The sequence below is a fragment of the Triticum urartu genome, chromosome 5, assembly GCF_003073215.2.
Source record: "Triticum urartu cultivar G1812 chromosome 5, Tu2.1, whole genome shotgun sequence".
Taxonomy (NCBI): Eukaryota; Viridiplantae; Streptophyta; class Magnoliopsida; order Poales; family Poaceae; genus Triticum; species Triticum urartu.
Window position 1 is genome coordinate 214,627,918 of NC_053026.1, and position 72,089 is coordinate 214,700,006.

Below are 72,089 nucleotides of genomic sequence, written 5' to 3' on the forward strand. Positions count from 1 at the left end.
TAGCATGCACGTATGGCGAACCGCTATGTGATGAAGTCGGAGCATGATTTATTTTTTGATTGTCTTCCTTATGAGTGCCGGTCAGGGACGAGCGATGGTCTTTTCCTACCAATCTATCCCCCTAGGAGCATGCGCGTAGTACTTTATTTCGATAACTAATAGATTTTTGCAATAAGTATGTGAGTTCTTTATGACTAATGTTGAGTCCATGGATTATACGCACTCTCACCCTTCCACCACTGCTAGCCTCTCTAGTACCGCGCAACTTTCGCCGGTACGATAAACCCACCATATACTTTCCTCAAAACAGCCACCATACCTACCTATTATGGCATTTCCATAGCCATTCTGAGATATATTGCCATGCAACCTACCACTGTTCCGTTTATTATGACACGCTTCATCATTGTCATATTGCTTTGCATGATCATGTAGTTGACATCGTATTTGTGGCAAAGCCACCTTCATAATTCGTTCATACATGTCACTCATGAGTCATTGCACATCCCGGTGCACTGCCGGAGGCATTCACATAGAGTCATATTTTGTTCTAAGTATCGAGTTGTAATTCTTGAGTTGTAAGTAAATAAAAGTGTGATGATCATCATTATTAGAGCATTGTCCCAAGTGAGGAAAGGATGATGGAGACTATGATTCCCCCACAAGTCGGGATGAGACTCCGGACGAACAAAAAAGAGGCCATAAAAAGAGAAAAAAGCCCAAATAAAAAAAGAAAAATAATGAGAGAAGAAGAGAGAAGGGACAATGTTACTATCCTTTTACCACACTTGTGCTTCAAAGTAGCACCATGATCTTCATGATAGAGAGTCTCCTATGTTGTCACTTTCATATACTAGTGGGAATTTCATATTATAGAACTTGGCTTGTATATTCCAATGATGGGCTTCCTCAAAATGCCCTAGGTCTTCGTGAGCAAGCGAGTTGGATGCACACCCACTTAGTTTCTTTTGTTGAGCTTTCATACACTTATATCTCTAGTGCATCCGTTGTATGGAAATTCCTACTCACTCACATTGATATCTATTGATGGGCATCTCCATAGCCCATTGATACGCCTAGTTGATGTGAGACTATCTTCTCCTTTTTATCTTCTCCACAACCACCATTCTATTCCACCTACAGTGCTATATCCATGGCTCACACTCATATATTGCGTGAAGATTGAAAAAGTTTGAGAACATCAAAAGTATGAAACAATTGCTTGGCTTGTCATCGGGGTTGTGCATGATTTAAATATTTTGTGTGGTGAAGATGGAGCATAGCCAGACTATATGATTTTGTAGGGATAACTCTCTTTGGCCATGTTATTTTGAGAAGACATGATTGCTTTATTAGTATGCTTGAAGTATTATTATTTTTATGTCAATATTAAACTTTTGTATATATAATTTTTGATTGTTCCATGCTATTATATTATCTGTTTTGGATGTTTAATGTGCTTTAATTTACCTTTTTATATTATTTTTGGGACTAACCTACTAACCAAAGGCCCAATGCAAATTGTTGTTTTTTGCCTATTTCAGTGTTTCGCAGAAAAGGAATATCAAACGGAATCCAAACAGAATGAAACCTTCGGGAGAGTTATTTTTGGAAAACGTGATCCAGGAGACCTGGAGTGGCCATCAAGAAAGAAGCGAGGAGGCCACGAGGCAGGGGGCGCGCCCCCCACCCTCGTGGGCCCCTCGCAGCTCCACCAACGTACTTCTTCCTCCCATATATATCCATATACCCCGAAAACATCCAGGAGCACCACGAAACCCTATTCCCACTGCCGCAACCTTCTATACCCGTGAGATCCCATCTTGGGGCCTTTTCCGGCGCTCCGTCGGAGGGGGAATCGATCACGGAGGGCTTCTACATCAACACCATAGCCTCTCCGATGATGTGTGAGTAGTTTACCACAGACCTTCGGGTCCATAGTTATTAGCTAGATGGCTTCTTCTCTCTCTTTGGATCTCAATACAAAGTTCTCCTCGATTCTCTTGGAGATCTATTCGATGTAATTCTTTTTGTGGTGTGTTTGTCGAGATCCAATGAATTGTCGGTTTACGATCAAGATTATCTATGAACAATATTTGATTCTTCTCTGAAATCTTTTATGCATGATTTAAATATCTTTGCGAGTCTCTTTGAATTACTAGTTTGGTTTGGCCTACTAGATTGATCGTTCTTGCAATGGGAGAAGTGCTTAGCTTTGGGTTCAATCTTGCGGTGTCCTTTCCCAGTGACAGCAGGGGCAGCAAGGCACGTATTGTATTGTTGCCATCGAGGATAAAAAGATGGGGTTTATATCATATTTCTTAAGTTTATCCCTCTACATCATGTCATCTTGCCTAATGCGTTACTCTGTTCTTATGAACTTAATACTCTAGATGCATGCTGGATAGCGGTCGATGTGTGGTGTAATAGTAGTAGATGCATAATCGTTTCGGTCTACTTGTCGCGGACGTGATGCCTATATACATGATCATGCCTAGATATTCTCATAACTATTCGCTTTTCTATCAATTGTTCGACAGTAATTTGTTCACCCACCGTAGGAATTGCTATCTTGAGAGAAGCCACTAGTGAAACCTATGGCCCCCGGGTCTATCTTCCATCATATTATTTTCCTATCAATTTGCTATTTCTATTTTGCAATCTTTATTTTCCAATCTATACAACAAAAATACCAAAAATATTTATCTTATTATCTCTATCAGATCTCACTCTCGTAAGTGACCGTGAAGGGATTGACAACTCCTTTATCGCGTTGGTTGTGAGGTTCTTGTTTGTTTGTGCAGGTACTAGGTGACGTGTGTGCTATCTCCTACTGGATTGATACCTTGGTTCTCAAAACTGAGGGAAATACTTACGCTATTGTGCTGCATCACCCTTTCCTCTTCAAGGGAAAACCAACGCAAGCTCAAGAGGTAGCAGCGCGCTCTTCTCCTACTGGATTGATACCTTGGTTCTTACCTGTGGGAAATACTTATCTCTAGTGTGCTGCATCACCATTTCCTCTTCAAGGGAAAAACCAACGCAAGCTCTAGAAGTAGCCAGAAGAATTTCTGGCACCGTTGCCGGGGAGATCTACGCCAAGTCAAGATCTACATCAAGCCTACCAAGTACCCATCATAAACTCTCATCTCTTGCATTACATTATTCGCCATTTGCCTCTCGTTTTCCTCTCCCCCACTTCTAAAACGATTTTCGAAAAGATTTGCCCTTTTCTTCGCCCTTCTTCCGTTCGTCTTTTCATTTGCTTTTCATTTACCTGTTTGTTAGACCAGTTTGTTGTTACCATGCCTGAATATGGGGAGATTATTGTTGAAAAGGATAGTAGTAATGATGGGGGAAACCTGGATAATTTTGCTAATTTTGGTCCTCATGAAGAATATACTATCTTGCACACTAAAAAAACTTCGCATAGGTAGCGGCAATATTATTGGAGAAGGAGTTATTCAAGATTTCTTTACTTGTGCTAGTGCGCTGCCCACGTTAGGTGGATCTATTCTCCATAAAACTTATAGTCTCGCGGATGCAATAATTTTGCTTTTAGTTGAACTTGAAAGACAATTTGTTCATATGCACCCTTGCATACAAAGGATTTTTCTAGAGTTCTCTAATATTGACCATTCTTCTGTTAAACGCGCCGCTACCATATTTCTAGCTCATGAGCTTAGATTCATTATGAAAGAAGCTAGTGAAATCTTTGCGCATTATAAAATAGATGGTGGTCGTCCTCCCATAGAGGGGATTCTCTTTAATCAAGAAGAAATAATGCGATTACGATCTCTCGATCATGTTGCTTATAACAAAAATTTAAGAAAAAGGGCCCCTATTGATGTTTTAGTTGATAGAATTTCTGAACTTAATGATAATTTTGCTATACAAAACACAGGATTAGGTTTTTCTCTAGAAAACAAGCTCATGACTTTTTGCTAAAAGAATGCTTACAATGATGAGTTGATCATACAATACGATGGGCCGAAGGTGGAACCGATTCCTCCCGAACTTGATCTTAGGGATCCTTATCCTATTAAATTTAGCACTTTTGATTATTTTTGCTTACCACAAAGAAAACTTGCTGCTGAACGAAGGGAGTACGAGATGAGCATGCGTGATATGCCTTATTATTATGACAATACCTAGATCTATGTTTTTGTGCCTAGCTAAGGGCGTTAAACAATAGCGCTTGTTGGGAGGCAACCCAATTTTATTTTTGTTCTTCCTTTTTTGGTCATGTTTTTCAATAAATAATTCATCTAGCCTCTGGTTAGATGTGTTTTGTGTTTTAGTTAGTGTTTGTGCTAAGTAAGACCTTTGGGATGGCTTACGGTGATAGTTGATTTGATCTTGCTGAAAAGCAAAAACTTTTGCACCCAGGAAAATAATTCTCAATTTTAATAGAAGCGCAATAAAATATTGATTCTTTTTGCAGAAGATTAATATACAAATTAATAGGTAGTCCTAAGTTTTTAGAAATTTTGGAGTTACATAAGTATTTGACAGTTATAGATTGCTACTGATTATTCTATTTTTGACAGATTCTGTTTTCTTTGTGTTGTTTGCTTATTTTGATGAATCTATGGGTAGTATCAGGGGGCATGAACCATGGAGAAGTTGGAATACAATAGATATTACACCAATATAAGTAAATAATGAGTTCACAACGGTACCATAAGTGGTGATTTATTTTCTTATACTAACAGATCTCATGAGATTTTCTGTTGAGTTTTGTATTGTGAAGTTTTCAAGTTTTAGGTAAAGATTTGATGGACTATGGAATAAGGAGTGGCAAGAGCCTAAGCTTGGGGATGCCCAAGGTATCCCAAGGTAATATTCAAGGACAACCAAGAGCCTAAGCTTGGGGATGCCCCGGAAGGCATCCCCTCTTTTGTCTACGTCTATCGGTAACTTTACTTGAGGCTATATTTTTATTCACCACATGATATGTGTTTTGTTTGGAGCGTCTTATATGATATGAGTCTTTGCCTTTTAGTTTTCCACAATCATCCTTGTTGTACACACCTTTTGAGAGGGACACGCGTGAATCGTGATTTATTAGAATACTCTATGTGCTTCACTTATATCTTTTGAGCTAGGCAATTTTGCTCTAGTGCTTCACTTATATCTTTTTAGAGAATGGTGGTGTCTTTATTTTATAGAAATTGTTGAACTCTCATGCTTCACTTATATTATTTTGAGAGTCTCTTTAAACAGCATTGTAGTTTGGTTTGGTTATGAATTTAGTCCTAATATGATAGGCATCCAAGAGGGATATAATAAAAACTTTCATATAAAGTGCATTGAATACTAGAAGAAGTTTGATTCCTTATGATTGTTTTGAGATATGAGGATGGTGATATTAGAGTCATGCTAGTGAGTAATTGTGGATTGTAGAAATACTTGTGTTAAAGTTTGTGATTCCCGTAGCATGCACGTATGATGAACCGTTATGTAACGAAGTTGGAGCATCATGTATTTATTGATTGTCTTCCTTATGAGTGGCGGTCGGGGACGAGTGATGGTATTTTCCTACCAATCTATCCCCCTAGGAGGATGCACATAGTACTTTGTTTCGATGACTAATAGATTTTTGCAATAAGTATGTGAGTTCTTTATGACTAATGTTGAGTCCATGGATTATACGCACTCTCACCCTTCCAACATTGCTAGCCTCTCTAGTACCGCACAACTTTTGCCGGTACCTTAACACCCACCATATACCTTCCTCAAAACAGTCACCATACCTACCTATTATGGCATTTCCATAGCCAATCCGAGATATATTGCCATGCAACTTCCACTGTTCCGTTTATTATGACACACTCCATCATTGTCATATTGCTTTGCATGATCATGTAGTTGACATCGTATTTGTTGCAAAGCCACCATTCATCATTTTTTATACATGTCGCTCTTGAGTCATTGCACATCCCGGTACACCGCCGGAGGCATTCATATAGAGTCATGTTTTGTTCTAAGTATCGAGTTGTAATTCTTGAGTTGTAAGTAAATAAAAGTGTGATGATCATCATTATTAGAGCATTGTCACATGTGATGAAAAAAATAAAAGAGGCCAAAGAAGCTCACAAAAAAGAGAGGCCAAAGAAGCCCACCAAAAAATTAGAGAAAAGAGAGAAGGGGCAATGTTACTATCCTTTTCCACACTTGTGCTTCAAAGTAGCACCATGATCTTCATTATAGAGAGTCTCCTATGTTGTCACTTTCATATAATGGTGGGAATTTTTCATTATAGAACTTGGCTTGTATATTCCAATGATGGGCTTCTTCAAATTGCCCTAGGTCATCATGAGCAAGCAAGTTGGATGCACACCCACTTAGTTTCTTTTTGAGCTTTCATAAACTTATAACTCTAGTGCATCCATGGCATGGAAATCCCTACTCACTCACATTGATATCTATTGATGGGCATCTCCATAGCCCGTTGATACGCCTATTTGATGTGAGACTATCTCCTTTTTGTCTTCTCCACAACCACCATATTCTATTCCACCTATAGTGTTATGTCCATGGCTCACGCTCATGTATTGCGTGAAAGTTGAAAAGGTTTGAGAACACCAAAAGTATGAAACTATTGCTTGGCTTGTCATCAGGGTTGTGCATGATTTGAGTATTCTGTGTGATGAATATGGAGCATCCAGACTATATGATTTTGTAGGGATAACTTTCTTAGCCATGTTATTTTGAGAAGACATGATTCCTTATTAGCATGCTTGAAGTATTATCGTTTTTATGTAAATATTAAAATTTTGTTTTGAATATTATGGATCTGAACATTCATGCCACAATAAAGAAAAATTACATGGATAAATATGTTTGGTAGCATTCCACGGCAAAAATTATGTTTTTATCATTTACCCACTCGAGGACAAGCAGGAATTAAGCTTGGGATGCTTGATACGTCTCCAACGTATCTATAATTTTTTATTGTTCCATGCTATTATATTATCTGTTTTGGATGTTTTATATGCATTAATATGATATTTTATATTATTTTTGGGACTAACCTATTAACCTAGAGTCGAGTGCCAGTTTCTGTTTTTTCCTTGTTTTTTAGCTTCGCGGGAAAGGAATATCAAACAGAGTCCAAACGGAATAAAACTTTCACGATGATTTTTTCTTGGACCAAAGACACCCAGGAGACTTGGAGTGCAAGTCAAAAGAGCCACGAGGCGGCGGCAAGGGTGGATCATGAAGGGATTGCTCCAAGTGACCGTGAAGGGATTGACAACCCCTTTATCGCGTTGGGTGCAAATGTTTGACTGTTTGTGCAGGTATTGGTGATTTGCGCGTTCTTCTCCTACTGGATTGATACCTTGGTTCTTACCTGAGGGAAATACTTATCTCTACTGTGCTGCATCATCACCCTTTCCCCTTAAAGGGAAAAACCAGCGCAAGTTCAAGAAGTAGCAGATGGTTGAGTCCATTCAAGAATTGTGCCATGGTTTGCTCCTCATCTTCCGTGACATTGGCTTGAATCATGGCTATCTCCACTTCCTTGTAATAATCTTCAATGGACTTGGTGCCTTGCTTGAGGAGTTACAATTTCTTCAAGAGGTCGCGGTTATAGTATGTGGGTACAAAGTGTGCTCTCATGACATCCTTCATTTGAGCCCATGTTGTGATTGGTGGGTCACCTCTTGCTTCTCGATGCTCAATGACTTGCTCCCACCAAATGAGGACATAGTCTTGGAACTCAAGTGATGCCATAGCAACCTTCTTCTCTTCTTCATAGTTGTGCAAGCAAAAGATCTTGTCAACCTTCAATGCCCATGAAAGGTAGTCTTCGGGGTTGGTGCCGTTAGAGAACTTAGGCATGTTGAACTTGAGCTTTCCATAGCGTTGCTCTTCATTGTGTTGTTTTCGAGGGGGGGTGACACTCTTGCCGTGGTGGAGGGTCTTAAGCCGCTTGCTCCTCGTGCTCCTCTTGATTGTTTTGTTATTGATGTGGTGGAATTATTGCACAGTTCCTCATTTTTGGCGCTCCCCAAGGCGTGCGGCTTCTTCTTGTCGCTCTCGTCGGAGGGCCTCTGCTTGAAGACGTACTTGGCGGTTGCACTCATTGATGGCTTGCGTTGATTCATGTAGAGCACGTTGGGATTCAAGGGTTTGTTCTTCACGACGGTGTTGCTCTTGTCGAAGGGCATCACCATCTTGATGTTCTTGTTGATCTTGGCGTATTGTAGCTTGCTCTTGGATCGGATGTTCATTAGCTTGTCACCGTAGTCATTCACGTTCACGGAGGCAGGCTTGTAAATTGTTGCCATGGAATGGGTTTTGTGGAGCTTTATGATCTCCATGGTCTTGGTGACGTTGTGGACGAGCTCATGGAGGACTTGCTTCCGCAGATGTGTATGAGGAATGTCGGCTTGAATGGTGCCGACTTGTTGATGTCGAGGAGGTAGTAGAACGGTTGACCAACAAGGCACGAATCTCCTCCATTTGGTTGGAAAGCTTGTGGTCGAGGTAGTCTCTTGTACATTGCTCAGATTGTCACAAGTCGGTGGCGAGTAGGTCGATGTGATCATTCAACGCTTCATTCTCTTGATGCAAAGCTCTTTGCACGCCGAAGAGGTGGTTCTTGGTGACGTAGTTGTTCGGGTCCTCTTCTTGTTCGTTGAAGAGTGGGTTGGTAGAAGTAGTTGGCCTAACCATCATCCCAATCAAATATGTAAGTGGAAGAAAGGAAAGAACTAGACCAAATGTACCTTACCCAATGTTGAAAATGGATCAATGATCACTCAATAGTGTAGCAAGGAAATAACACAATTGGTATCGGATCTTGTTGATTTCTCACACCTACACAAATAAAGCTTTTGGTGTAGCTTGGTGGGGATGGTGGCAAAAATTGTGCAATTGTTAGTGAGAGTCAAGTAATGTTGGAAAAGATTCGCAAATTTGCAAATGCAACAAGTATACCAATAGCAAGAAGCAACACACAGAAACACACACACGGATAGATAAATGGGGTCATGCAACCAAGGAGTGAGCTCAAAATGTGGAATCCACGAAAAATGCTCTTGTTGCACAATGCTAGAGAGACACTAACATGTTTGCACAATAGGCGGATACGAGACTTGTGCACAACCTACAAAGCAAAAATGCAACGACTTCTATCCCAAGTATGCTATATATGTATGGTGTTCTGGTGATATGATCCAAGATGATCGAGTATGACAATCTTAATGTAGTATGATCCTATGGTTCTTGCTTAAAATCTCTTTGCTTATCTTTCTCTTTTGCTTAAAAGCTTGTTAGCTCTTCCTCTTTGGATCTCTTTCTTTGTCCTCTTATGCAAAACTTCACGAACCAAGATAGCTATTGTATATATGCAGTGACAACCTTGTCACACAAGAGATGATATCAAGATGCTTGTACCAAGATGATATGGTATGTATGCAATGGGAACTATGATCACTAATGTTCACAAGTAACATTGCCGACAATACTCAATAGCTAGTCTCGATATGAAAGTGATGCAAAATGGGCTATGGGGTCATAAATGCAATGGCAAGGGAGTACACAAAGGTGTCGAGGTTACCGTCCTTGCTTACAGTTGATTGTGAAAAAATGGAGTAGTGGTCGTTGCCGATGTTGAATCCGCGGCAAAGATGAGCGGCGATGATGTCAGTGTCAAACCATTCCTAGTTAGCCGAAACAACCTAGGAAACGGAAAACCACAACTCAAATTCTCAAAACAAACATGTCAAAATAATCGAAGATGGTAGCGGGTAAGTGATAACCCCACAAGTATAGGGGATCGCAACAGTTTTCGAGGGTAGAGTATTCAACCCAAATTTATTGATTCGACACAAGGGGAGCCAAAGAATATTCTCAAGTATTAGCATCTCAGTTGTCAATTCAACCACACATGGAAACTTAATATCTGCAGCAAAATATTTAGTAGCAAAGTAATATGATAGTAGTGGTAGCAATAGCAAAAGTAATATTTTTGGTTTTATAGTGATTGTAACAGTAGCAGCGGAAAAGTAAATAAGCGAAGAACAATATATGAAAAGCTCGTAGGCAATGGATCGGTGATGGAGAATTATGTCGGATGCGATTATTCATGCAACATTTACAACATAGGGTGACACAGAACTAGCTCCAATTCATCAATGTAATGTAGGCATGTATTTCGAATATAGTCAAACGTGCTTATGGAAAAGAACTTGCATGACATCTTTTGTCCTACCCTCCCGTGGCAGCGGGGTCCTATTGGAAACTAAGGGATATTAAGGCCTCCTTTTAATAGAGTACCGGACCAAAGCATTAACACATAGTGAATACATGAACTCCTCAAACTACGGTCATCACCGGGACTGGTCCCGATTATTGTCACTTTGGGGTTGCTGGATCATAACACATAGTAGGTGACTATAGACTTGTAAGATAGGATCAAGAACTCGCATATATTCATGAAAACATAATAGGTTCAGATCTGAAATCATGGCACTCGGGCCCTAGTGACAAGCATTAAGCATAGCAAAGTCATAGCAACATCAATCTCACAACATAATGGATACTAGGGATCAAACCCTAACAAAACTAACTCGATTACATGATAAATATCATCCAACCCATCACCGTCCAGCAAGCCTACAATGGAATTACTCATGCACGGCGGTGAGCATCATGAAATTGGTGATGGAGGAAGGTTGATGATGACGATGGCGATAGATTCCCCTCTCCGGAGCCGCGAACGGACTCCAGATCAGCCCTCCCGAGAGAGTTTAGGGCTTGGCGGCGGCTCTGTATCGTAAAACGCGATGAATCCTTCTCCCTGATTTTTTCTCCCCGAACACGAATATATGGAGTTGGAGTTGAGGTCGGTGGAGCGTCAGGGGGCCCACGAGGCAGGGGGGCGCGCCCAGGGGCTAGGCGCCCCCCACCCTCGTGGACACGGTGTGGGCCCCTGATGTGGATTCTTCTTCCAGTATTTTTTATATATTCCAAAAATAATCTCCATTGATTTTCAAGTCATTCCGAGAACTTTTATTTCTGCACAAAAATAACACCATGGCAATTCTACTGAAAACAACGTCAGTCTGGGTTAGTTCCATTCAAATCATGCAAGTTAGAGTCCAAAACAAGGGCAAAAGTGTTTGGAAAAGTAGATACGACGGAGACGTATCAACTCCCCAAGCTTAAACCTCTGCTTGTCCTCAAGCAATTCAGTTGATAAACTGAAAGTGATAAAGAAAAACTTTTACAAACTTTGTTTGCTCTTGTTGTAAATATGTAAAGCCAGCATTCAAGTTTTCAGCAAAGATTATGAACTAACCATATTCACAATAACATTTAGGTCTCATGTTTACTCATATCAATGGCATAATCAGCTAGCGAGCAATAATAACAAATCTCGGATGACAACACTTTCTCAAAACAATCATGATATGATATAACAAGATGGTATCTCGCTAGCCCTTTCTAAGACCGCAAAACATAAATGTAGAGCACCTTTAAAGATCAAGGACTGACTAGACATTGTAATTCATGGTAAAAGAGATCTAGTCATACTCAATGTAAACTAATAGTAATGGATGCAAATGACAGCGGTGCTCTCCAACTGGTGCTTTTTAATAAGAGGATGATGACTCAACATAAAAGTAAATGGATAGGCCATTCGCAGAGGGAAGCAGGGATTTGTAGAGGTGACAGAGCTCGGTTTTGAAATAGATATGAATAATATTTTGAGTGGTATACTTTCATTGTCAACATAACAACCGAGAGATCTCGATATCTTCCATGCTAGACACATTATAGGCGGTTCCCAAGCAGAATGGTAAAGTTTATACTCCCCCACCACCAACAAGCATCAACCCATGGCTTGCCCGAAACAACGGGTGCCTCCAACTAACAACAATCCTGGGGGAGTTTTGTTTGCAATTATTTTGATTTGATTTGCTCAACGCATGGGACTGGGCATCCCGGTGACCAGCCATTTTCTCGTGAGTGAGGAGCGGAGTCCACTCCTCTTGAGAATAACCAGCCTAGCATGGAGGATACAGACAACCCTAGTTGATACATGAGCTATTCAAGCATACAAAACAGAATGTTTATTTGAAGGTTTAGAGTTTGGCACATACAAATTTAGTTGGAACGGCAGGTAGATACCGTATATAGGTAGGTATGGTGGACTCATATGGAAGAACTTTGGGGTTTATGGAGTTGGATGCACAAGCAGTATTCCCGCTTAGTATAAGTGAAGGCTAGAAAAAGACTGGGAAGCAACCAGCTAGAGAGCGACAACAGTCATGAACATGCATTAAAATTAATCAACACCGAATGCAAGCATGAGTAGGATACAATTCACCATGAACATAAATATCGTAGAGGCTATGTTGATTTTGTTTCAACTACAAGGGTGAACATGTGCCAAGTCAAGCCACTCGAATCGTTCAAAAGAGGATACCACCCTATCATACCACATCACAACCATTTTAATAGCATGTTGGCACGCAAGGTAAACCATTATAAGCTCCTAGCTAATTAAGCATGGCATAAGAAACTATAATCTCTAATTGTCATTGCAAACATGTTTCTCTCATAATAGGCTGAATCAGGAACGATGGACTAATCATATTTACAAAAACAAGAGAGGTCGAGTTCATACCAGCTTTTCTCATCTCAATAAGTTCATTATATAATCATCATTATTGCCTTTCACTTGCATGACTGAATAGTGTGGATAATAATAATAGTGCACGTGCATTGGACTAAGCTGGAATCTGTAAGCATTCAATTCAAAAGAGAAGACAAGGTAATATGGGCTCTTTATTAGATCAACAATAATGCATATGAGAGCCATTCAACATTTTCATTATGGTCTTCTCCTCTCGACCCCCAAAGAAAAGAAACAAAACTACTTACACAGGAAAGCTCCCAACAAGCAAAAGAAGAACGAGAAATCTTTTTGGGTTTTCTTTTTAATTACTACTACTACAGGCATGGAAAGTAAACTAACTAAAAGATACAACTAATTTTTTTTGTTTTTTCTTAAGGTTTATTAAACACACAAGAAGAAAACGAGAAAATGAAAATAAACTAGCATGAATGATACAATGAAAGAGTATGAGCACCGACAACTGGCATGAGTGTGTGAACATGAATGTAATGTCGGTGAGAGATACGTACTCCCCCAAGCTTAGGCTTTTGGCCTAAGTTGGTCTATGCCCATGGATCAAAGTAGCCCTCTCCGGTGTAAGGGGGAGTGTCCTCTGGGTGCCACTGGTTGGCAATCTCCTCCGGATTCCACTGATAAACTGACTGTCGATAAGGGTCCAGGGGTGGTTCCGGCTCAGACTCTGGAGCTGGTGTCACGCTCCAGTATGCATAAACGTCCTCCGGCAAAACAAGGTACTTGCCTGAAAATATGTTAAACAAAGAGGGAGCAGGCAAGGTAATAGTCTCAAAGTTATTCTTACCAAAAATCAGTCTATAGTTAAGCATCTTTTTCTTATTCTTAACAATATAATCATGCGCTATCATGCTCTTATAATTTAGAAAAATATTAGGCAACAACTTTTCCTCTTTCTCATAATGCCTAATAGGTATGATAAAGTGTGCAGCAAGGCGTGAGGCAAAGATGCCTCCTAAGACGGGGCCCTTACTACGGTTCAGATTTAACCATTTAGCAACAATAGCGCCTAAACTGAAGGTAGTATCTCGAAACAAGGCACGGCGCAAAATAACAATATCAGGAGCACTAAGGTTCCCACAGTTCCCGTGACCAATTAAGCATCTACTAGCAAATATTGAAAAGTAACGTAGAACAGGAAAATGTATGCTAGTGATTCTTGCATCAGAAACTTTCCTCGTTTCCCCTACAGCAATCATATCAATAAATCCCTCCACATCATCACGATGTGGTTCCTCTATGCTGCCCTCAAAAGGTATCAAACAAACCCGACAAAAATCATGAAGTGACATCTCCTTATGTTCATCATATAAATAAAATTCCACCGAAGGTGGTGAGCTTCTAGCATGGAAATGAAAGTTTTGCACAAAGATATTGGCGAGTAAGAGATACTGTTCGCGTTGGTCGTGGAGGAAGGCGGTGAGGCCTGCATTCTTAGCCAAATAATAAAAATCTTCATGAATCCCGCCTTCTCTCAAGAAATCATCACAAGGCCATTCACATGGCCGAACCTCCGCAGTACGAGGGAGATTACACTTGGGCTTCTTGTTCTCTTCACTTTGTTTATCCTTCGAGCTTCGGCTCGATGAGCCCCTAAAAAATCTCTTCATCTTTTTCTAAAAATTTCTGAAATTTTTAGTAACTTCAAAATAAAAGTGAACCAAACTCAACAAAATTGATAGCAACTACTCCCACAAGTGCCTAGAGACTATATCATGCATTAAGACTACTTTTGACCACATAAATTTGACATGCAAGCTCAAGAACAGGGTCACCTAAGCAGTAAAAATTTGCAATTAATAAAGCACTAGAACAAAAACTAATTGGACCATTGGAGGAGTCACATACCAAAGAACAATCCCCCAAAGCAGTTTTGTGAATGGAGCTTTGAGCTAGGAGATCGAAAATGGCAACAAGATGAGCTAGAACTCGTGCTTGAGCTGGTTGGTGATTTTTTGGGAAGAAGAAGGAGTGTGTGGTGGCTGGAATAAGTGGAGGGGGCGCCAGGGGCCCACGAGGCAGGGGGCGCGCCCAGGGGGTAGGGCGCGCCCTGGACCCTCGTGGCCAGGTGATGGCTCACCCTGCTGTGTTCTCAGTGCCAGATATTCTCAAATATTCCAAAAAAATCATATTAAATTTTCAGGGCATTTGGAGAACTTTTATTTTCGAGGTATTTTTTATTACACAGATAATTCAGAAAACTAACAGAAATTACTATTTTTTGCTTTATTTAATATAAATAACAGAAAGGAAAAAGAGGGTACAGAGAGTTGAGTTTTCTAAATTCATCCATCTCATGCTCATCAAAAGGAATCCACTAACAAGGTTAATCAGGTCTTGTTAACAAACTCATTTCGAATAACATGGAACCAGAGAAATTTCGAGTAACACTATGTTACCTCAACGGGGATATGCATGTCCCCAACAATAAGAATATCATATTTCTTCTTGACAGCAGGAAGAGGGAATTCAAAACTCCAATAGTAATCGATGGAATTTTTCCAATAGAATTGATACTATGGACTTGAGGTTGTTTCCTCGGAAAGTGTACCATATGCTCATTACCATTAACATGAAAAGTGACATTGCCTTTGGTGCAATCAATAACAGCCCCTGCAGTATTCAAAAAGGGTCTTCCAAGAATAATATACATACTATTGTCCTCGGGAATATTAAGAATAACAAAGTCTGTTAAAATAGTAACGTTTGCAACCACAATAGGCACATCCTCACAAATACCGACAGGTATAGCAGTTGATTTGTCAACCATTTGCAAAGATATTTCAGTAGGTGTCAACTTATTCAAATCAAGTCTACGGTATAAAGAGAGAGGCATAACACTAACACCGGCTCCAAGATCACATAAAGCAGTTTTAACATAGTTTCTTTTAATGGAGCATGGTATAGTTGGTACTCCTGGATCTCCAAGTTTCTTTGGTATTCCACCCTTAAAAGTACAATTAGCAAGCATGGTGGAAATTTCAGCTTCCGGTATCTTTCTCTTATTCATAACAATATCCTTCATATACTTAGCATAACAATTCATTTTAAGCATATCGGTCAAATGCATACGCAAAAGATAGATCTAATCATTTCAGCAAAGCACTCAAAATCCTCATCATCCTTTTTCTTGGATGGTTTAGGAGGAAAAGGCATGGGTTTCTGAACCCATGGTTCTCTTTCTTTCCATGCTTCCTAGCAACAAAGTCTCTCTTATCATAACGTTGATTCTTTGATTGTGGGTTATCAAGATCAACAACAGGTTCAATTTCTACATCATTATTATTGCTAGGTTGAGCATCAACATGAACATCATCATTAACATTATCACTAGGTTCATGTTCATTACCAGATTGTGTTTCAGCATCAGCAATAGAAATATCATTAGAATTCTCAGGTGTGTCAACAACAGGTTCACTAGAAGCATGCAAAGTCCTATCATTTTTATTTTTCTTCCTTTTAGAAGGACTAGGTGCATCAATATTAGTTCTTTGAGAATCTTGCTCAATTCTCTTAGGGTGGCCTTCAGGATACAAAGGTTCCTGAGTCACCTTACCTCCTCTAGTTGCAACTCTAACAACATTATCATTCTTCTTACTATTTAATTCATTGAGCAAATCATTCTGAGCTTTAAGCACTTGTTCTACTTGAGTGGTCACCATAGAAGCATATTTACTAATGAGTTTAAGTTCACCTTTAACTCTAGACATATAATCACCCGAGTGTTCAATCATATAAGCATTGCGTTTCAGTTGTCTACCAAAATAAGCATTAAAATCTTCTTGCTTAACCATAAAGTTATCAAATTCATCCAAACATTGGCTAGCAAACTTAGCAGGAGGTATTTCAGCTTTATCATATCTATAGAGAGAGTTTACCTTTACTACCTGTGTCGGGTTATCAAGACCGTGTGTTTCTTCGATAGGTGATGAATTAAGACCATGTATTTCTTCAACAGGAGGTAAATTCTTAACATCTTCAGCTTTTATACCTTTTTCTTTCATAGATTTCTTTGCCTCTTGCATATCTTCAGGACTGAGAAATAGAATACCCCTTTTCTTCGGAGTTGGCTTAGGAGTTGGTTCAGGAAGTGTCCAATTATTTTCATTAGTCAACATATTATTCAATAGAATTTCAGCTTGATCAACTATTCTTTCCCTGAAAACACAACCAGCACAACTATCCAGCTGGTCTCTGGAAGCATCGGTTAGTCCATTATAAAAGATATCAAGTATTTCATTTTTCTTGAGAGGATGATCAGGAAAAGCATTAAGTAATTGGAGAAGCCTCCCCCAAGTTTGTGGGAGACTCTCTTCTTTAATTTGCACAAAATTATATATTTCCCTTAAAGCAGCTTGTTTCTTATGAGGGAGGAAATATTTAGCAGAGAAGTAGTAAATCATACCCTGGGGACTACGCACACAACCAGGATCAAGAGAATTAAACCATATCTTAGCATCACCCTTTAATGAGAATGGAAATAATTTAAGGATATAATAGTAGCGAGTTTTCTCATCATTAGTGAACATGGTAGCTATATCATTTAATTTAGTAAGATGTGCCACAACAGTTTCAGATTCATAGCCATAAAAAGGATCAGATTCAACCAAAGTAATTATCTCAGGATCGACAGAGAAATCATAATCCTTATCAGTAATAAAGATAGGTGAAGTAGCATAAGCAGGATCATATTTCATTCTAGCATTCAGAGATTTTTCTTTCAGCTTAGCTAATAGTTTCTTAAGATCACTTCTATCATTGCAGGCAAGAAAGTCTCTAGCAGTTTCTTCATCCATAACATAACCCTTAGGCACAACAGGCAATTCATATCTAGGGGGAGAATCTTCATCATCACTTTCATCAATATTATCAGTTTCAATAATTTCATTCTCTCTAGCCCTAGCAAGTTGTTCATCAAGAAATTCACCAAGTGGCATAGTAGTATCAAGCATAGAAGTAGTTTCATCATAAGTATCATGCATAGTAGAAGTGGCATCATCAATAACATGCGGCATATCAGAATCAATAACATGTGTAGGTGTCGCAAGTTTACTCAAAACAGAAGGTGAATCAAGTGCAGAGCTAGATGGCAGTGTTGGGGAACGTAGTAATTTCAAAAAAATTCCTACGCACATGCAAGATCATGGTGATGCATAGCAACGAGAGGGGAGAGTGTGATCTACGTACCCTTGTAGATCAACAACGGAAGCGTTAGCACAACATGGTTGATGTAGTCGTACGTCTTCACGGCCCGACCGATCAAGCACCGAAACTATGGCACCTCTGAGTTCTAGCACACGTTCAGCTCGATGACGATCCCCGGACTCCGATCCAGCAAAGTGTCGGGGAAGAGTTCCGTCAGCACGACGGCGTGGTGACGATCTTGATGTTCTACCGTCGCAGGGCTTCGCCTAAGCACCGCTACAATATTATCGAGGACTATGGTGGAAGGTGGCACCGCACACGGCTAAGAATATGATCATGTGGATCAACTTGTGTGTCTAGGGGTGCTCCCTGCCTCCGTATATAAAGGATCAAAGGGGGGGTGCGGCCGGCCAGGAGAGGGCACGCCAGGAGGAGTCCTACTCCCTCCGGGAGTAGGATTCCCCCCTTTCCTAGTTGGAATAGGATTCGGGAGGGGGGAAAGAGGAGAGAGAGGAGGAAGGGGGGCGCCGGCCCCCTCTCCTTGTCCTATTCAGACTAGGGGGGAGGGGCGCGCGGCCCAGCCCTGGCCACCTCTCCTCTCTTCCACTAAGGCCCACTAAGGCCCATATACCTCCCGGGGGGTTCCGGTTGTTGGAAATATGCCCTAGAGGCAATAATAAAAGCATTATTATTATATTTCCTTGTTCATGATAATTGTCTTTATTCATGCTATAATTGTGTTATCTGGAAATCGTAATACATGTGTGAATAATAGACACCAACATGTCCCTAGTAAGCCTCTAGTTGACTAGCTCGTTGATCAACAGATAGTCATGGTTTCCTGACTATGGACATTGGATGTCATTGATAACGAGATCACATCGTTAGGAGAATGATGTGATGGACAAGACCCAATCCTGAACATAGCATAAGATCGTATAGTTCGTTTGCTAGAGTTTTCCAATGTCAAGTATCTTTTCCTTAGACCATGAGATCGTGTAACTCTCGGATACCGTAGGAGTTCTTTGGGTGTGCCAAACGTCACAACGTAACTGGGTGACTATAAAGGTATACTACGGGTATCTCCGAAAGTGTCTGTTGGGTTGACACGGATCAAGACTGGGATTTGTCACTCCGTATGACGGAGAGGTATCACTGGGCCCACTCGGTAATGCATCATCATAATGAGCTCAAAGTGACAAAGTGTCTGGTCACGGGATCATGCATTACGGTACGAGTAAAGTGACTTGCCGGTAACGAGATTGAACGAGGTATTGGGATACCGACGATCGAATCTCGGGCAAGTAACATATCGATTGACAAAGGGAATTGTATACGGGGTTGCTTGAATCCTCGACATCGTGGTTCATCCGATGAGATCATCGTGGAGTATGTGGGAGCCAACATGGGTATCCAGATCCCGTTGTTGGTTATTGACCGGAGAGTCGTCTCGGTCATGTCTACATGTCTCCCGAACCCGTAGGGTCTACACACTTAAGGTTCGGTGACGCTAGGGTTGTAGGGATATGTATATGCAGTAACCCGAATGTTGTTCGGAGTCCCGGATGAGATCCCGGACGTCACGAGGAGTTCCGGAATGGTCCGGAGGTAAAGAATTATATATAGGAAGTGCTGTTTCGGCCATCGGGACAAGTTTCGGGGTCACCGGTATTGTACCGGGACCACCGGAAGGGTCCCGGGGGTCCACCGGGTGGGGCCACCTGCCCCGGGGGGCCACATGGGCTGTAGGGGGTGCGCCTTGGCCTATATGGGCCAAGGGCACCAGCCCCAAGGGGCCCATGCGCCTAGGGTTTCCAAAGGGGAAGAGTCCCACAAGTGGAAGGCACCCCTAGGTGCCTTGGGGGGGAGGGAAACCTCCCTTGGCCGCCGCCCCCCTAGGAGATTGGATATCCTAGGTCCGGTGCCCCCCCCTAGGCCCTCCTATATATAGTGGGGAAGGAGGGCTTTTTCATCCATGCCTTTGGTTGCCTCCTTCTCCCTCTCCAACACCTCCTCCTCCTCCATAGCGCTTGGCGAAGCCCTGACGGAGTACTGCAACTCCATCACCACCACGCCGTCGTGCTGCTGCTGGAGCCATCTTCCTCAACCTCTCCTTCCCTCTTGCTGGATCAAGAAGAAGGAGACGTTACGCTGACCGTACGTGTGTTGAACGCGGAGGTGTCGTCCGTTCGGTGCTAGGATCTCCGGTGATTTGGATCACGTCGTGTTCGACTACCTCATCCCCGTTCTTTGAACGCATCCGCTCGTGATCTACAAAGGTATGTAGATGCAATCCGATCACTCGTTGCTAGATGAACTCCTAGATGGATCTTGGTGAAACCGTAGTAAATTTTTGTTTTCTGCAAACGTTCCCCAACACCGGTAACCTCCCGGTACTCCGGTAAAATCCCGATTTCATCCGGAACACTTCTGATATCCAAATATAGGCTTCCAATATATCAATCTTTATGTCTCGACCATTTCGAGACTCCTCATCATGTCCGTGATCACATCCGGGACTCCGAACAAACTTCGGTACATCAAAATGCATAAACTCATAATATAACTGTCATCAAAACCTTAAGCGTGCGGACCCTACGGGTTCGAGAACAATGTAGACATGACCGAGACATGTCTCCGGTGAATAACCAATAGCGGAACCTGGATGCTCATATTGGCTCCTACATATTCTACGAAGATCTTTTATCGGTCAGACCGCATAACAACATAAGTTGTTCCCTTTGTCATCGGTTTGTTACTTGCCTGAGATTCGATCGTCGGTATCTCAATACCTAGTTCAATCTCGTTACCGACAAGTCTCTTTACTCGTTCCGTAATGCATCATCTCACAACTAACTCATTAGTTGCAATGCTTGCAAGGCTTATGTGATGTGCAGTACCGAGAGGGCCCAGAGATACCTCTCCGACAATCGGAGTGACAAATCCTAATCTCGAAATACGCCAACCCTACATGTACCTTTGGAGACACCTGTAGAGCACCTTTATAATCACTCAATTACGTTGTGACGTTTGGTAGCACACAAAGTGTTCCTCTGGCAAACGGGAGTTGCATAATCTCATAGTCATAGGAACATGTATAAGTCATGAAGAAAGCAATAGCAACATACTAAACAATCGGGTGCTAAGCTAATGGAATGGGTCATGTCAATCAGATCATTCACCTAATGATGTGATCCCGTTAATTAAATAACAACTCTTTGTCCATGGTTAGGAAACATAACCATCTTTGATTAACGAGCTAGTCTAGTAGAGGCATACTAGTGACACTCTGTTTGTCTATGTATTCACACATGTATTATGTTTCCGGTTAATACAATTCTAGCATGAATAATAAACATTTATCATGATATAAGGAAATAAATAATAACTTTATTATTGCCTCTAGGGCATATTTCCTTCAGTCTCCCACTTGCACTAGAGTCAATAATCTAGATTACACAGTAATGATTCTAACACCCATGGAGCCTTGGTGCTGATCATGTTTTGCTCGTGGAAGAGGCTTAGTCAACGGGTCTGCTACATTCAGATCCGTATGTATCTGGAAAATCTCTATGTCTCCCACCTGGACTAGATCCCGGATGGAATTGAAGCGTCTCTTGATGTGCTTGGTTCTCTTGTGAAATCTGGATTCCTTTGCCAAGGCAATTGCACCAGTATTGTCACAAAAGATTTTCATTGGACCCGATGCACTAGGTATGACACCTAGATCGGATATGAACTCCTTCATCCAGACTCCTTCATTCGCTGCTTCCGAAGCAGCTATGTATTCCGCTTCACACGTAGATCCCGCCACGATGCTTTGTTTAGAACTGCACCAACTAACAGCTCCACCGTTTAATGTAAATACGTATCCGGTTTGCGATTTAGAATCGTCCGGATCAGTGTCAAAGCTTGCATCGACGTAACCACTTACGATTAGCTCTTTGTCACCTCCATAAACGAGAAACATATCCTTAGTCCTTTTCAGGTATTTCAGGATGTTCTTGACCGCTGTCCAGTGATCCACTCCTGGATTACTTTGGTACCTCCCTGCTAGACTTATAGCAAGGCACACATCAGGTCTGGTACACAGCATTGCATACATGATAGAGCCTATGGCTGAAGCATAGGGAACATCTTTCATTTTCTCTCTATCTTCTGCAATGGTCGGGCATTGAGTCTGACTCAACTTCACACCTTGTAACACAGGCAAGAACCCTTTCTCTGCTTGATCCATTTTGAACTTCTTCAAAACTTTGTCAAGGTATGTGCTTTGTGAAAGTCCAATTAAGCGTCTTGATCTATCTCTATAGATCTTAATGCCTAATATGTAAGCAGCTTCACCGAGGTCTTTCATTGAAAAACTTTTATTCAAGTATCCCTTTATGCTATCCAGAAATTCTATATCATTTCCAATTAGTAATATGTCATCCACATATAATATCAGAAATGCTACAGAGCTCCCACTCACTTTCTTGTAAATACAGGCTTCTCCAAAAGTCTGTATAAAACCAAATGCTTTGATCACACTATCAAAGTGTTTATTCCAACTCCGAGAAGCTTGCACCAGTCCATAAATGGATCGCTGGAGCTTGCACACTTTGTTAGCTCCCTTTGGATCGATAAAACCTTCTGGTTGCATCATATACAACTCTTCTTCCAGAAATTCATTCAGGAATGCAGTTTTGACATCCATCTGCCAAATTTCATAATCATAAAATGCAGCGATTGCTAACATGATTCGGACAGACTTAAGCATCGCTACGGGTGAGAATGTCTCACCGTAGTCAATCCCTTGAACTTGCCGAAAACCTTTTGCGACAAGTCGAGCTTTGTAGACAGTAATATTACCGTCAGCGTCAGTCTTCTTCTTGAAGATCCATTTATTCTCAATTGCTTGCCGATCATTGGGCAAGTCAACCAAAGTCCATACTTTGTTCTCATACATGGATCCCATCTCAGATTTCATGGCTTCAAGCCATTTTGCGGAATCTGGGCTCACCATCGCTTCTTCATAGTTCGTAGGTTCATCATGATCTAGTAGCATGACTTCCAGAACAGGGTTACCGTACCACTCTGGTGCGGATCTCACTCTGGTTGATCTACGAGGTTCAGTAGTATCTTGTTCTGAAGTTTCATGATCATCATCATTAGCTTCCTCACTAATTGGTGTAGTTGTCACAGAAACAGGTTTCTGTGATGTACTACTTTCCAATAAGGGAGTAGGTACAGTTACCTTGTCAAGTTCTACTTTCCTCCCACTCACTTCTTTCGAGAGAAACTCCTTCTCCAGAAAGTTTCCGAATTTAGCAACAAAAGTCTTGCCTCCGGATCTGTGATAGAAGGTGTATCCAATAGTTTCCTTTGGATATCCTATGAAGACACATTTCTCCGATTTGGGTTCGAGCTTATCAGGTTGAAGCTTTTTCACATAAGCATCGCAGCCCCAAACTTTCAGAAACGACAACTTTGGTTTCTTGCCAAACCACAGTTCATAAGGCGTTGTCTCAATGGATTTTGATGGTGCCCTATTTAACGTGAATGCGGCCGTCTCTAGAGCGTATCCCCAAAATGATAGTGGTAAATCAGTAAGATGCATCATAGATCGTACCATATCTAGTAAAGTACGATTACGACGTTCGGACACACCATTACGCTGTGGTGTTCCGGGTGGCGTGAGTTGCGAAACTATTCCACATTGTTTCAAATGTACACCAAACTCGTAACTCAAATATTCTCCTCCACGATCAGATCGTAGGAATTTTATTTTCTTATTACGATGATTTTCAACTTCACTCTGAAATTCTTTGAACTTTTCAAACGTTTCAGACTTGTGTTTCATTAAGTAGATATACCCATATCTGCTTAAGTCATCTGTGAAGGTGAGAAAATAACGATATCCGCCACGAGCCTCAACATTCATCGGACCACATACATCTGTATGTATGATTTCTAACAAATCTATTGCTCTCTCCATAGTACCGGAGAATGGTGTTTTTGTCATCTTACCCATAAGGCATGGTTCGCAAGTACCAAGTGATTCATAATCAAGTGGTTCCAAAAGCCCATTAGTATGGAGTTTCTTCATGCGCTTTATACCGATATGACCTAAACGGCAGTGCCACAAATAAGTTGCACTATCATTATCAACTCTGCATCTTTTGGTTTCAACACTATGAATATGTGTGTCACTACTATCGAGATTTAATAAGAATAGACCACTCTTTAAGGGTGCATGACCATAAAAGATATTACTCATGTAAATAGAACAACCATTATTTTCTGATTTAAATGAATAACCGTCTCGCATCAAACAAGATCCAGATATAATGTTCATGCTTAACGCTGGCACCAAATAACAATTATTTAGGTCTAATATTAATCCGGAAGGTAGATGTAGAGGTAGCGTGCCGACTGCGATCACATCGACTTTGGAACCATTTCCCACGCGCATCGTCACCTCGTCCTTAGCCAATCTTCGCTTAATCCGTAGTCCTTGTTTCGAGTTGCAAATATTAGCAATAGAACTAGTATCAAATACCCAGGTGCTACTGCGAGCATTAGTAAGGTACACATCAATAACATGTATATCACATATACCTTTGTTCACCTTGCCATCCTTCTTATCCGCCAAATACTTGAGGCAGTTCCGCTTCCAGTGACCAGTCTGCTTGCAGTAGAAGCACTCAGTTTCAGGCTTAGGTCCAGGTTTAGGTTTCTTCTCTTGAGCAGCAACTTGCTTGCTGTTCTTTTTGAAGTTCCCCTTCTTCTTCCCTTTGCCCTTTTTCTTGAAACTAGTGGTCTTGTTGACCATCAACACTTGATGCTCCTTTTTGATTTCTACCTCCGCAGCTTTCAGCATTGCGAAGAGCTCGGGGATAGTCTTATTCATCCCTTGCATATTATAGTTCATCACGAAGCTCTTGTAGCTTGGTGGTAGTGATTGGAGAATTCTGTCAATGACGCAATCATCTGGAAGATTAACTCCCAATTGAATCAAGTGATTATTATACCCAGACATTTTGAGTATGTGCTCACTGACAGAACTGTTCTCCTCCATCTTGCAGCTATAGAACTTATTGGAGACTTCATATCTCTCAATCCGGGCATTTGCTTGAAATATTAACTTCAACTCCTGGAACATCTCATATGCTCCATGACGTTCAAAACGTCGTTGAAGTCCCGATTCTAAGCCGTAAAGCATGGCACACTGAACTATTGAGTAGTCATCAGCTTTGCTCTGCCAGACGTTCATAACATCTGGTGTTGCTCCGGCAGCAGGCCTGGCACCCAGCGGTGCTTCCAGGTCGTAATTCTTCTGTGCAGCAATGAGGATAATCCTCAAGTTACGGACCCAGTCCGTGTAATTGCTACCATCATATTTCAACTTTGCTTTCTCAAGGAACGCATTAAAATTCAACAGAACAACAGTACAGGCTATCTATCTACAATCAAACATGAATAAGCAAGATACTATCAGGTACTAAGTTCATGATAAATTTAGGTTCAATTAATCATATTACTTAAAGAACTCCCACTTAGATAGACATCCCTCTAGTCCTCTAAGTGATTACGTGATCCAAATCAACTAAACCATGTCCGATCATCACGTGAGATGGAGTAGTTTCATTGGTGAACATCGCTATGTTGATCATATCTACTATATGATTCACGCTCGACCTTTCGATCTCCGTGTTCCGAGGCCATATCTGTATATGCTTGGCTCGTCAAGTATAACTTGAGTATTCCGCGTGTGCAACTGTTTTGCACCCGTTGTATTTGAACGTAGAGCCTGTCACACCCGATCATCACGTGGTGTCTCAGCACGAAGAACTTTCGCAACGGTGCATACTCAGGGAGAACACTTCTTGATAATTAGTGAGAGATCATCTTATAATGCTACCGTCAATCAAAGCAAGATAAGATGCATAAAAGATAAACATCACATGCAATCAATATAAGTGATATGATATGGCCATCATCATCTTGTGCTTGTGATCTCCATCTTCGAAGCACCATCGTGATCACCATCGTCACTGGTGCGACACCTTGATCTCCATCGCAGCATCGTTGTCGTCTCGCCAATCTTATGCTTCCACGACTATCGCTACCGCTTAGTGATAAAGTAAAGCATTACAGCGCGATTGCATTGCATACAATAAAGCGACAACCATATGGCTCCTGCCAGTTGCCGATAACTCGGTTACAAAACATGATCATCTCATACAATAAAGTTTAGCATCATGTCTTGACCATATCACATCACAACATGCCCTACAAAAACAAGTTAGACGTCCTCTACTTTGTTGTTGCATGTTTTACGTGGCTGCTACGGGCTTAAGCAAGAACCAATCTTACCTACGCATAAAAACCACAACGATAGTTTGTCAAGTTGGTGCTGTTTTAACCTTCGCAAGGACCGGGCGTAGCCACACTCGGTTCAACTAAAGTTGGAGAAACTGTCGCCCGCTAGCCACCTTTGTGCAAAGCACGTCGGGAGAACCGGTCTCGCGTAAGCGTACGCGTAATGTCGGTCCGGGCCGCTTCGTCCAACAATACCGCCGAACCAAAGTATGACATGCTGGTAAGCAGTATGACTTATATCGCCCACAACTCACTTGTGTTCTACTCGTGCATATAACATCAACATATAAAACCTAGGCTCGGATGCCATTGTTGGGGAACGTAGTAATTTCAAAAAAATTCCTACGCACACGCAAGATCATGGTGATGCATAGCAACGAGAGGGGAGAGTGTGATCTACGTACCCTTGTAGATCGACAACGGAAGCGTTAGCACAACGTGGTTGATGCAGTCGTACGTCTTCACAGCCCGACCGATCAAGCACCGAAACTACGGCACCTCCGAGTTCTAGCACACGTTCAGCTCGATGACGATCCCCAGACTCCGATCCAGCAAAGTGTCGGGGAAGAGTTCCGTCAGCACGACGGCGTGGTAACGATCTTGATGTTCTACCGTCACAGGGCTTCGCCTAAGCACCGCTACAATATTATCGAGGACTATGGTGGAAGGTGGCACCGCACACGGCTAAGAATATGATCATGTGGATCAACTTGTGTGTCTAGGGGTGCTCCCTGCCTCCGTATATAAAGGATCAAAGGGGGGGTGGTGCGGCCGGCCAGGAAAGGGCGCGCCAGGAGGAGTCCTACTCCCACCGGGAGTAGGATTCCCCCCCCCCTTTCCTAGTTGGAATAGGATTCAGGAGGGGGGACAAAGGAGAGAGAGAAGGAAGGGGGGCGCCGGCCCCCTCTCCTTGTCCTATTCGGACTAGGGGGGAGGGGCGCGCGGCCCAGCCCTGGCCACCTCTCCTCTCTTCCACTAAGGCCCATATACCTCCCGGGGGGTTCCGGTAACCTCCGGGTACTCCGATAAAATCCCGATTTCACCCGGAACACTTCCGATATCCAAATATAGGCTTCCAATATATCAATCTTTATGTCTCGACCATTTCGAGACTCCTCGTCATGTCCGTGATCACATCCGGGACTCCGAACAAACTTCGGTACATCAAAATGCATAAACTCATAATATAACTGTCATCAAAACCTTAAGCGTGCGGACCCTATGGGTTCGAGAACAATGTAGACATGACCAAGACATGTCTCCGGTCAATAACCAATAGCGGAACCTGGATGCTCATATTGGTTCCTACATATTCTACGAAGATCTTTTATCGGTCAGACCGCATAACAACATACGTTGTTCCCTTTGTCATCGGTATGTTAGTTGCCTGAGATTCGATCGTCGGTATCTCAATACCTAGTTCAATCTTGTTACCGGCAAGTCTCTTTACTCGTTCCGTAATGCATCATCTCACAACTAACTCATTAGTTGCAATGCTTGCAAGGCTTATGTGATGTGCATTACCGAGAGGGCCCAGAGATACCTCTCCGACAATCGGAGTGACAAATCCTAATCTCGAAAAACGCCAACCCTACATGTACCTTTGGAGACACCTGTAGAGCACCTTTATAATCACCCAGTTACGTTGTGACGTTTGGTAGCACACAAAGTGTTCCTCCGGCAAACGGGAGTTGCATAATCTCATAGTCATAGGAACATGTATAAGTCATGAAGAAAGCAATAGCAACATACCAAACGATCGGGTGCTAAGCTATGGAATGGGTCATGTCAATCAGATCATTCACCTAATCATGTGATCCCGTTAATTAAATAACAACTCTTTGTCCATGGTTAGGAAACATAACCATCTTTGATTAACGAGCTAGTCTAGTAGAGGCATACTAGTGACACTCTGTTTGTCTATGTATTCACACATGTATTATGTTTCCGGTTAATACAATTCTAGCATGAATAATAAACATTTATCATGATATAAGGAAATAAATAATAACTTTATTATTGCCTCTAGGGCATATTTCCTTCAGGCAGTTCCTTACCTCCCCTCGTAGTTGAGGGAAAAATCTTAGTTCTTTCGTCTTTCAAGTTCCTCATAGTGACCAGCAGATATAAATCCCAAGTGACTAAAGAATAGAGCTATGCTCCCCGGCAACGGCACCAGAAAATGGTCTTGATAACCCACAAGTATAAGGGATCGCAACAGTTTTCGACGGTAGAGTATTCAACCCAAATTTATTGATTCGACACAAGGGGAGCCAAAGAATATTCTCAAGTATTAGTAGTTGAGTTGTCAATTCAACCACACCTGGAAACTTAATATCTGCAGCAAAGTATTTAGTAGCAAGGTAATATGATAGTAGTGGTAACGGTAGCAAAAGTAATATTTTTGGTTTTATAGTGATTGTAACAGTAGCAGCGGAAAAGTAAATAAGCGAAGAACAATATATGAAAAGCTCGTAGGCAATGTATCGGTGATGGAGAATTATGTCGGATGCGATTATTCATGCACCAGTTATAACATAGGGTGACACAGAACTAGCTCCAATTCATCAATGTAATGTAGGCATGTATTCCGAATATAGTCATATGTGCTTATGGAAAAGAACTTGCATGCCATCTTTTGTCCTACCCTCCCATGGCAGCGGGGTCCTATTGGAAACTAAGGGATATTAAGGCCTCCTTTTAATAGAGTACCGGACCAAAGCATTAACACATAGTGAATACATGAACTCCTCAAACTACGGGCATCACCGGGAGTGGTCCCGATTATTGTCACTTCGGGGTTGCCGGATCATAACACATAGTAGGTGACTATAGACTTGCAGGATAGGATCAAGAACTCACATATATTCATGAAAACATAATAGGTTCAGATCTGAAATCATGGCACTCGGGCCCTAGTGACAAGCATTAAGCATAGCAAAGTCATAGCAACATCAATCTCAGAACATAATGGATACTAGGGATCAAAACCTAACAAAACTAACTCGATTACATGATAAATCTCATCCAACCCATCACCGTCCAGCAAGCCTACGATGGAATTACTCACGCACGGCGGTGAGCATCATGAAATTGGTGATGGAGGAAGGTTGATGATGACGATGGCGACAGATTCCCCTCTCCGGAGCCGCGAACGGACTCCAGATCAGCCCTCCCGAGAGAGTTTAGGGCTTGGCGGCGGCTCCGTATCGTAAAACGTGATGAATCCTTCTCCCTGATTTTTTTATCCCCGAACACGAATATATGGAGTTGGAGTTGAGGTCGGTGGAGCGTCAGGGGGCCCACGAGGCAGGGGGCGCGCCTAGGGGGTAGGCGCGCCCCCACCCTCGTGTATAGGGTATGGGTCCCTTGACGTGGATTCTTCTTCCAGTATTTTTTATATATTCCAAAAATAATCTCCGTTGATTTTAAGGTCATTCCGAGAACTTTTATTTCTGCACAAAAATAACACCATGGCAATTCTGCTGAAAACAGCGTCAGTCCGGGTTAGTTCCATTCAAATCATGCAAGTTAGAGTCCAAAACAAGGGCAAAAGTGTTTGGAAAAGTAGATACAACGAAGACATAGCAGTAAGCGATGGTGGTTGCGGAAAGCGGTGGTGATTTGCGGAAGACGCAAAGCGGGTTTGTTGGAGTGGTGGTGCGGAAGATGTAGTGGGTGGCTGATAATTTTCAGAGCAAAAATTTCAGTTTCGTCAGGAAACGTCAGATGACCGTAGGTGATCAGACAGAAGGGGGTTGAACGTCCAGGGTTCGGACGACCGGAGGTGGCCAGACGTCCGGAGCCTGTGCGATTTCGGGCTGCGGGATGAACTCTAGGGTTTGTGGTGAGGAAGAAGAATTGGGACAAAATTGGACGAATTTTGTGGATGAAATGGTTGGAAGGATGTGGAAAAACTAGATCTACCTGCAACACATCAGATCCATGGGTCAAATCCAACAAAACTTCATCACACCAACAAATCACAAAAAAATTGTGGCTATTTTTGTGGGTATTTTCGAAATTGGGACAAAATCAAGCAAAACAAGGTTAGAAAGTGGTGGTAGGGACTCCAAAAACGTGACCAACCTTGGCTCATGATACCAAGATGATGTAGGGTGGAACCCTAGGGGCCGACCTTTCACGATTTGGACGGGGATTCCCGAAGAACATGATGAACACACGAGGGAAAACACGAGGGGAAACGAGAGGAAACACTCAAATCAACGAGAAACGATCACACAAAGAGAGATACATGATTCAAATGCAACAAAGGGGGATACAAGGGTAATCAGTTCATCTCCTAGAAGGAGGTCTTGAATACACTAGGGGATCTTCCCTCAAGAGGGGGTCTTGAATCCACTTGGGGGATCTTCTTTTTTTAGAACGAAAGCTCAAGGAGAGCCTGACTTTGAATTAACAAAGCCATTAACCGGCCAGGATTACAACCACATCATTAAAAACTTGAACAAACAAAAAAACAGAAACACGACAAGATACAAGGGTGCTGGTAGGCAGCTCTCAAAACCTCACACACTACAGCTAGTAAGATAACACATGATAAGCACAAGCTGAAGCACGCAGAGGCCCTCGTCCACACAAGGATCACCAGGGAAGAAGAAATGGGGCTCCGGGAAGCGCTCGCTGTCGAGGATAGGATATGTCGGCACCAAACAACCAAGGCCCTGGAACAACATCACCATCCATTCCCACTGTCGAAGGAGGCCCCTGCCACCTCGGCTGGCTTGAAAGGCGCCGAACCATCGACATATGGGGTTGCTCACCCTAGAACATGGATGGAAGGATGCAACCAGAAGGCAACGAAGGAGTAGGAACAGAGCACACCCTACATGACTAATAAACTTCACCAGAAACACCGCATCACCACTGCCCACTAACGATCCCCTGGAGATGAGAAAGATGTCGGTCAGACAACAACAGGGTGTCCAAGGAGGAGGGAGCAACGAGGAGGCAGGACCAAGGCCGAGGAATGACGCCCCGGCTCTCACAACTCGCACTACTGTAGCCGCCGGAGGAGGGGAACCCGAACCCCTCCTGGCCAGAAGCCGCCGGACCAAACTGACACCAGTTGCACAGAGAGCACCAGAAGAAAACCAAACACCGTCGGGCCTACAAAGCTCCCACCGCCGCCACTGGGGACACGCTATCACAGCCGCCCGACAACCACCACACCACAGTGCCTACAATCCAAAAAGCATCCAAGGCGACGACTTTAAGAAGCAAATGGCGCCAAGAGCACCGCCGCCGCCCAACAAAGTTTGAGTTTTCACCCGGGAGGCTAGGGGAAGGGGAGGGTGGAGCAAAAGACCTGAATGGTGCCTCCAAGAAGGGGAGCGGCGTCCATGGACGTCACCGCCATGGATTTCTCCTGGTCAAGGCTCCACACCACCAACACCGCATCCAGCTCCAGGCACTGGAGAACCATGTCGACCCGGTCCAGATCTGAAGGGGTGGAGCACGCAAGGCAGCAGAAGGGGGAAGGGGCGGCCAGATCTGGAGCCGCAAGAGGCCAAAAGCCCCAATGCCGACGCCGCGGATCTCGTCCGCCGGAGAGCTTGCTGCCCGCGCAGCCAAGCCCACCGGACCACACCCGCGCCACCAACAGCCGAGGAGACGGTGGCGCCTCACTGAACGAGGCCGCTGCCCCAGATTTCGCCACCCCCCACTAGCGAAACGGAGTTGTAGAGGCCCCCCCGCCACCTTCCTTGGCGATGCCCCGGGCATGCCCGGCGGATGCCTCTGGCGACGACGAGGAGGGAGGAGAGAAAGGGGGAGGCGACGATGGCTAGGGTTGTCACCCTCGAGGCGCCCGAGAGGGGCGATGTGAGGGAAGGGAGGGAGGGCCTGAACCCCTCTGCACTGAATGGTGGTCTTCCCTTGGGGGATCTTCTCCTAGGAGGTCTTGGTCTCCAATGGAGTAGGGGTACAAGTGGATGAACAATGCTCTATCTGCAAAATGAGCTAAATCAATGCTAACCCTAGAAAGAGGGAGGAGGTGGAGTATATATAGTCTAGGGGTGAATAGGTACATGGGCCTCGGCTCAACACATTGTGCACAGACATGCGTTGGTCGTCCGGACGTTACCGGACGTCCATTGGCTCGCAGGGGCCCGGTCGTCCAGTAGGGGTCGGACATCCGACATTTTGGCTCTCGATGCGCGATGTCGGATTTCTGGTCGGGGTCGGACGTCTGTTATGCCGGTCGTCCGGTGGATCTTGGACTTCCGTCGTTTCTGTTCTGGACTGGTGGTACCGAATTTCCGGAGATGATCGGAAGTCCGGCCGCTGGAGATGGTCGGACGTTCGTTACTTGTCAGTCGTCCGGCCGCTGTAGCTTCCGTCGGTTGGCCCTTCTGGCTGGCTGAGTATCCAGGCGTCGCACGTCCGGCGTTGTCCGATCGTCCGGTGGCTGAAGCTTCCTGGCAGCTCTTCCTCTTGGTCTTCACGCTCGGTGTCCTCGCCATCTTGTCCATTGGGTGCGGTTGCTCCGTGGCTTCCCTCCAAGTACCTGATCACACATAGGGTCTCCGCTTGAGGTAGTAGTCATGTCTCACATGTGGAATGTGTTAGTTCGGAGAGGAGCGAGTTCACCTTTGTTTTGATAGCCCTTTGATCGAGCTCTAGTGATTAGTCCATGTGGTGTCGCGGGAGACGAAGGTAGGTCCATGGGGATGACCGTAGGATGCTCCGCATCACTTGGCCCCATCACCCGCCACCCCAAAGCGGCTCGAGTAGCCGGGCGATGTCCCCATCGCCCCAACGCTAGTTGATCCAGCTCGTGTGACGCATCCTCCTCCGCAGTGATCGCATAGTCGTCCTCCGAGGAAGAGGTGCTCCATGACATTCTGCATTTGTCTTGACCATGTAGGAATCTGCTGCCCGTTGCGCCATCGGAAGAACGTGAAGGCACTCCGGGAGGGTCTTAGCCCTCCCCACCAACAAACAAGACCGCCGCTTGAGCTCTCGCAGGACTGTATGAGGAGGGAGACGAGGACTCCGACAACCCCCACATTGCCCTCAACATTCACTTGCACTTTGGGAAACGCCAGTAGATTTGTTATTCTCTATCCTGCTATGCCCTATGTGTGTATGACCTCTATGTCGTATGTCATTTGTTGAATGAACTCTATGTCCTATGAATTAGTATGTTTTTCCTTGTCAAGATGGCCTATGCCATAGGAGGTGAGGAGCTACGAGGCTCAACCCTGTGCTGTCCGCGGACATGTGGGGGAGCTTTTTTAGCACTTGCCCTTGGAGACGCTCTAAGTGAAATGATAGCTTGTGTGGGTTATTTCATAAAGGTCAAGTGGTGTGTGCACTTAGCAAAAGAGTAAGGACATTTTCAAATCAATTTTAATGTGAATTTTGCTAAAGGTCTTCAGGGATATTAATGAATCCGATGGTGATAGTGCACCTCCCCGTCTTCCACGCACAAATCCCTATAAAGACCGCCCATTGAACAAACCAGTTGTGCTGAAAAATATTTCCTCCTACCTAATAATTCTTTCAAAGTCTAAGCATCCTTTCAATAATTTCTTTAGTAAGTATATTATGCGAGGAAGCGTAAACACCAAAATTCAAATCCTCAATATATACATTTATATATTGCGAAAGAAAAACATGCGAACATAGAGTTTGCTAGTTGTGAACTATAGTTTGTATGTAGAAAGCGAATGAAGCTGCTCATCGTTGCGCCAAACAAGCTAAAAATATAGGGATTACTAGCTGTGAACTATAGTTTGTATGTAGAAAAGCTAATGAAACTGCTCATCATTATGCCAAAGAAGACACATACAATACAAAGAGATCTACTATGGACAAACTATACCCTCCCTCCTCTCCGACCGCTTGCAAATTCACTGTAACCCCTCGCTTTGAAGTAATGTGAGCTTTTGATTGGTAAAATAAAAATAAAAATGAGAGGGTCAAATATAGCCACAGTGCACATTTTTCTTCAGAACATATGTAGAAAATATAGTGTCAAAAAATGTCTTACATTATAGGACGAAGAGAGTATTTTCGTGTGAAATTCGCAGGTTCAGACATCAGCCCATGAAATTTTAGTTCGATTTTTTAGCCGGTGCATAAAGCACCCGTACTCAAAAGGGAATTTCCCTAATGCCATCTCATTTTCGGAAGAGCCCATATGAATCAAATTATTACGGCCGTAGCCTCCTAAACTCGTATGCAAAAGAGAGGGCCACGCTGCCATCTTTCAGACCGCATCGAACTCCTCCTTTCCGCCGCCGCCGCCGCCGCCGCCGCCGCAGCCATTCATGGCGAGGCGCCGCCGGGGAGGATTCGAACATTAATCCATGCTATTCCCCACCCGTCCCTGTAAATCCCAAGCTCCTGCCGCCGTAGCTGCTATCTGCAGCCTCCGCCCCTCCTCCTCATCGCCGGCGCTTATTCCTTCCCCGTATCACGACGACAACCCATTCGCCTCACTACTCACTTCCGATCCCCCTCCGCCGGATCCGCTCCGCCAGGTTCTCGCCACGGGAGACGTCCACGGCGCGCTCCGCGGCCTCCCTGGCCTCTCTCGCCAGCTGTTCCGGTGGGCGGAGGGCACCTCTCACGGTTTCCCCCGCTCCGCCTCCGCATTCGCCGCCGTCCTTGTCCCGCTCGCTGAGGCCAGGCGCAACCGCTCCGCTTATCCCGTCTCCCTCCGCGCTATCCAGGCTGGCCTTCTCCTTCCCCTCATCTCTCTCCTCCTCACGTATCCCCTGTCCCCCTCCTCCCACCACCTCCTCAACTTCCTCTTACGCATGTCCACCAAGTTTGTGCCCGAATGCCAAGCTCAGGACCCTGCGCCCACCAGCTGTTCGACACAATGCCTTTCCGCCTTCCAAGAGATGGCGCGTCAAGGTGTCGCCCCTTACGTCAAGGTGTGCAACTGCGTGCTCTCTGTGCTGTGCGACGCGGCCAGGTGGGACGACATGCGTGCTGTGTATTCAGATATGCTTCAGCTTGGGGTTGAGCCATCCATTGTCACATACAATACATTGCTGGATTCTTTTTGTAAGGCAGGGAGGATCGATCAGGCTGTCATGCTGCTCAAGGATATGGAGGCCCAAGTTGCTGGCTGCTTGCCGAATGATGTCACCTATAATGTGGTGATCAGTGGGCTGGCCAGGAACGGTGAGCTGGACAAGGCGGCTCAACTGGTTGACAGAATGCGGTTGTCCAAACAAGCGTCAGCCTTCACATATAATCCACTTATCAGTGGGTTGTTAGCAAGGGGTTTTGTTGAAAAGGCTGATGCTTTGCAGCAGGAGATGCAGAATGATGGCATTGTGCCAACGGTGGTGACATACAATACATTGATTCATGGGTTATTTAAAAGAGGGAACGTGGAGGCGGCAGAGTTGAAATTTCTGGAAATGAGGGCAATGGGGTTGCAGCCAGATTTGATTACTTACAATTCCTTGATAAATGGACATTGTAAGGCATGTAATTTGAAGCAGGCACTTTGGTTGCTTGGTGATTTGAGACGTGCAGGGCTAGCACCGACAGTTATGACATATAACATCCTTATAGATGGCTATTGTAGATTAGGTAATTTAGGGGGGGCTATGAGATTCAAGGAGGAGATGAGAGCAGAGTGCTGCCTGCCCGATGTTTGTACATATACTATTCTTATGAATGGGTCATGTAAGGTCAAGAACATTGCTATGGTAAGGGTGTTCTTTGATGAAATGCTGAGTAAGGGTTTAAAGCCAGACTGCTTTGCTTACAACACAAGGATTTCAGCAGAGCTGACTCTAGGTGCTATTTCCGATGCTTTTCAGTTGAGGGAGGAGATGATGCCGAGTGGAATTTCTTCCGATACAGTTACATATAATATTCTTATTGATGGACTGTGCAAGGCTGGTAGCCTGAAAGATGCCTATGTGTTGTGGATGAAGATGGTCAGTGATGGGTTACAACTTGACTGTGTCACATACACTTGCTTGATTCATGCACATTGTAAGTGGGGGCTTCTAAGGAAAGCAAATAATATTTTTCGTGGCATGGTTGCAAGTGGTTTGTCACCCTCGGCTGTGACCTATACCATTTTTATTCACACATACTGTAGGGTGGGAGATCTTGATTCAGCATATGGCTGGTTCCGGAAGATGCTGGAAGAAGGAGTGGAACCTAATGAAGTAACATATAATGTGCTCATGAATGCACTATGCCGGATAGGGAGAACTGAATTGGCTTATCAATATTTTCATGAGATGCTGGAGAGAGGATTGGTGCCAAACAAATACACATACACTTTGTTGATAGACGGGAACTGTAAAAAAGGTAACTGGGTGGAGGCTGTAAGGCTGTACTGTGAAATGCATCAGAAAGGTATTCATCCAGACCATTGTACACATAATGCCTTGTTTAAGGGATTTGGCGAAGATCACATGCACGACACAATTCAGTACTTGGAGAATGTTGTTTTGGGTGCATAGGACGGTCTTCAAGAAAGGATCGTCTTAGCCTTGCTTGGTGGAAAACTCTGTAAGAATTATCCCTATATGCATATTCTCTTTATCAGTAGTTTTTTTTAACGATGGTAATTTCTTCCAGCATATTTTGATTTTGCTTTCAATCAGCAGATGACAGACGGAATTTGGGGTGACACTCTGGATAAAGGAGCTATGTGATTTCCAGACAGATAACACAAACAGGTCCTTCTCTTGCTGTGTGAACTTCCTCACAATTTCCCCCTGGTCATATGCTCATGGTCATGGAGAAACAACCCCCATTGTTTTTTCTTTTCTTTCGATAAGGCATAATGGAAATCTTTTGACCATGCCTCCCCAGTATCTACTATCTCAAAAGTGAATGGCCATGGACCTTTTGGGCCGAGCTTCAACAATAACATATAGGCTTTCTCTTGGTAAGATACTACCAAGAATTTTGTAAAACGAATAATCCTTGTACCACAGATTCACGGTCAATTTTGCCATAGTCATCTGACACACACATTGACTTGTCAGATATGTAACACTGTTCCCATTCTTTGGATCATTTAATGGATTCTCTTCTTCTCAATGATTAGTATGGTGGGTGGAGGGGAATTTTTGTCTCAACTCTCAACCGGTATCAGCCAAAACACTTCTATTTATGAGATTGAACTGCAGTGCAACGGCCCTTTAATTGAGCGAACCACCTTAGCATTTTTTGTTTCATTTATTTGTGCTCTAAAGTCATTGCATAGCTTTTCTATACTGCTGCTAGATTGTGGAGCGGCTTGGCAGGAGGGGACTGCTGACCTACGGCAACTGCATTCTTCTCATTACACCGTGAAACCACTGATCACCTTTTGACCGGTTTTGGAGGAATTGCTGCCCTGGAGAGGTCTACTAGCCTGCACTCCAACGCTAGGGTGTGAATTCGGTCCTTGGTGGATTGAGAAACATGAGGGGATTCAACGCCTTTGTCCTGTTGATAGCCTGGACAATTTGGATTTTTTTTTGATATAGTTTCCAGTGAAAAATCCTAACCTGTTAAGCAGCTAGTGAGGACAGTCAAAGACTATAATGCGCTAGGTGGTGTGAGGCTGGCTATAGCGAGATGAGAAAGGCTGCTTGTTCGTGGTGGTTTAGCAGAAATTATTTAGCCTTCCCTAGCTAGCCATGCTTCCGTATGGTCTGTTTTTTTTTCCTCTTTCTTTTACCCTTTCTTCCTGTGGCTTGATTCAATCCAAATTCGGCAGTTTGTTGCTCGGTTTGGGGCAAAGTTGTAAGTGTTGTTTCCTATCCTAATATAATGTCATGCAGGCCTACTGCATGTTCTCTAAAAAAAGAGAGATTAGATTTGCAGTGCAAACCTGTTTAATTCACCTACAGTATGTCTTTCGGCGACTCTTCGAATGGTCAAATTCCATCCAACTTCTACTCCTAGAAACGTTCCATGAGATTAGGATGATAATCGTGTGCATAAGCCTGGGGTCATCTATGTTGGTTAGTAAGCTGATCCAGTGAATTCTGATATCTGGACCATCTGATTTATTTTCCTCCTGTTCTGTTTCTTCCGAAGTAATTCTGAAAAAATGATCTGCGGTAGTTTCCTATGGTTATTCTGACGGGACCAAATTCATGCTTGATACACAAAGATATTATCCAACCTATGCATGTTTGAATTTTAATGTCCAGTACCTTTCCATTTGTGAAGTTTAGGCACCTTGTCCGATATGTTATGGTTTGATGAATTACTGCATAGTCATTTTGGAAGGGCAGTAATTATGTCATGGTTGCATATGTCGATATTAACCAGTACATACCATATGAGCAGATGCTTTCCCTTAGGCCAACTACTCCCACCGGTGGGTTTATAAGCCGGGCATGGGTTTTTAGGTCATCAATTTGACTATGAAAACATGTATTATATTCTATAAAAAATATATCTTTAGATTAGTTAGTTGTCAAATGTAATTTCTGACCATATAATTTGTGTGGTATATTATACATGTTTTATTAGTCAAATCGAAGACCTAAAAACCCGTGTCCGACTTGTAAACCCAACTGGAGGGAGTATTTTCAGTTTGTACTTGATCTTGGCTACATTATAATTTTTGAATTGTGTTTACATCGTCTTGAACAAATAATAAATCTTTTATTAAAGCAAACGGGAGAAGAGTTATGGGAAAAATGCCCACTTGCTCGTTGTTAGAGGAGATATATATATTTGCGAGAGAATAGTTATGGGCAAAATGCCCACTTGTTCGTTGTTAAACAGGAGAAGAGTAGTACATTTACGAGTGTGCATCATGGGCAAACTAGGGCAGTAGAACTCATGGGACTATACATGACACTCACATTTGCTTATATTTGATATACGATAGCAAAACGGGAGAAGAGTTATGGGCAAAATGCCCACTTGTTCGTGGTCCGTTGTTAAACAGGAGAAGGTAGTACATTGCGAGTGTGCCTCATGGGCAAACTAGGGTAGTAGAACGCATAGGCCTATACGCTACACTCTAACATTGCTTATATTTGATACACGATAGCAAACAACTAACTTTGTGTATGAAAAAAAATCTAAAGTTCTTTTCTGAGTTTTATCCTTAAAGTTTTGCAATGTTCCTCTGCTTAGTGGTTCACCTAATAAAAACAACGTGGCAGTGTATGCAAGTGACATGGCGGAATTCAGAATCATGGAGCCTTTAACATTCATATGAACATTTGGTACCTCATATATCTTCACTCATGCCACACTAATTCACTAGTAGTGCATACTGCACATAGTTCACTCAAGTTTCTAATCCACTCAGGTTGTCGTAATCTTCCCTGCTTGATATTTTGTTTCTCAAGGAAACACAAAAGTTATGTGTCTCGATGCATTGATGGAAGAAGAGAGTTTATATATATTCCTTGGACTAGGCCACAACACACGCACGCTGCTGCAGTACAAGGTGGATTAACCTCTGTAAAGATGAAGAATAATGCTACCACACCCGCAGAAACACAGTTCCTGCCCTCAGATTTTATCTTGTTTATTGTCTCCCAAGTCTTGTTTGCACCATCGAAGATCATACCTAGGATATGACCTCATGCCAGCTTCGGCTAGCAAACAAGCATTCCACAAGCAGGTCCCATAGTATGCAGGCCGCTGCATGTGGCAGGCCCTTTGATTTATTTACTCTCTTGTTGAATTGCATCTCTAAGCCTTCATTAAAACATTTGTTTGGAACACTGTGTATGTCTATTTTGTGTTCCCTAAAGAAAACAAGTATTGAGTACATGAATGCTGTTTATGCTATTGTGAATTTGGTTTCCGTCATTTGATTTATCAAAATTCAGTTAACTTCTTTATTGGGATTATGTCTTTATTATGTTGGCTTTCGATATATGTATGTAGTACGATTGCAGGCTACTTGATTGAGTTCGGTATTTCATATGGCACATGAGTCTTGTAGCCTAGTGCATGGCAGAAATAAAATTTTGGGTGTGCACATGGAAATACTATGGACTAATTTTCCAGGGTGAATCACTAATGCCAAATTTATCCCAAAAGTTGGGAATTGAGTTAGTAATTTAATTTTGCAGGCAGAAACCCTTTAATAGTTTATGTTCAGAATTTGTGTCGTCATCTATGTGCACTCCAGTGTTTCTTTGCCTCTGCTTTAGACAGAAGAAATTTCCATGAGGTTTCAAATACTGGTAATCTTTTACCATGCAACTACCCCCTCTGTAAACTAATATAAGAGCGTTCAGATCACTACTTTAGTGATCTAAACGCTCTTATATTAGTTTACAGAGGGAGTACTTTTTATAGGTGTTGTTTAAAAAAAAGCATTCATTGGTTTATTAAAATTATTTTTGTTTATTCTCCTGTTTGTTTAGAATTTCTCATTGACTTGAAAGCTGAATAACATGCATGCTTATTGTTGCATAAGCATTACGAGCAAGCGGGCTGCTTTTTTAATACATGACTCGAAACATGATTTTATCCTTTAGCAAATGAAATGTTTGCAGTAAATGAAGTATTTGCATCCAGATACTTTAGGCAGACAAATATTGAAATAATTTACTCTGATATTTGGCTAACATGGTGAACAAAGAAAGAAGTGACTTACTATATCTTAATGATGAATTTTTGTAGTATCTTGTTTGGTTATACTTATCAGAACGTTTATTTATGGGGGGGAATAACTAATAAGAGGAGTTCAGATTTTGTTGCTCAGGATGACTTGTTTTTTCCTTGTCGTGAAGGCCATGAATATCATTGTAAGGTTGTGTTTCTGATGAATGTTAATCATGATGTTAGAACACTCGGTGCTGCATGTTTTGTTCCCTACAGTGATATGAAATCACATGTTCGTTGGTTGCAATGAAAACTGGAATCCATCTATGCAATTAATAAATCCTGATGTGCCTTCATGATTTTCTCATATGGTATGTTCTCTAAGAAAAGGAAAATTGTCATGCTCTTCATGATTTTATCTAGAACATAACTCGAGATTTCCAGAGTTCCATTCTTTTGTCAGATTTTTAAAATTCTGCCATCAATTTTATCTGCAAGAGGTAGCATTACATGCACTCTTATTATATTCAGTATTTTTTATGACTTGTGATTCATAAAATATCCATAGTATGTTATCTAAAAAACAAGCAACAAGGTTTCACATATTGTAATTTCAATGTACTGGAGAACAATAGCTTGAAGTGAGCAGGTGAAGTATGATCTATCATCTGTTGAATTGGACAAATTTGGTGTCCCAAGGGATAAAACTTGGGGGGTAAAAGTTAGTAGCATCTGCACTGCCCAGCAGCAGCTCGAAGATGAATCTTTAGTCACATAGGTGATGCCTCTTCTCCTACCAAGAGTGCCTTGATAATTTTATCGGTCCATCCGCCCACCAGCATGAACATATGTCCACCTTCTTGGACTTCATGATACTGGATCCATGGAAGCTTCTTTGAAAGGTACCGCTGCAGCTCAACCAGCACCAACCTATCTTCATATCCTTGCCAGATGTGTACAGAACCCTCATTTGTAGGAAATGGATTTGTAATATTCATTGGATCGAACTCCCAATTCCCAAAAGCAACAAGTAAATCTCGATGGATTGATTCATAAATTCCTTGCTGCCTTGATTTATTCTAAAAAAGGAAGGCCAAATTAGCATCATCAACAAATCTGAACAAGGGGTGGTCTATGATTTACAACTCTGATTGATACCAAGTTTGATGTATTCTTTTGTTAGTGTATATTTCCTGAAAATTTACATTTATATTATATTATTATTGTTCTCTACGGTGGGCATAGCAAGGAAACAGCAACTCCTAGGATTTTAGTGTTCATCGCAGAAAGGAGTCTAGTGTTGCACTTGTATATCTGTATTTCAAGTGTTCCATAAGCAGAATTTCACGTGGTTGAAGTATTTGTGACATTTATAACCGAGGCATAATTGTGATTTGATTTACCTCAATGGTTCTCGGCATTGCCATCATTTTCTGAATCACCTCCATATCATGGTCGCTAAATATTTCAGGATGATGCATGGCTGCCGCAGAAGAAGGGAGCCATTTCTGGGTCATCCACAAGTATAAAAAGTAAGGTGCATTGTGTGCGATCCAGAGGGTCCTCTGCTCTGGTACAATGAGCTTCTTGAAAGCCTGCCTGGACACCTCTGGCGGGAAAGAAGGCCACCAGTAATTGATAACTGGTACAACTAGCGCGGCTCCTGCGAGCCTGCATCGATAGCAAATTGCAGCTTTTACAACTCTGAAGAGTTTCATATTTCATGAAGATACATATGGCTGGAGTTTCTTTCTTTGCCTGTGAGGTATATACTGGAGGCAACCCCAAACTGTGTATCCTCCCATGGAGACACCCAAGACATGGAACTTCTGTCCAAGCTCCAGCTGGTCGGCGAGCTCCTCTACATCCAAGGCTTCACTTTTGACACTCCGACCGGGGTTTGGGTCACTTTCCCCGTACCCTGCTCTATCAAATGCAAGTAGGTAAATTTCCAGTTCTTCCACGAGCTCCTGATAATGGCGAAAACAGAAATCAATCTTTAGGGGAAATATTGAGAGATAAACCAACGTGTCTCACTTGTATAAATTTTAATCTGATTATAATTGTGCTCTCTGCGTGTACCTTGGAAACAGGTGAGGGGAAGTCCTTGGTGCTATCAAATGCATGCACTGTGATGATCTTGTACTTGGCCTTGTCTCTCTGCACACCGTCTTCCCGGTATGCGAGGTACCTCCCATCCCTGAGCTTGATCCTGGGAGATGTCACCGGAGGTCCACCTACCGAGCCGCAACGTTTTGTATGTGGTGGCCGGAGAATGGCCTGGAAGGCCAAACCAAGCAGCACCACTGGAAGAACGACGAGCAATCTTGGAGCCATTCTTCCCAGATCCAGTGCTTTCGGTGTCAGCTGTGGAGGTTTATGCGTGGCGGGGGCAAAGCTGCAATGTGGGCTGCTCTTTTACTCCACTCCACCGGTAGTGTGGGCGCATCATTGCACGGACGGGACCCCCTGGCCCTGGCCGCTTTCTTTGTTTGCCTCCACTACTCTGGCTTGTTGCTGACTGTAAACAAATACTCCGTAAACTAATATAAGAACGTTTAGATCATTAAAGAGTGATCTAAACGCTCTTATATTAGTTTATGAAGGGAGTATGTTATGACCGGTTTAGCTTATAACCAGAGGAGGCCCACCGGGCAGTAGTTAGGGACTTGGCCCATAAGTTATCTTAGAGCATGGTTAATAGTATAGCCAGAGCTATTGGCTATAAGCCAGTGCCATGTCATCTAGAGTCCATCTTATAGTCAACATGTACAATAGTAGATCAAAAGAGTGTATTACTTTTTTATTATGTGGCTCATAATTCATTCTCACAAAGTGCCTAGGAGCACGTGCTAGAGCTGGCTCTTCATGAAGAGCCCGCTTACCTTCTCTCTCATCTTCTCTTTTCTCCAACTAAGTATAAATATACTAGTTTATTCTTTATAGCCCGCTGACTCAGTTTTATTGTACTTGCTCTTAGGCTACTCGTATTGAGGTTATAAATACTACTCCCTTCGTTCGGAATTACTTGTCTTGTCTCGGATATGAATGTATCTAGAACTAAAATACGTCTAGATACATCCATTTCTGCGACAAGTAATTCCGAACGGAGGGAGTAGATGTAAAACACTTTTGAGATCGAGCAATAATAATATTATTATCTCTATTGCCCGACTGCTAGAGGAGTCGGAAACCCTAGCCGCCGCTGCCATCTTCCTCCAACACGACGGCGCCCAGCCGCCGGCACGCCTGCTCATCACCTCGCCCCGCTCCATCCTTCCCTACAACCTCCGGAGCAGGTTCGGTAGAATCCCTGGTTCTATCAATTTGGTATCCAGAGACTCGGTTGCGATCATGTCGTCATCATCATCCACACCCATGTTGCCCGGCGGCACCACAACCCTGATGACCATCGCTCCGCCGGCCACCACCCCGATGACCTTCGCCGGGGCCCCCATGCTGTCGAACCAGGTCACTATAACGGGCCTCCCACGCCGCCAACCCTAGTCACCTCCGCGCCGCCACCAGCCGCTGTCTTCACGTCGGAACAGATGACCAGCACGCTGCAGCATCTCGTGACGGTCGTCCAAGGTCTCCACATGAACCAGTACCACCAGTACATGGCAGGAGCGTACGGGCCCTCGCCGGATGCACCGATCGCCACCTACGGCCACCCAGCGCCGTGGCCGTTCCCGGGCGCACCCGCAGGCGATGGGCCCCTGCCATTGCCGTTCCAGGCAGGGAACCCCAGCGGGCCACCTGCAGCCGCCACCGTCCCCGGCACCCGCCGGCCCTGTCCAGCCCCCGCCGTTGCCGCTGCACCCACCGGCGCCGCCCCTGCCCAGCTCGGGGGCACCCTCGCCGGCCGGCCTTCCAATACATCAAGTCCGGTTTCCGCCATCCCAGTCGCCACTACCAGCTTGGGCGGCTGGGTCTTCGCCTTCGCCGGTCTACACCACGGCTCCGGAGCAGCCGACCCCGTTTCCGCAGTTCGTCGGGCCATCCGGCTCCGCAGGTCCCTACCCGGAGTACTCCGACCAGGCGCCACCCGCCTTGCTGCTCCGCACCTCCGAGCCATCTTGACACGGCGCTCCGACCCAGACACCGCCGTGGTTCGCCAAGATCGACTTCGCCACCTATGACGGCACGGAGGACCCCCTCAACTGGCTCAACCGGTGCGATCAGTTCTTTCGCGGGCAGCGCACCCTCGCATCGGAGCGGACCTGGCTCGCCTCGTACCATCTCCGTGGCGCGGCACAGACCTGGTATTACGCCCTCGAGCAGGACGAGGGCGCCATGCCCCCGTGGGAGTGCTTCCATGAGCTTTGCCTCCTTCGCTTTGGGCCTCCGGTGCGCGGGAGCCGACTGGCGGAGCTCGGCCGCCTTCCCTTCACCTCCACGGTGCAGGACTTCGCCGACCGTTTCCAGGCCCTGGCATGCTATGCGTCAGGCGTGACGGCGCAACAGCGGGCCGACCTCTTTGTCGGTGGCCTTCCGGATCACATCCGCGTGGACGTGGAGCTTTGCGGCCCTCATGATCTCCAGACGGCCATGTATTACGCCCGCGCCTTCGAGGCTCGCGCCCAGGCCATGCTACCGGCCGCCCCGGCTCGAGGAGGCCGGCAGGCCACCCGCCCACCCCCGGCGCCAGGCCGGCCACCTCCGGCCGCTTCCGTGACCACTACACCAGCCACAACATGACCCTTCCGTCGTCTCTCTCCGGCGGAGCAGATGGAGCGGCGGCGCCGGGGCCTCTACTTTAATTGCGATGAGCCCTATACGCCGAGCCATGTCTGCCCGCGCCTCTTCTACTTGGAGACGGTCGACTACATCGAGGAGGACGTCTCGCCCGACGGGGCCGACGCGCTGCCGCCCCCAGCGGCTGCTGAGACCGCACCCGCCCCCCCCCTCGGCGACGGCCCTCGTGGTCTCTCTCCACGCGCTCGCGGGCATCTGTGACGAGCGGACCATGCTATTGCCGGTGATGCTTCACGGCGAGCGCTTGGTGGCTTTGGTGGATGATACGTCTCCGTCGTATCTACTTTTCCAAACACTTTTGCCCTTGTTTTGGACTCTAACTTGCATGATTTGAATGGAACTAACCCGGACTGACGCTGTTTTTAGCAGAATTGCCATGGTGTTATTTATGTGCAGAAACAGAAGTTCTCGGATGACCTGAAACTTCACGGAACATCTTTTCGGAAATAATAAAAAATCCTTGCAAAAGATGAAGACCAGGGGGCCCACACCCTAGCCACGAGGGCGGGGGGCGCGCCCCCCTACCTCGTGGGCCCCATGGAGCTCATCCGACCTCGACTCCAACTCTATATATTTGCTTTCGGGGAGAAAAAATCAGAGAGAAGGATTCATTGCGTTTTACGATACGGAGCCGCCGCCAAGCCCTAAAACCTCTTGGGAGGGCTGATCTGGAGTCCGTTCGAGGCTCCGGAGAGGGGAATCTGTCGCCATCGTCATCATCAACCTTCCTCCATCACCAATTTCATGATGCTCACCGCCGTGTGTGAGTAATTCCATCGTAGGCTTGCTGGACGGTGATGGGTTGGATGAGATTTATCATGTAATCGAGTTAGTTTTGTTAGGGTTTGATCCCTAGTATCCACTATGTTCTGAGATTGATGTTGCTATGACTTTGCTATGCTTAATGCTTGTCACTAGGGCCCGAGTGCCATGATTTCAGATCTAAACCTATTATGTTTTCATCAATATATGAGAGTTTTTGATCCTATCTTGCAAGTTTATAGTCACCTATTATGTGTTATGATCCGGTAACCCCGAAGTGACAATAATCGGGATACTTACCCGTGATGACCGTAGTTTGAGGAGTTCATGTATTCACTATGTGTTAATGCTTTGGTCCGGTACTCTATTAAAAGGAGGCCTTAATATCCCTTAGTTTCCGCTAGGACCCCGCTGCCACGGGAGGGTAGGACAAAAGATGTCATGCAAGTTTTTTTCCATAACCACGTATGACTATATTCGGAATACATGCCTACATTACATTGATGAATTGGAGCTAGTTCTGTGTCACCCTAGGTTATGACTGTTACATGATGAACCGCATCCGACATAATTCTTTATCACCGATCCATTGCCTATGAGCTTTCCATATATTGGTCTTCGCTTATTTACTTTTTCGTTGCTATTGCTATAATCACTACAAAATACCAAAAACATTAATTTTGCTACCATTACCCTTTGCTATCGTTACCACTACTATCATATTAATTTGCTACTAAACATTTTGCTGCAGATATTAAGTTTCCAGGTGTGGTTGAATTGACAACTCAGTTGCTAATACTTGAGAATATTATTTGGCTCCCCTTGTGTCGAATCAATAAATTTGGGTTGAATACTCTACCCTCGAAAACTGTTGTGATCCCCTATACTTGTGGGTTATCAAGACTATTTTCTGGCGCCGTTGTCGGGGAGCATAGCTCTATTCTTTGAGTCACTTGGGATTTATATTTGTTTATCGTTATGAAGAACTTGAGAGATTCAAAAACCAAGATTTATCCCTCAACTACGAGGGGAGGTAAGGAACTGCCATCTAGCTCTGCACTTGATTCACCTTCTGTTTTGAGTAAGATTGCGACACCTAAACCTGCTTCTGCTATTCGTTCTGATATGTCGCATGTTATTGATGATGCCACTTCTGCTATGCATGATACTTATGATGAAACTACTTCTATGATTGATACTACTGTGCCACTTGGTGAATTTCTTGATGAACAACTTGCTAGGGTTAGAGAGAATGAAAATATTGAATATGATAATATTGATGAAAGTGATGATGAAGACTCTCCCTCTAATGAATATGAATCACCTGTTATTCCTGAGGGTTATGTTTTTGAAAAAGAAGCTGCTCTAGCTATTTTAGCTTGCAAAGATAGATACAAGCTCAAGGGGTTATTAGCTAAATGGAAGCAACAGTCTCTTAATGCTAGAATGAAACCTGACCCTGCTTTTGCTACTTCACCTATCTGTGTAACTGATAAGGATTATGAATTCTCTGTTGATCCTGATATAATTACTTTGGTTGAATCTGATCCTTTTCATGGCTATGAATCTGAAACTGTTGTGGCACATCTTACTAAATTAAATGATATAGCCACCCTGTTCACTAATGATGAGAGAACTCGTTACTTTTATATCCTTAAAATATTTCCATTCTCATTAAAGGGTGATGCTAAGATATGGTTTAATTCTCTTGATCCTGGTTGTGTGCGTAGTCCCCAGGATATGATTTATTACTTCTCTGCTAAATATTTCCCTGCTCATAAGAAACAAGCTGCTTTAAGGGATATATATATAATTTTGTGCAAATTGAAGAAGAGAGTCTCCCACAAGCTTGGTGGAGGCTTCTCCAATTACTTAATGCTTTGCCTGATCATCCTCTTAAGAAAAATGAAATACTTGATATCTTTTATAATGGACTAACCGATGCTTCTAGAGATTACCTGGATAGTTGTGCTGGTTCTGTTTTCAGGGAAAGAACACCGGATGAAGCTGAAATTCTATTGAATAATATGTTGACAAATGAAAATAATTGGACACTTCCTGAGCCAACTCCTGAGCCTATTCCTAAACCAACTCCTAAGAAAAGAGGTATTCTATTTCTCAGTCCCAAAGATATGCAAGAGGCAAAGAAATCTATGAAAGAAAAAGGTATTAAAGCTGAAGATGTTAAGAATTTACCTCCTATTGAAGAAATACACGGTCTTAATTTACCGCCTGTTGAAGAAACACATGATCTTAATACATTACCTATTAAAGAAATACATGGTCTTGATAACCCGACACAGGTAGTAAAGGTAAATTCTCTCTATAGATATGATAAAGCTGAAATCCCATTTACTAAGTTTGCTAGCCCATTTACTAAATTTATGGCTAAGCAAGAAGATTTTAATGCTTATTGTGGTAGACAATTGAAATACAATTCAAATATGCTTAAACACTTGGGTGATTATATGGCTAATGTCAAAGGTGAACTTAAACGTATTAGTAAACATGCTTCTATGGTTACCACTCAAGTAGAACAAGTACTTAAGGCTCAAAATGATTTGCTCAATGAATTGAATAGTAAGAATAATGATAATGCTGTTAGAGTTATGACTAGAGGTGGTAGAATGACTCAGGAACCTTTGTATCCTGAAGGCCATCCTAAGAGAATTGAGCAAGATTCTCAGAGAAATGATATAGATGCACCTAGTCCTTCTAAAAGGAAGAAAAAGAAAAATGACAGGACTTTGCATGCTTCTAGTGAGCCTATTGCTGAAACACCTGAGAATCCAAATGATATTTCTATTTCTGATGCTGAAACACAATCTGGTAATAAACCTGAAACTAGTGATAATGCTAATAATAATGTTCATGATGATGCTCAACCTAGTAATGATAATGATATAGAAATTGAACCTGCTGTTGATCTTGATAACCCACAATCAAAGAATCAACGTTATGATAAGAAATACTTTGTTGCTAGGAAACACGGAAAGGAAAGAGAGCCTTGGGTTCAGAAACCCATGCCTTTTTCTCCCAAACCATCAAAGAAAAAGGATGATGAGGATTTTGAGCGATTTGCTGAAATGATTAGACCTATCTTTTTTTGTATGCGATTAACTGATATGCTCAAAATGAATCCTTATGCTAAGTATATGAAACATATTGTTACAAATAAAAGAAAGATACCGGAAGCTGAAATTTCCACCATGCTTGGTAATTATACTTTTAAAGGTGGAATACCAAAGAAACTTGGAGATCTAGGAGTACCCACTATACAATGCTGCATTAAAAGAAACTATGTTAAAACTGCTTTATGTGATCTTGGAGCCGGTGTTAGTGTTATGCCTCTCTCTTTATATCGTAGACTTGATTTGAATAAGTTGACACCTACTGAAATATCTTTGCAAATGGCAGATAAATCAACTGCTATACCTGTCGGTATTTGTGAGGATGTGCCTGTTGTAGTTGCAAACGTTACTATTTTAACGGACTTTGTTATTCTTGATATTCCCGAGGATGATAGTATGCCTATTATTCTTGGAAGACCCTTTTTGAATACTGTAGGGGCTATTATTGATTGCACTAAAGGCAATGTCACTTTGCATGTTAATGGTAATGAGCATACGGTACACTTTCCGAGGAAACAACCTCAAGTCCATAGTATCAACTCTATTGGAAAAATTCCATCAATTATTATTGGAGGTTTTGAATTTCCTCTACCTACTGTCAAAAAGAAATATGATATTCTTGTTATTGGGGATGTGCATATCCCCGTTGAGGTAACATGGTGTTATTCGAAATTTCTCCCGTTCCATGTTATTCGAAATGAGTTTGTTAACAAGACCTGATCAACCTTGTTAGTGGATTCCTTTTGATGAGCATGAGATGGATGAAACTAGAAGGCACAACCTTCTGTACCCTCCTTTTACTTTCTGTTATTTATATTAAATAAAATAAAAATAGTATTTTTCTGTCTTTATCTGAATTATCCGTTCAATATAAAAATACCCCGAAAATAAAAGTTCTCCAAATGCCTTGAAATTTAAATATGATTTTTTCTGGAATATTTGAGAAAATTTGGCACCGAGAACACAGCAGGGGGCATCCACCTGGCCACGAGGGTGGAGGGCGCGCCCTACCCCCCTAGGCGCACCCCCTGCCTCGTGGGCCCATGGTGGCCCTCCTCCACTTATTCCTACACCCACACACTTCTTCTTCCTCCCACAAACACGAATATCCAGCTCAAGCACGAGTTCTAACTCATTTTGCTGCCATTTCGATCTCCTTACTCAAAGCACCTCTCACAAAACTGCTTGGGGAGATTGTTCCTTGGTATGTGACTCCTCCATTGGTCCAATTAGTTTTTGTTCTAGTGCTTTATTCATTGCAAATTTTTGCTGCTTAGGTGACCCTGTTCTTGAGCTTGCATGTCAAATTTATATGGTCAAAAGTAGTTTTGATGCATGATATAGGCTCTAGGCACTTGTAGGAGTAGTTGCTATCAATTTTATTGAGTTTGGTTCACTTTTATTTGAAGTTACTAAAAATTTCAGAAATTTTTCAGAGGAAGAAATATGTTTAGGAAAATGTACCAAGGTGGCTCTTCAAGGAAACAAGAGCCCAGGCTTGCAATGCGTGATGCTGATGATGGGCCACCAAGAGACGCTCCAGTGCGTCCTTGTGAACGGCCTTCGGAAAACTTTATGGATCGAGCGGGAATTAAGGAAGAATTCAATGCATATTTGCGCAATGCTGATCTTGTGAGCTTCGAGGAAGAAAAATGTCGCCAGTATCACTATCTCACTAGTTCCTTTGTCAGGAGGTTTTGAATTTTCGTCTTCACGTAATTCTCCAACTGTCCTGTTTGATCTTTATGAAAATTCTTACACTATGGACTTAGAGGATTTTACCACTGCTTGTAAGCTTCCACAATGGGGTAGTGTCAGGGAACCTCGCAAATCTGAATTTAGAGATTTTCTTGCTAGTATAACTATGGGGGAATCTAGAGATATAACACAAGCTACCATAGGGAGCATTCACTTTCCTGCCATACATTATTTTGCTCTCTTCATAGGTAGATGCATTAATGATAAAGATGAGGCATGTCACATGTGTGTCCCTGACCTCAGTATTCTTAGGAGTGCTGTGTTAGGAGATAAATCTTATAATTTGGGAGCCATTGTTGCACGTAGGTTGCATCTTAATAGATTTAATGGAGATTTCTTTGGTGGAATTTATGCAACCCGCATAGCTAATTTTCTTGGTCTAGCCATACGTGAAGATGATATTGAGTTGCCTCCTGCTTATTTGGATTATGAGGCTATGGTTCACCACTAGTTTGTCGAGAGGAATGAATCACCTCTCCAGTATCGCTTAATCTTTGACAGACGCCGTGCTGTCCGTATTACTCTCCCAGCTCCTGCCTTCTTTGATTACCAGGCAAAATGAAGATATATTATTACCAGAGAGGAGGCAGATGAGTACGAGAGGAGGGCGGAGGCCGCTCGTCGCCACGCTGCAGCTCAGGAGGCGATAGCCGCTGCATCTCAGTATGACCCCAACTATTACTATGGATATCGCCAGGCCAACCGTGGCCATAGACCAACTTATGCCAAAAGCCTAAGCTTGGGGGAGTACGTATTTCCCACCGACATTATATTCATGTTCACACACTCATTGCTAGATGTCAGTGCTCATACTTTTTCATTGTAATATCCATGCTAGTTTATTTCCTTTTTAAGCTTTCTTCTTGTGTGTTTAATAAACCTTAAGAAAAACAAAAAAAATAGTTGTAGCTTTTAGCTAGTTTTAATTTCCATGCTTGTAGTAGTAATCAAAAAGAAAACCCAAAAAGATTTCATGTTCTTCTTTTGCTTGTTGGGAGCTTTCCCGTGTAAATAGTTTTATTTCTTTTCTTTTCTTTGGGGGTCGATAGGAGAAGACCATGATTAAATTGTTGAAGTGGCTCTTATACGCATTATTGTTGATCTGACAAAAGAGCCCATATTGCCTTGTCTTCTCCTGTTTATTAAATGCTTGCAGATTCCAGCTTAGTCCAATGCACGTGCACTATTATTATTATTCACATCGTTCGGTCGTGCAAGTGAAAGGCAATTATGACGATATATGATGGACTGATTGAGATGAGAAAAGCTGGTATGAACTCGACCTCTCTTGTTTTTGTAAATATGATTAGTTCATCGTTCCTGATTCAGCCTATTATGAATAAACATGTTTGCAATGACAATTAGAGATCATAGTTTCTTGTGCCATGCTTGATTAGCTAGGATCTTATAATGGTTTACCTTGCGTGCCAACATGCTATTAAAATGGTTGTGATGTGGTATGATAGGGTGGTATACTCCTCTGAATGATTTAAGTGACTTGACTTGGCGCATGTTCACGCATGTAGTTGAAACAAAATCAACATAGCCTTCACAATATTTATGTTCATGGTGCATTATATCCTACTGTTGGGTAACGTAGTAATTTCAAAAAAATTCCTACGCACACGCAAGATCATGGTGATGCATAGCAACGAGAGGGGAGAGTGATGTCTACGTACCCTCATAGACCAGAAGCGGAAGCGTTATGACAACGCGGTTGATGTAGTCGTACGTCTTCACGGCCCGACCGATCAAGCACCGAAACTACGACACCTCCGAGTTTCAGCACACGTTCAGCTCGATGACGATCCCCGGACTCCGATCCAGCAAAGTGTCAGGGAAGAGTTCCGTCAGCACGACGGCGTGGTGACGATCTTGATGTTCTACTGTCGCAGGGCTTCGCCTAAGCACCGCTACAATATTATCGAGGACTATGGTGGAAGGGGGCACCGCACACGGCTAAGAAAACGATCATGAGGATCAACTTGTGTGTCTAGAGGTGCCCCCCTGCCCCCGTATATAAAGGAGAAAGGGGGGAGGCCGGCCGGCCCTAGGGCGCGCCAAGGAGGAGTCCTCCTCCTAGTAGGAGTAGGACTCCCCTCTTTCCTACTCCTACTAGGAGGGGGAAAGGAAGGGGGAAAGGGAGAAGGAAAGGGGGGCGCCGCCCCCCCTCTCCTAGTCCAATTCGGACCAGAGGGGGAGGGGCGCGCGGCCCACCCTGGCCGCCCCTCTCTCTCTCTCCACTAGGGCCCATAAGGCCCATAACTTCTCCGGGGGGGGGGTCCGGTAACCCTCCGGCACTCCGGTTTTCTCCGAAATCACCCGGAACACTTCCGGTGTCCGAATATAGCCGTCCAATATATCAATCTTTATGTCTTGACCATTTCGAGACCCCTCGTCATGTCTGTGATCACATCCGGGACTCCGAACAAACTTCGGTACATCAAAATATATAAACTCATAATATAACTGTCATCAAAACCTTAAGCGTGCGGACCCTACGGGTTCGAGAACAATGTAGACATGACCGAGACACGTCTCCGGTAAATAACCAATAGCGGAACCTGGATGCTCATATTGGCTCCTACATATTCTACGAAGATCTTTATCGGTCAGACCGCATAACAACATACTTTGTTCCCTTTGTCATCGGTATGTTACTTGCCCGAGATTCGATCGTTGGTATCTCAATACCTAGTTCAATCTCGTTACCGGCAAGTCTCTTTACTCGTTTCGTAATACATCATCTCGCAAATAACTCATTAGTTGCAATGCTTGCAAGGCTTATGTGATGTGCATTACCGAGAGGGCCCAGAGATACCTCTCCGACAATCAGAGTGAAAAATCCTAATCTCAAAATACGGCAACCCAACATGTACCTTTGGAGACACCTGTGGAGCTCCCTTATAATCACCCAGTTACATTGTGACATTTGGTAGCACACAAAGTGTTCCTCCGGTAAACGGGAGTTGCATAATCTCATAGTCATAGGAACATGTATAAGTCATGAAGAAAGCAATAGCAACATACTAAACGATCGAGTGCTAAGCTAACGGAATGGGTCAAGTCAATCACATCATTCTCCTAATGATGTGATCCCGTTAATCAAATAACAACTCTTTGTCTATGGTTAGGAAACATAACCATCTTTGATTAACGAGCTAGTCAAGTAGAGGCATACTAGTGACACTCTGTTTGTCTATGTATTCACACACTTATTATGTTTCCGGTTAATACAATTCTAGCATGAATAATATACATTTATCATGAAATAAGGAAATAATTAATAACTTTATTATTGCCTCTAGGGCATATTTCCTTCAGTCTCCCACTTGCACTAGAGTCAATAATCTAGTTCACATTGCCATGTGATTTAACACCAATAGTTCACATCATCATGTGATTAACACCCATAGTTCACATCGTTATGTGACCAACACTTAAAGGGTTTACTAGAGTCAATAATCTAGTTCACATCGCTATGTGATTAACACCCAAAGAGTACTAAGGCGTGATCATGTTTTGCTTGTGAGAGAAGTTTAGTCAACGGGTCTGCCACATTCAGATCCGTATGTATTTTGCAAATTTCTATGTCAACAATGCTCTGCATGGAGCTACTCTAGCTAATTGCTCCCACTTTCAATATGTATCCAGATTAAGACTTAGAGTCATCTGGATCAGTGTCAAAACTTGCATCGACGTAACCCTTTACGATGAACCTTTTTGTCACCTCCATAATCGAGAAACATATCCTTATTCCACTAAGGATAATTTTGACCGCTTTCCAGTGATCTAATCCTAGATCACTATTGTACTCCCTTGCCAAAAACAATGTAGGGTATACAATAGATCTGGTACACAACATGGCATACTTTATAGAACCTATGGCTGAGGCATAGAGAATGACTTTCATTCTCTTTCTATCTTCTGCCGTGGTCGGGCTTTGAGTCTTGCTCAACTTCACACCTTGTAACACAGGCAAGAATCCTTTCTTTGCTTGAATCATTTTGAACTTCAAAAACTTGTCAAGGTATGTACTCATTGAAAAACTTATCAAGCGTCTTGATCTATCTCTATAGATCTTGATGCTCAATATGTAAGCAGTTTCATCGAGGTCTTTCTTTGAAAAACTCCTTTCAAATACTCCTTTATGCTTTGCAGAATAATTCTACATTATCTCCGATCAACAATATGTCATTCACATATACTTATCAGAAATGTTGTAGTGCTCCTCCCACTCACTTTCTTGTAAATACAGGCTTCACCGCAAGTCTGTATAAAACTATATGCTTTGATCAACTTATCAAAGCGTATATCCCAACTCCGAGATGCTTGCACCAGTCCATAGATGGATCGTTGGAGCTTGCATATTTTGTTAGTACCTTTAGGATTGACAAAACCTTCTGGTTGCATCATATACAACTCTTCTTTAATAAATCCATTAAGGAATGCAGTTTTGTTTATCCATTTGCCAGATTTCATAAAATGCGGTAATTGCTAACATGATTCGGACAGACTTAAGCATAGATACGAGTGAGAAACTCTCATCGTAGTCAACACCTTGAACTTGTCAAAAACCTTTTTTGCGACAATTCTAGCTTTGTAGATAGTAACACTACTATCAGCGTCCGTCTTCCTCTTGAAGATCCATTTAATCACAATGGCTCACCGATCATTGGGCAAGTCAATCAAAGTCCATACTTTGTTCTCATACATGGATCTCATCTCAGATTTCATGGCCTCAAGCCATTTCGCGGAATCTGGGCTCATCATCGCTTCCTCATAGTTCGTAGGCTTGCCATGGTCAAGTAACATGACCTCCAGAATAGGATTACCGTACCACTCTGGTGCGGATCTCACTCTGATTTACCTACGAGGTTCGGTAGCAACTTGATCTGAAGTTACATGATCATCATCATTAGCTTCCTCACTAATTGGTGTAGTAGTCACGGGAACAGATTTCTGTGATGAACTACTTTCCAATAAGGGAGTAGGTACAGTTACCTCATCAAGTTCTACTTTCCTCCCACTCACTTCTTTCGAGAGAAACTCCTTCTCTAGAAAGTTTCCGAATTTAGCAACAAAAGTCTTGCCTTCGGATCTGTGATAGAAGGTGTATCCAATAGTTTCTTTTGGATATCCTATGAAGACACATTTCTCCGATTTGGGTTCGAGCTTATCAGGTTGAATTTTTTCCTTATAAGCATTGCAACCCCAAACTTTAAGAAACGACAACTTTGGTTTCTTGCCAAACCACAGTTCATACAGTGTTGTCTCAACGGATTTAGATGGTGCCCTTTTTTTTCGTGAATGCAGCTATCTCTAATGCATAACCCCAAAACTATAGTGGTAAATCGGTAAGAAACATCATAGATTGCACTATATCCAATAAAGTACGGTTATGACGTTCGAACACACTATTATGCTGTGGTGTTCCAGGTGGCATGAATTTTGTGAAACTATTCCACATAGTTTTAATTGAAGACCAAACTCGTAACTCAAATATTTGTCTCCGCGATCAGATCGTAGAAACCTTATTTTTCTTGTTACGATGATTTTCCACTTCACTCTGAAATTCTTTGAACTTTTCAAATGTTTCAGACTTATGTTTCATCAAGCAGATATACCCATATCTGCTCAAATCATATGTGAAGGTCAGAAAATAACGATACCCGCCGCGAGCTTCAACACTCATCAGATCACATACATCAGTATGTATTATTTCCAATAAGTCAGTTGCTTGCTCCATTGTTCCGGAGAACAGAGTCTTTAGTCATCTTGCCCATAAGGCATGGTTCGCAAGCACCAAGTGATTCATAATCAAGTGATTCCAAAATCCCATCAGCATGGAGTTTCTTCATGCGCTTTACACCAATATGACCTAAATGGCAGTGCCACAAATAAGTTGCACTATCATTATTAACTTCGCATCTTTTGGTTTCAATATTATGAATATGTGTATCACTACGATCGAGATCCAATGAACTATTTTCATTGGGTGTGTAACCATATAAGGTTTTATTCATGTAAACAGAACAACAATTTTTTCTCTTACTTAAATGAATAACCGTATTACAATAAACATGATCAAATCATATTCATGCTCAACGCAAACACCAAATAACACTTATTTAGGTTCAACACTAATGCCGAAAGTATAGGGAGTGTGCGATGATGATCATATCAATCTTGGAACCACTTCCAACACACATCGTCACTTCACCCTTAACTAGTCTCTGTTTATTCTGCAACTCCCATTTCGAGTTACTAATCTTAGCAACTGAACTAGTATCAAATACTGAGGGGTCGCTATAAACACTAGTAAAGTACACATCAATAACATGTATATCAAATATACTTATGTTCACTTTGCCATCCTTCTTATCTGCCAATCACTTGGGGTAGTTCCGCTTCCAGTGACCAGTCCCTTTGCGGTAGAAGCACTTAGTCTCAGGCTTAGGACCAGACTTGGGCTTCTTCACTTGAGTAGCAACTCGCTTGCCGTTCTTCTTGAAGTTCCCTTTCTTCCCTTTGCCCTTTTCTTGAAACTAGTGGTCTTGTCAACCATCAACACTTGATGTTTTTCTCGATTTCTACCTTCGTCGATTTCAGCATTACGAAGAGCTTGGGAATCGTTTCCGTTATCCCTTGCATATCATAGTTCATCACGAAGTTCTACTAACTTGGTGATGGTGACTAGAGAATTCTGTCAATCACTATTTTATCTGGAAGATTAACTCCCACTTGATGCAAGTGATTGTAGTACCCAGACAATCTGAGCACATGCTCACTAGTTGAGCGATCCTCCTCCATCTTTTAGCTAGAGAACTTGTTGGAGACTTCATATCTCTCAACTCGGGTATTTGCTTGAAATATTAACTTCAATTCCTGGAACATCTCATATGGTCCGTGACGTTCAAAACGTCTTTGAAGTCCCGATTCTAAGCCATTAAGCATGGTGCACTAAACTATCAAGTAGTCATCATATTTAGCTAGCCAAACGTTCATAACGTCTACATCTGCTCCTACAATAGGTCTGTCACCTAGCGGTGCATCAAGGACATAATTCTTCTATGCAGCAATGAGGATAAACCTCAGATCACGGATCCAATCTGCATTATTGCTACTAACATCTTTCAACACAATTTTCTCTAGGAACATATCAAAATAAACACAGGGAAGCAACAACGCGAGCTATTGATCTACAACATGATTTGCAAAATACTACCAGGACTAAGTTCATGATAAATTTAAGTTCAATTAATCATATTACTTAAGAACTCCCACTTAGATAGACATCCCTCTAATCCTCTAAGTGATCACGTGATCCAAATCAACTAAACCATGTCCGATCATCACGTGAGATGGAGTAGTTTCATTGGTGAACATCACTATGTTGATCATATCTACTATATGATTCAAGCTCGACCTTTCGGTCTCCGTGTTCCGAGGCCATATCTGTATATGCTTGGCTCGTCAAGTATAACTTGAGTATTCCGCGTGTGCAACTGTTTTGCACCCGTTGTATTTGAACGTAGAGCCTATCACACCCGATCATCATGTGGTGTCTCAGCACGAAGAACTTTCGCAACGGTGCATACTCAGGGAGAACACTTCTTGATAATTAGTGAGAGATCATCTTAAAATGCTACCGTCAAACTAAGCAAAATAAGATGCATAAAAGATAAACATCATATGCAATCAAAATATGTGACATGATATGGCCATCATCATCTCGCGCCTTTGATTTCCATCTCCAAAGTACTATCATGATCTCTATCGTCACCGGCATGACACCATGATCTCCATCATCTTGATCTATATCAATGTGTCGTCACGTGGTCGTCTCGCCAACAATTGCTCTTGCAACTATTGCTATCGCATAGCGATAAAGTAAAGCAATTATTGGGCGCTTGCATCTTATGCAATAGAGAGACAACCATAAGGATTTTGCCAGTTGCCGATAACTTCAACAAAACATGATCATCTCATACAACAACTTATATCTCATCACGTCTTGACCATATCACATCACAACATGCCCTGCAAAAACAAGTTAGGCGTCCTCTACTTTGTTGTTGCAAGTTTTACGTGGCTGCTACGGGCTTAGCAAGAACCAATCTTACCTACGCATCAAAACCACCACGATAGTTTGTCAAGTTGGTGATGTTTTAACCTTCACAAGGACCGGGCGTAGCCACACTCGGTTCAACTAAAGTTGGAGAAACTAACACCCGCCAGCCACTTGTGTGCAAAGCACGTCGGTAGAACCAGTCTCGCGTAAGCGTACGCGTAATGTCGGTCCAGGCCGCTTCATCCAACAATACTGCCGAACCAAAGTATGACATGCTGGTAAGCAGTATGACTTATATCGCCCACAACTCACTTGTGTTCTACTCGTGCACAACATCAACGCATAAAACCTAGGCTCGGATGCCACTGTTGGGTAACATAGTAATTTCAAAAAATTTCCTACGCACACGCAAGATCATGGTGATGCATAGCAACGAGAGGGGAGAGTGATGTCTACGTACCCTCGTAGACCGGAAGCGGAAGCGTTATGACGACGCGGTTGATGTAGTCGTACGTCCTCACGGCCCGACCGATCAAGCACCGAAACTACGGCACCTCCGAGTTTTAGCACACGTTCAGCTCGATGACGATCCCCGGACTCCGATCCAGCAAAATGTCGGGGAAGAGTTCCGTCAGCACGACGGCGTGGTGACGATCTTGATGTTCTACTGTCGCAGGGCTTCACCTAAGCACCGCTACAATATTATCGAGGACTATGGTGGAAGGGGGCACCGCACACGGCTAAGAAAACGATCACGAGGATCAACTTGTGTGTCTAGAGGTGCCCCCCTGCTCCCGTATATAAAGGAGCAAGGGGGGGAGGCCGGCCGGCCCTAGGGCGCGCCAAGGAGGAGGAGTCCTCCTCCTAGTAGGAGTAGGACTCCCCTCTTTCCTACTCCTACTAGGAGGGGGAAAGGAAGGGGGAGAGGGAGAAGGAAAGGGGGGCGCCGCCCCCCTCTCCTAGTCCAATTCGGACCCGAGGGGGAGGGGGCGCGTGGCCCACCCTGGCCGCCCCTCTCTCTCTCCACTAGGGCGCATAAGGCCCATTACTTCTCCCAGGGGGGTTCCGGTAACCCTCCGGCACTCCGGTTTTCTCCGAAATCACCCGGAACACTTCCGGTGTCCGAATATAGCCGTACAATATATCAATCTTTATGTCTCGACCATTTCGAGACCCCTCGTCATGTCCGTGATCACATCCGGGACTCCGAACAAACTTCGGTACATCAAAATATATAAACTCATAATATAACTGTCATCGAAACCTTAAGCGTGCGGACCCTACGGGTTTGAGAACATGTAGACATGACCGAGACACGTCTCCGGTCAATAACCAATAGCGGAACCTGGATGCTCATATTGGCTCCTACATATTCTACGAAGATCTTTATCGGTCAGACCGCATAACAACATACTTTGTTCCCTTTGTCATCGGTATGTTACTTGCATGAGATTCGATCGTCGGTATCTCAATACCTAGTTCAATCTCGTTACCGGCAAGTCTCTTTACTCGTTCCGTAATACATCATCTCGCAAATAACTCATTAGTTGCAATGCTTGCAAGGCTTATGTGATGTGCATTACCGAGAGGGCCCAGAGATACCTCTCCGACAATCGGAGTGACAAATCCTAATCTCAAAATACGCCAACCCAACATGTACCTTTGGAGACACCTGTGGAGCTCCCTTATAATCACCCAGTTACGTTGTGACATTTGGTAGCACACAAAGTGTTCCTCCGGTAAACGGGAGTTGCATAATCTCATAGTCATAGGAACATGTATAAGTCATGAAGAAAGCAATAGCAACATACTAAACGATCGAGTGCTAAGCTAACGGAATGGGTTAAGTCAATCACATCATTCTCCTAATGATGTGATCCCGTTAATCAAATAACAACTCTTTGTCTATGGTTAGGAAACATAACCATCTTTGATTAACGAGCTAGTCAAGTAGAGGCATACTAGTGACACTCTGTTTGTCTATGTAAATACACATGTATTATGTTTCCGGTTAATATAATTCTAGCATGAATAATAAACATTTATCATGAAATAAGGAAATAAATAATAACTTTATTATTGCCTCTAGGGCATATTTGGCACCGAGAACAAAGCAGGGGGGCATCCACCTGGCCACGAGGGTGGAGGGCGCGCCCTACCCCCCTAGGCGCGCCCCCTACCTCGTGGGCCCACAGTGGCCCTCCTCCACTTATTCCTGCACCCACACACTTCTTCTTCCTCCCACAAACACGAATATCCAGCTCAAGCACGAGTTCTAGCTCATTTTGCTGCCATTTCGATCTCCTTGCTCAAAGCACCTCTCACAAAACTGCTTGGGGAGATTGTTCCTTGGTATGTGACTTCTCCATTGGTCCAATTAGTTTTTGTTCTAGTGCTTTATTCATTGCAAAATTTTGCTGCTTAGGTGACCCTGTTCTTGAGCTTGCATGTCAAATTTATATGGTCAAAAGTAGTTTTGATACATGATATAGGCTCTAGGCACTTGTAGGAGTAGTTGCTATCAATTTTATTGAGTTTGGTTCACTTTTATTTGAAGTTACTAAAAATTTCAGAAATTTTTCAGAGGAAGAAATATGTTTAGGAAAATGTACCAAGGTGGCTCTTCAAGGAAACAAGAGCCCAGGCTTGCAATGCGTGATGCTGATGATGAGCCACCAAGAGACGCTCCAGTGCGTCCTTGTGAACGGCCTTCGGAAAACTTTATGGATCGAGCGGGAATTAAGGAAGAATTCAACGCATATTTGCGCAACGCTGATCTTGTGAGCTTCGAGGAAGAAAAATGTCGCCAGTATCACTATCTCACTAGTTCCTTTGTCAGGAGGTTTGAATTTTCATCTTCACGTAATTCTCTAACTGTCCTGTTTGATCTTTATGAAAATTCTTACACTATGGACTTAGAGGATTTTACCACTACTTGCAAGCTTCCACAATGGGGTAGTGTCAGGGAACCTCGCAAATCTGAATTTAGAGATTTTCTTGCTAGTATAACTGTGGGGGAATCTAGAGATATAACACAAGCTACCATAGGGAGCATTCACTTTCCTGCTATACATTATTTTGCTCTCTTCATAGGTAGATGCATTAATGGTAAAGATGAGGCATGTCACATGTGTGTCCCTGACCTCAGTATTCTTAGGAGTGCTGTGTTAGGAGATAAATCTTATAATTTGGGAGCCATTGTTGCACGTAGGTTGCATCTTAATAGATTTAATGGAGATTTCTTTGGTGGAATTTATGCAACCCGCATAGCTAATTTTCTTGGTATAGCCATACGTGAAGATGATATTGAGTTGCCTCCTGCTTATTTGGATTATGAGGCTATGGTTCACCACCAGTTTGTCGAGAGGAATGAATCACCTCTCCAGTATCGCTTAATCTTTGACAGACGCCGTGCTGTCCGTATTACTCTCCCTGCTCCTGCCTTCTTTGATTATCAGGAAAAAGGAAGATATGTTATTACCAGAGAGGATGCAGATGAGTACGAGAGGAGGGCGGAGGCCGCTCGTCGCCACGCTGCAGCTCAGGAGGCGATAGCCGCTGCATCTCAGTACGACCCCAACTATTACTATGGATATCCGCCAGGCCAACCGTGGTCATACACCAACTTATGCCAAAAGCCTAAGCTTGGGGGAGTACGTATTTCCCACCGACATTATATTCATGTTCACACACTCATTGCTAGATGTCAGTGCTCATACTTTTTCATTGTAATATCCATGCTAGTTTATTTCCTTTTTAAGCTTTCTTCTTGTGTGTTTAATAAACCTTAAGAAAAACCAAAAAAAATAGTTGTAGCTTTTAGCTAGTTTTAATTTCCATGCTTGTAGTAGTAATCAAAAATAAAACCCAAAAAATTTCCTGTTCTTCTTTTGCTTGTTGGGAGCTTTCCCGTGTAAATAGTTTTATTTCTTTTCTTTTCTTTGGGGGTCGATAGGAGAAGACCATGATTAAATTGTTGAAGTGGCTCTTATATGCATTATTGTTGATCTGACAAAAGAGCCCATATTGCCTTGTCTTCTCCTGTTTATTGAATGCTTGCAGATTCCAGCTTAGTCCAATGCACGTGCACTATTATTATTATTCACATCGTTCGGTCGTGCAAGTGAAAGGCAATTATGACGATATATGATGGACTGATTGAGATGAGAAAAGCTGGTATGAACTCGACCTCTCTTGTTTTTGTAAATATGATTAGTTCATCGTTCCTGATTCAGCCTATTATGAATAAACATGTTTGCAATGACAACTAGAGATCATAGTTTCTTGTGCCATGCTTGATTAGCTAGGATCTTATAATGGTTTACCTTGCGTGCCAACATGCTATTAAAATGGTTGTGATGTGGTATGATAGGGTGGTATCCTCCTCTGAATGATTTAAGTGACTTGACTTGGCGTATGTTCACGCATGTAGTTGAAACAAAATCAACATAGCCTTCACGATATTTATGTTCATGGTGCATTATATCCTACTCATGCTTGCATTCGGTGTTGATTAATTTTAATGCATGTTCATGACTGTTGTCGCTCTCTAGCTGGTCGCTTCCCAGTCTTTTTCTAGCCTTCACCTGTACTAAGCGGGAATACTGCTTGTGCATCCAACTCCATAAACCCCAAAGTTATTCCATATGAGTACACCATACCTACCTATATACGGTATCTACCTGCCGTTCCAAGTAAATTTGTATGTGCCAAACTCTAAAGCTTCAAATAAATATCCTGTTTTGTATGCTCGAATAGCTAATGTATAAACTAGGGATGTCCGTATCTTCCATGTTAGGCGGGTTATTCTCAAGAGGAGTGGACTCCGCTCCTCACTCACGCTAAAGTGGCTGGTCACCGGGATGCCCAGTCCCATGCTTTATGCAAATCAAATCAAAATAATTGCAAACAAAACTCCCCCTGGGACTCCTGTTAGTTGGAGGCACTCGTTGTTTCGAGCGAGCCATGGATTGATGCTTGTTGGTGGAGGGGGAGTATAAACTTTACCATTCTGTTTGGGAACCGCCTATAATGTGTGTAGCATGGAAGATATTGCCATCTCTTGGTTGTTATGTTGACAATGAAAGTATACCGCCTATAAATATTATCAACTGAATTGCTTGTGGACAAGCAAAGGTTTAAGCTTGGGGGAGTTGATACGTCTCCGTCGTATCTACTTTTCCAAACACTCCTTGTTTTAGACTCTAACTTGCATGATTTGAATGGAACTAACCCGGACTGGCGTTGTTTTCAGCAGAATTGCCATGGTGTTATTTATGTGCAGAAACAAAAGTTCTCGGAATGACCTGAAACTTCACGAAACATCTTTTCGAAAATAATAAAAAATCCTTGCAAAAGATGAAGACCAGGGGCCCACACCTTAGCCACGAGGGTGGGGGGCGCGCCTGCCCCCCTAGGGCACGCCCCCTACCTCGTGGGCCCCTGGAGCTCCTCCGACTTCGACTCCAACTCTATATATTTTCTTTTGGGGAGAAAAAAATCAGAGAGAAGGATTCATTGTGTTTTACGATACGGAGCCGCCGCCAAGCCCTAAAACCTCTCGGGAGGGCTGATCTGGAGTCTGTTCGGGGCTCCGAAGAGGGGAATTCATCGCCATCGTCATCATCAACCTTCCTCCATCACCAATTTCATGATGCTCACCGCCGTGCGTGAGTAATTCCATCATAGGCTTGCTGGACGGTGATGGGTTGGATGAGATTTATCATGTAATCGAGTTAGTTTTGTTAGGGTTTGATCCCTAGTATCCACTATGTTATGAGATTGATGTTGCTATGACTTTGCTATGCTTAATGCTTGTCACTAGGGCCCGAGTGCCATGATTTCAGATCTGAACCTATTATGTTTTCATCAATATATGAGAGTTCTTGATCCTATCTTGCAAGTCTATAGTCACCTATTATGTGTTATGATCCGTTAACCCCGAAGTGACAATAATCGGGATACTTACCAGTGATGACCGTAGTTTGAGGAGTTCATGTATTCACTATGTGTTAATGCTTTGGTTCGGTACTCTATTAAAAGGAGGCCTTAATGTCCCTTAGTTTCCGCTAGGACCCCGCTGCCACGGGAGGGTAGGACAAAAGATGCCATGCAAGTTCTTTTCCATAAGCATGTATGACTATATTCGGAATACATGCCTACATTACATTGATGAATTGGAGCTAGTTCTGTGTAACCCTAGGTTATGACTGTTACATGATCAACCACATCTGGCATAATTCTCTATCACCAATCCATTGCCTACGATCTTTCCATATATTGTTCTTCGCTTATTTACTTTTTCGTTGCTATTGCTATCATCACTACAAAATACCAAAAACATTACTTTTGCTACCATTACCCTTTGCTATCGTTACCACTACTATCATATTACTTTGCTACTAAACACTTTGCTGCATATATTAAGTTTCTAGGTGTGGTTGAATTGACAACTCAGTTGCTAATACTTGAGAATATTATTTGGCTCCCGTTGTGTCGAATCAATAAATTTGGGTTGAATACTCTACCCTCGAAAACTGTTGCGATCCCCTATACTTGTGGGTTATCAGTGGACACAAGCTCCACCCATAACTTCCTGTCCGAGGCTACCATGCGGCGCTTAGCGCTTCAGCCGACGGGCGGGGAGCAACTTCGGGTCACGATGGCCAACAGCGATCGTCTCCGGTGTCATGGGCTCGCCTAGGACGTCCGCATCACCATCGGCGACGAACACTTCTCTATCACATGTGCAGGCATTGACTTCATCCTTGGCGTCGAATTCCTTAGGACCCTCGGTCCCATCCTTTGGGACTTCGACGCTCTGACGATGACCTTCTGGCGACTGGGCCGCCGCATCCGGTGGGATGGCATTGGGGGTGCCGCACCGGCGACGCCACAGTTCCAGCTGGCTGTGGCCACCTCTGAGGCCGAACATCCACTACTGGATCACCTCCTGCAGCAGCACATCGACCTCTTCGACGAGCCACAGGGCCTGCCACTGGCTCGGGTGTATGATCACCGTATTCATCTCCTGCCGGGCTCCGTACCGATGATAGTTCGTCCTTACCACTATCCGCAGCTGCAGAAGGACGAGTTGGAGCGGCAGTGTGCACTCATGCTCGCCGCATGCATCATTCGGATCTCCACGTCACCCTTCACCGCGCTGGTCCTCCTCGTCCGCAAGTCAGACGACACATGGTGCTTCTGCATCGACTACCGCGCCCTTAATGCGCTCACACTCAAGGATAAGTTTCCTATCCCGGTGGTCGATGAGCTCCTGGACGAGCTCCATGGGGCGCGCTTTTTCACCAAGATCTATCTCCGGTCGGGGTACCACCAGGTGCGCATGCACCCGGACGACATCGCCAAGATGGTGTTCCGGACTCACCACGGCCACTTCGAGTTCTTGGTGATGCCCTTTGGCCTCACCAACGCACCGGCAACCTTCCAGGCCCCGATGAACGACGTCCTCCGTCCCTACTTACGTCGGTTGGTGCTTGTTTTCTTTGATGACATTCTAATATACAGCGCCTCATGGGCGGAGCACCTAAAGGAAATATGTGACGCCCCCGATTTGACCGTACACTAATCATACATGCAAATGTGTATGATCAAGATCAGGGACTCACGGGAAGATGTCACAACACAACTCTACAAAAAAATAAGTCATACAAGCATCATATTACAAGCCAGGGCCTCGAGGGCTCGAATATAAGAGCTCGATCATAGACGAGTCAGCGGAAGCAGCAATATCTGAGTACAGACATAAGTTAAACAAGTCGTCATAAGATGGCTAGCACAAACTAGGGTACATAACGAAAGAGGTGTAGGCCTCCTTCCTGGGATCCTCGTAAACTACTCCTGGTCGTCGTTAGCGGGCTGCACATAGTAGTAGGCACCTCTAGTGTAGTAGGAGTCGTCGTCGACGGTGGCGTCTGGCTCCTGGGCTGCATCGTCTGGTCGCAGCAATCAGGTATAGAAAGGGAAAAGGGGGGAGCAAAGCAACCGCGAGTACTCATCCAAAGTACTCGCAAGCAAGGAGCTACACTACATATGTATGCATCGGTATCAAAAGGAATAAGGGTATCATATGTGGACTGAACTGCAGAGTGCCAGAATAAGAGGGGGGTAGCTAGTCCTATCGAAGACTACGCTTATGGCCACCTCCATCTTGCAGCATGTAGAAGAGAGTAGATAGCAAGTTCATCAAGTAGCATCGTGTAGCATAAACCTACCCGACGATCCTCTCCTCATCGCCCTGTTAGAGAGTGACCACCGGGTTGTATTTGGCACTTGGAAGGGTGTGTTTTATTAAGTATCCGATTCTAGTTGTCATAAGGTCAAGGTACAACTCCAAGTCGTCCTGTTACCGAAGATCACGGCTATTCGAATAGATTAACTTCCCTGCAGGGGTGCACCACATTTCCCAACATGCTCGATCCCCTTTGTCCGGACACACTTTCCTAGGTCATGCCCGACCTCGGAAGATCAACACGTTGCAGCCCTACCTAGGCACAACAGAGAGGTCAGCACGCCGGTCTAAATCCTATGGCGCAGGGGTCTGCGCCCATCGCCCATTGCACACCTGCACGTTGCGTACGCGGCCGGTGAGCAGACCTAGCAACCTCCATTACAAAGGAAGTTGCGTTACGCGGTCCAACCCGGCGCGCGCCGCTCAGTCGCTGACGTCACGAAGGCTTCGGCTGATACCATGATGTCGAGTGCCCATAACTGTCCCCACGTAGTTGGTTAGTGCGTATAGGCCAGTGGCCAGACTCAGATCAAATACCAAGATCTTGTTAAGCGTGTTATTTTGAAGTAACCGCGGACGCCGGCCAGGGCCAGGCCCACCTCTCTCCTAGGTGGTCTCAACCTGCCCTGCCGCTCTGCCACAAAGTAATAGTCGGGGGCCGTCGGGAACTCAGGCCCACCACTACCTGGATGGAGCCACCTGCCCCTTCAGCCCCCACATCAGAATCACTTGCGGGTACTCAACGAGCCAACTCGACTTTAGTCATCACCTGTATAGTATGTATATATGTATGTATTTACCCGTGATCAACACCCGACGTGATCACGGCCCGATAGTATAGCATGGCAGACTGACAAGAATGTAGGGCCACTGATGATAATCTAGCATCCTATACTAAGCATTTAGGATTGCAGGTAAGGTATCAACAGTTGTAGCAACAATGACAGGCTATGCAACAAAATAGGGTTAATGAAAAGCAGTAACATGCTACACTACTCTAATGTAAGCACTAGAGAGAAGAGTAGGTGATATCTGGTGATCAAGGGGGGGGGCTTGCCTGGTTGCTCTGGCAAGAGAGAGGATTCGTCAACACCGTAGCCGTACTGGGTAGCAGCGGCGTCGGTCTCGGTGTCTAGCGAGAGAAGAGGGGGGAAGAAACAATAAATATTAAGCAAACAGATGCATAGCGATGCATGACATGACAAGTAGCGGTGCTAGGGGTGCCCTAACGCGGTAAGAGGTGGTACCGGTGAAGGGGGGAAACATCCGGGAAAATATGCCCGGTGTTTAATGTTTTCGGACAGATGAACCGGAGGGGAAAGTTGCGTGTTCGCTATGTTAGGGATGCGTGGCAGACGAACGGGCTGCGAATCTGGATTCGTCTCGTCGTTCTGAGCTACTTTCATGTACAAAGTTTTTTCATCCGAGCTACGGTTTATTTTATATTAATTTTAAAAGAATTAAATCAATTTTAGGATTTATTTAATTATTTTAATACAACATTATCCAGAATAGTGTCTGCTGACGTCATCACGACGTTAGCAGTTGACCTGGTCAACCTGATAGGTGGGTCCCGTTCGTCATTGACACATTTAATTATCCAGTTTTAATTAATCTAAACATGATTAATTAGGGGTGGGCCCCACTGTCATTGAGTACTTAATTAGTTAACTAACAGTTTAGTTAGTTTAGGTAATTGATTAGTTCAATTAATCAAAATTAATTAAGTTAATTAATTCTTTATTTATTTAATATTTTTAATTATTATTTATTTATTTTTAAAATCGTTTTCGTTCAAGGGGGGCGGGCCCCGTTTGTATGTGGCACAGAGGCCTTGCGGGTCGGGCGTGCTAGCGGCAAAGGCCGTGGGCGCCCGATGGGCGCGAGCGCCAGGCGCGGCGTCACCGGAACGGGCGCGCCGGCGAGCAGAGCGGCGACGGCCGTGGCCGGTGCAGGCGCGGAGATGTGGGCCGCGGAGAGCGGCCATCGTGGGGAGGCGGAGCGAGGCGAGGGAGGCCGGAGCGGGGCAGCGCGAGGCCGCAGCGGCTGGCGCCGGCTGTGGCGGAGTGGCGCGGGGCGTAGGTGAGGCGCGCGATGGCATGCACGAGCTGCAGCGGTGGAGAGGGTGGCGGGGTCGCGTGGGCGAAGTAGTGCGGCGAGCAGCACTTGGTGTGGCGTCACGCGGGCACGGTGAGGACGGGAGGCGGGCCGACGCGGGGCTAGGCGGAGCAGCGGCGGCGAGGAGCGAGTGGGGTGCGCAGAGGGAGCCGGGCGTGGCCAGGCCATGTGCCAACGGAGGCCACGGTGGAGGGGGGCGGCGAGCGCAGAGGGCAGAGGGGAGGGAGAAGGCGGCGGCTCACGGGAGGGAGTAGGGGTCGAGGCAACGGGGGTTGAGGAGGAGTCGGGGACGACAGCGCCGACGAGGAGGAAGGCGACGGTGGTGGTGATGGATGCGTCCGGCGAGGACGGGAGCGACCGTGTCGGGGCGGGACGACGCCAGGGACGGGCGTGGTGACGCCTGCGAGGAGGGTAGGGCGGATCCGATGAGGTGGCGTCGCGGGAGAGGACGGAGGCGCGGCGGGGCTCAGGGTTCGGGCGCCTCCAAGTGGTGGCGGCGTCGAGCGCCCTGATCCAGTTCTGGATCGGGGGAGGGGGAGAGCGTAGTGGGGGGAGTGGGTGGCTGGGGTGGTTAGGGTTACGGGGTGTGGGGTGTGGGGGGTTAAGTAGTGGGAGTGGGCCGGCCTGGCATGTGGCTGGGCCGAGGCCTAGTGGGGAGGGAAGCCTTTTCTCTTTTCTGTTTTTTTGTTCTATTTTGTTTATTATTCTTTTACTGTTTTTATTTTATCTCACAATTTATTTTTGTTTGTAAAATATATGATTAACACCCAAATTTGCATTACTAAATATACCTCTGCCACTTTAACTTTGGCACCTAATTAAATTAGTTTAGTATTTTGTAAAATATATTAGGAGTATAACTAATTGTTTTGCTGTTGTTTTAATCACTTTAGGGTATTTAATTATTTTATAAAGATGTGGTTTCTCCACCAATAATATCCATGATTTATTTGTCACATTAAGAACATTTTAATTTGACTTTTGAAAACTTTATTCGTTTGACTTGATTTTTAAATTTGAAATTTGGACGGGATTTGAATCATCACAATATTAACAACTGCAATCGTGATGACGTGGCATCATTAGCACAGGGTTACTATAGCGTAACTATCCGGGTGTCACAATTCTCCTCCACTACAAGAAATCTCGTCCCGAGATTTAAGAGGTGGAATAAGGGGGAAAGGTCTGGTTACGAAATCCTAACGAATCTTCTTGGTCTTGCTTGCTCTTCTTGAAGTGGTCGATCCATAGCGCTGATGTCTTCATTTCTCTGCTTCAGGTCATCATGATGAAGTTGTCATCCCTCCTTCAGGATCTTCACCGTACTTACGAAAGCGTAAGAAGGGAAAACTCTATAAGGACGGATTCTAACAGGATTGAGCATCAGACGGTTAACTCAGGGGAAGAAGCATAAGTATCTCTCGAATTGAAACTTAAGAAAATATCGAGAGTAAAGTAAGGAGGTACCCTAAGAAGTTTCAAGCGGGTAGGCAATCGTTCGATGCCGGAAACAACATGTGAAAGGGGTTCAAAGCAATGGGAATAAGTATTATGTATGATACCAAGATTGATGATCTCTCGGAGGGTGGCTCGTGAATTACATACGAGGTCACGTGCGAGGAATAAATTTGGAAACCGGGGGTGTACAGGAGAGTTAGGTTTCGATCCTGTGGAACTGTGGGTTATTGGCCCACCATGTGGGTTAAAAGTAGGAAGGGCGGTGACGTCTTGCACGATCATGTAAGCAAGGCATGTCAGAGGATAGCCTGTCAGTTATGTCGGAAACAACATCGGTACCAAGGGCGAGGGACGAAGAGAACCATTTTCCTGCTCGTTGAACGAGGCGGACCAATAGGCAAAGTTCTCGTCCATCGGCGGCTACCGGAATGTCATCAACAATAGTAACATGTTCTTACTAACAGAGTTGTACACTGAGGTGCTTATAAAAGCAGTGATGTATTACGGCTTAGATCATATAAACCTCAAGAAGGTTAAACAGAACAATGGAAAGGAAAATGTGATTATCAGATTAAACAGAACAATGGAAAGGAAAATGTGTTTAAACACATATTTCAGGGGTATATCCTTCCCAAGAACAAGCAGGGTATGATATCCAAGACCGGATAGAAGGTAGAAAACCACTTAGGTAAGGGGAGATGAATTTCATGACGTTACCCATACAGTGGTGCTTGGGTAATTGAGCAGGAAACATTTAGCATTGGGCTTCAAATGTTCTTGTTGAAAATCGGAGTACCACAGACAAGCTTCGAGATATCATTGACATGGTCATTGGGTAAAGATCAGACTTTGGATACACAAGGAATCCATCGAAAACAACTCATAGAATAAGTCTTACAAATTACTCATGGAAGAATGACTAACCTTGCTAGAAAGGAAACTATTACAACAGGCCCTCTGGGCAGGTGTGTTTGGATGACATTACCTTATCAGGTTAAAGACCAATGTTATAACACTTGGAAATATGTTCCAACCATCATACCTGACTGAGATTCAGGTCTGATTGGTGTC

At 43.8% G+C, this 72,089-nt stretch overlaps 2 protein-coding genes across 5 annotated transcripts; one reads left to right on the forward strand and one right to left on the reverse strand.

The window, feature by feature from the left end:
* Nucleotides 1-34,374: 34,374 nt before the first annotated feature.
* Nucleotides 34,375-42,315, forward strand: LOC125508440 (pentatricopeptide repeat-containing protein At1g22960, mitochondrial-like). Of its 4 annotated transcripts, none has more exons than XR_007283471.1 (3): nt 34,375-36,697; nt 36,796-36,867; nt 42,180-42,315. XR_007283471.1 is itself a non-coding variant. In XM_048673153.1 (2 exons), the coding sequence occupies exon 1, from the start codon at nt 34,516-34,518 to the stop codon at nt 36,646-36,648; it is 2,133 nt and encodes a 710-aa protein (XP_048529110.1). In that variant the 5' UTR covers nt 34,376-34,515; the 3' UTR covers nt 36,649-36,697; nt 36,796-37,234. The 4 variants fall into 4 exon arrangements, 1 of the variants encoding a protein (XP_048529110.1); XR_007283472.1 differs by lacking the exon at nt 42,180-42,315 and adding an exon at nt 37,421-41,135; XR_007283470.1 differs by lacking the exon at nt 42,180-42,315 and adding an exon at nt 37,180-37,234 and having other exon boundaries at nt 34,376-36,697; nt 36,796-37,079.
* Nucleotides 41,279-43,539, reverse strand: LOC125508441. Its single transcript, XM_048673154.1, has 4 exons — nt 42,791-43,539; nt 42,467-42,678; nt 42,112-42,379; nt 41,279-41,787 (listed from the first exon to the last, which is right to left on the reverse strand). Exons 1-4 carry the CDS (start codon nt 43,043-43,045, stop codon nt 41,479-41,481), a joined length of 1,044 nt encoding a protein of 347 aa, XP_048529111.1. The 5' UTR covers nt 43,046-43,539; the 3' UTR covers nt 41,279-41,478.
* Between the last annotated feature and the right edge of the window lie 28,550 nt (nt 43,540-72,089).

What these genes read in the sequence shown, in the direction of transcription:
- LOC125508440 (XM_048673153.1), top strand. Translation starts at nt 34,516, where the DNA reads ATGCTATTCCCCACCCGTCCCTGTAAATCCCAAGCTCCTGCCGCCGTA.
- LOC125508441 (XM_048673154.1), bottom strand. Translation starts at nt 43,045, where the DNA reads ATGGCTCCAAGATTGCTCGTCGTTCTTCCAGTGGTGCTGCTTGGTTTG. An exon ending in CTCCAGTATATACCTCACAG is followed by an intron (nt 42,380 to 42,466) that starts GCAAAGAAAGAA and finishes CTATCGATGCAG; the next exon opens with GCTCGCAGGAGCCGCGCTAG. An exon ending in CAATGCCGAGAACCATTGAG is followed by an intron (nt 41,788 to 42,111) that starts GTAAATCAAATC and finishes TTCCTTTTTTAG; the next exon opens with AATAAATCAAGGCAGCAAGG.